This window comes from Schistocerca americana, chromosome 4 (genome assembly GCF_021461395.2).
Source record: "Schistocerca americana isolate TAMUIC-IGC-003095 chromosome 4, iqSchAmer2.1, whole genome shotgun sequence".
NCBI lineage: Eukaryota > Metazoa > Arthropoda > Insecta > Orthoptera > Acrididae > Schistocerca > Schistocerca americana.
Window position 1 is genome coordinate 13,596,929 of NC_060122.1, and position 72,089 is coordinate 13,669,017.

Genomic DNA, 72,089 nt, shown 5'->3' on the forward strand with positions numbered 1-72,089 from the left:
GTCTATGTTTTGAACCATTCCTGTGACACTAGTTATAGATGCCGATGCTTCTCTTCAGGTTTAGTGTATCCCTCTGACTCTCTTATGGACGATGAAACACAGAAATTGCATCGGAATTAAATAGAAAATGCACAATGCCGACTTAAGTTCTACAAGACTAACTCTTCCTACTGTGTCCGTTTTGAACCATTCCTGTGACACTAGTTATAGATTCCGCTGCTTCACTTCAGGTTTACTGTATCCCTTAGACCTTCTTATTGACGATTAAACACAGAAATTGCATCGGAATTAAATACAAAATGCACAATGCAGACTTCACTACAAGAAGACTGACTCTTCTTATTGACTATGCTTTGAACCATTCCTGTGACACTAGTTATAGATTCCGATGCTTCACTTCAGGCTTACTGTATCCCTCTGACCTTCTTATTGACAATGAAACACAGAAATTGCATCGGAATTAAATACAAAAGGCACAATGCCGACTTAAGTACAAGAATACTGACTCATCTTACTGTCTATGTTTGAACCGTCCCTGTGACACTAGTTATTGACTCCGATGCTTCGCTGGAGGTTTACTGTATCCCTTGGACCTTCTTATTGACGATGAAACACAGAAATTGCATCGGAATTAAATACAATAGGCACAATGCCGACTTAAGTACAAGAAGACTGACTCTTGCTACTGTCTATGTTTTGAACCATTCCTGTGACCCCAGTTATAGATTCCGATGCTTCACTTCAGGTTTACTGTATCTCGTGGACCTTCTTATTGACGATGAAACACAGAAATTGCATCGGAATTAAATACAAAAGGCACAATACCGACATAAGTACAAAAAGACTGACTCCTCTTACTGACTATGTTTGAACCATTCCTGTGACACTAGTCATAGATTCCGATACTTAACTTCAGGATTACTGTATCCCTTGGACCTTCTTATTGACGATTAAACACAGAAATTGCATCGGAATTAAATACAAAAGGCACAATGCCGACTTAGGTACAAGAAGACTGACTCTTCTTACTGACTATGTTTTGAACCATTCCTGTGACACTAGTTATAGATTCCGATTCTTCACTTCAGGTTTACTGTATCCCTCTGACCTTCTTATTGACAATGAAACACAGAAATTGCATCGGAATTAAACACAAAAGGCACAATGCCGACTTAAGTACATGTAGACTGACTTTTCCTACTGTCTATGTTTTGAACCATTCCTATTACACTAGTTATAGATTCCGTTGGTTCATTTCAGGTTTACTGTATCCCTTGGACAATCTTATTGACGATGAATCACAGATATTGCATGGGAATTAAGTACAAATGGCACAATGCCGACTTATGTACAAGAAGACTGACTCTTCCAACTGTCTATGTTTTGAACCATTCCTGTGAGACTAGTTATAGATGCCGATGCTTCTTATCAGGTTTACTGTATCCCTCTGACAGTCTGATTGACGATGAAACACAGAAATGGCATCGGAATTAAATAGAAAATGCACAATGCCGACTTAAGTACTTGAAGACTGACTCTTCGTACTGTCTATGATTTGAACCATTCCTGTGACACTAGTTATAGATTCCGATGCTTCACTTCAGGCTTACTGTATCCCACTGAAATTCTTATTGATGATGAAACACAGAAATTCCATCGGAATTAAATACAAAAGGCGCAATGCCGACTTAGGTACAAGAAGACTGACTCTTCTTACTGTCTATGTTTTGAACCATTCTTGTGACACTAGTTATAGATTCCGATTCTTCACTTCAGGTTTACTGTATCCCTTCTACCTTCCTATTGACGATGAAACACAGATATTGCATCGGAATTAAATACAAAAGGCGCAATGCCGACTTAAGTACAAGAAGACTGACACATCTGGCTGACTATGTTTTGAACCATTCTTGTGACTCTAGTTATAGATTCCGATGCTTCACTTCAGGTTTACTGTATCCCTCTGACCTTCTTATTGACGATGAAACACAGAAGTTGCATCGGAATTAAATACAAAAGGCACAATGCCGACTTAAGTACAAGAAGACTGACCCTTCTTACTGTCTATGTTTTGAACCATTCCTGTGACACTAGTTATAGATTCCGATGCTTCAATTCAGGTCTACTGTATCCCTTGGACGTTCTTCATGACGATGAAACACAAAAATTGCATCGGAAGTAAATAAAAAAGGCACAATGTTGACTTAAGTACAAGAAGACTGACTCTTCTTACTGTCTATGTTTAAAACCATTCCTGTGACACTAGTTATAGATTCCGATGCTTCACTCCAGGTTTACTGCATCACTTGGACCTTCTTATTGACGATGAAACACAGAAATTGCATCGGAATTAAATACAAGAGGCACAATGCCGACTTAAGTACAAGAAGACTGACACTTCTTACTGACTATGCTTTGAACCATTCCTGTGACACTAGTTATAGATTCCGATGCTTCACTTCAGATTTACTGTATCCCTTGGACCTTCTTACTGACGATGAAACACAGAAATTGCGTCGGAATTAAATATAAAAGGCACAATGCCAACTTAAGAACAAGAAGACTGACTCTTCTTACTGTCTATGATTTGACCCATTCCTGGGACACTAGTTATGGATTCCGATGCTTCACTTCAGGTTTTTTGTATCCCTTGGACCTTCCTATAGACGATGAAACACAGAAATTGCATCGGAATGAAATGCAAAATCACAATACCCACTTAAGTACAAGAAGAATGACTCTTCTTACCATCTATGTTTTGAACCATTCCTGTGACACTAGTTATAGATTCCGATGCTTCACTTCAGATTTACTGAATCCCTTGGACCTTCTTATTGACGATCAAACACAGAAATTACATCGGAATAAAATACAAAAGGCACAATGCCGACTTAAGTACAAGAAGACCGACTCTTCCTACTGTTAATGTTTTGAACCATTCCTGTGACACTAGTAACAGATTTCGATGCTTCACGTCAGGTTTACTGCATCCCTCTGACCTTCTTATTGACGATGAAACACAGAAATTGCATCGGAATTAAATACTAAAGGCACAATGCCGACTTAAGTACAAGAAGACTGACTCTTCTTACTGTCTATGCTTTGAACCATTCCTGTGACACTAGTTATAAATTCCGATGCTTCAGTTCAGGTGTACTTTATCCCTTGCACCTTCTTATTGACGATGAAACACAGAAATTGCATCGGAATTAAATACAAAAGGCACAATGCCGACTTAAGTACATGTAGACTGACTTTTCCTACTGTCTATCTTTTGAAACATTCCTATGACACGAGTTATAGATTACGATGGTTCATTTCAGGTTTACTGTATCCATTGGGCAATCTTATTGACGATGAAACACAGAAATTGCATGGGAATTAAATACAAATCGCTCAATGCCGACATAAGTACAAGAAGACTGACTCTTCCAACAGTCTATGTTTTGAACCATTCCTGTGACACTAGTTATAGATGCCGATGCTTCTCTTCAGGTTTAGTGTATCCCTCTGACTCTCTTATTGACGATGAAACACAGAAATTGCATCGGAATTAAATAGAATATGCACAATGCCGACTTACGTTCTACATAACTAACTCTTCCTATTGTGTCCGTTTTGAACCATTCCTGTGACACTAGTTATAGATTCCGATGCTTCACTTCAGGTTTACTGTATCCCTTGGCCTTCTTATTGACGATGAAACACAGATATTGCATCGGAATTAAATTCAAAATGCACAATGCAGACTTCACTACAAGAAGACTGACTCTTCTTACTGACTATGCTTTGAACCATTCCTGTGACACTAGTTATAGATTACGATGCTTAACTACAGGATTACTGTTTCCCTCTGACCTTCTTAGTGACGATGAAACACAGAAATTGCATCGGAATTAAATACAAAAAGCACATTGCCGACTTAAGTACAAGAATACTGACTCATCTTACTGTCTATGTTTGAACCGTCCCTGTGACACTAGTTATTGATTCCGATGCTTCGCTGGAGGTTTACTGTATCCCTTGGACCTTCTTATTGACGATGAAACACATAAATTGCATCGGAATTAAATACAATAGGCACAATGCCGACTTAAGTACAAGAAGACTGACTCTTGCTACTGTCTATGTTTTGAACCATTCCTGTGACCCTAGTTATAGATTACGATGCTGCACTTCAGGTTTATTGTATCCCTTGGACCTTCATATTGACGATGAAACACAGAAATTGCATCGGAATTAAATACAAAAGGCACAATGCCGACTTAAGTACATGTAGACTGACTTTTCCTACTGTCTATGTTTTGAACCATTCCTTTTACACTAGTTATAGATTCCGATGGTTCATTTCAGGTTTACTGTATCCCTTGGACAATCTTATTGACGATGAATCACAGATATTGCATGGGAATTAAGTACAAATGGCACAATGCCGACTTAAGTACAAGAAGACTGACTCTTCCAACTGTCTATGTTTAGAACCATTCCTGTGACACTAGTTATAGATGCCGATGCTTCTTATTAGGTTTACTGTATCCCTCTGACAGTCTTATTGACGATGAAACACAGAAATTGCATCGGAATTAAATAGAAAATGCACAATGCCGACTTAAGTACTAGAAGACTGAATCTTCCTACTGTGTATGTTTTGAACAATTCCGGTGACACTAGTTATAGATTCCGATGCTTCACTCCAGGTTTACTGTATCCCTTGGACCTTCTTATTGACGATGAAACACAGAAATTGCATGGGAATTAAATACAAAAGGCACAATGCAGACTTAACTACAAGAAGACTGACTCTTCTTACTGACTATGCTTTGAACCATTCCTGTGACACTAGTTATAGATTCCGATGCTTAACTTCAGGATTACTGTATCCCTCTGACCTTCTTAGTGACGATGAAACACAGAAATTGCATCGGAATTAAATACAAAAAGCACATTGCCGAGTTAAGTACAAGAATACTGACTCATCTTACTGTCTATGATTTGAACCGTCCCTGTGACACTAGTTATAGATTACGATGCTTCACTCCAGGTTTACTGTGACCCTTGGACCTTCTCATTGACGATGAAACACAGAAATTGTATCGGATTTAAATACAATAGGCACGATGCCGACTTAAGTACAAGAAGACTGACTCTTGCTACTGTCTATGTTTTGAACCATTCCTGTGACCCTAGTTATAGATTCCGATGCTGCACTTCAGGTTTATTGTATCCCTTGGACCTTCATATTGACGATGAAACACAGAAATTGCATGGGAATTAAATACAAATCGCTCAATGCCGACATAAGTACAAGAAGACTGACTCTTCTTACTGACTATGCTTTGAACCATTCCTGTGACACTAGTTATAGATTCCGATGCTTAACTTCAGGATTACTGTATCCCTCTGACCTTCTTATTGACGATGAAACACAGAAATTGCATCGGAATTAAATACAAAAGGCACAATGCCGACTTAAGTACAAGAAGACTGGCTCTTCCTACTGTCTACGTTTTGACCATTCCTGTGACACTAGTTATAGATTCCGATGCATCACTTCAGGTTTAGTGTATCCCTCTGACCTTCTTATTGACGATGAAACACAGAAATTGCATCGGAATTAAATACAAAAGGCACAATGCCGACTTAACTACAAGAAGGCTGACTCTTCTTACTGACTATGTTTTGAACCATTCTTGTGACACTAGTTATAGATTCCGGTGCTTCACTCCAGGTTTACTGTATCCCTTGGACCTTCTTATTGACGATGAAACACAGAAATTGCATCGGAATTAAATACAAAAACCACAATACCGACTTAAGTACAAGAAGACTGACTCTTCTTACTGTCTATGTTTTGAACCATTGATGTGACACTAGTTATAGATTCCGATGCTTCACTTCAGGTTTACTGTATCCCTTGGACATTCTTATTGACGATGAAACACAGAAATTGCATCGGAATTAAATACAAAAGGCACAATGCCAACTTACGGACAAGAAGCCTGACTCTTCCTACTGTCTATGTTTTGAACCATACCTGTGACACTAGTTATAGATTCCGATGCTTCACTTCAGGTTTACTGTATCTCTTGGATCTTCTTATTGACGATGAAACACTGAAATTGCATCGGAATTAAATAGAAAAGGCAAAAAGCCGACTTAAGTACAAGAAGACTGACTCTTCTTACTATGTTTTGAACCATTCTTATGACACTAGTTACAGATTCCGATGCTTCACCTCAGGTTTACTGTATCCCTTGGACCTTCTTATTGACGATGAAACACAGAAATTGGATCGGAATTAAATAGAAAAGGCACAATGCCAACTTACGGACAAGAAGCCTGACTCTTCCTACTGTTTATGTTTTGAACCATACCTGTGACACTAGTTATAGATTCCGATGCTTCACTTCAGGTTTACTGTACCATTTGGACCTTCTTATTGAAGATGAAACACAGAAATTGCATCGGAATTAAATACAAAGGGCACAATGCCGACTAAAGTACAAGAAGACTGACTCTTCCTACTGTCTATGTTTTGAACCATACCTGTGACCCTAGTTATAGATTCCGATGCTTCACTTCAGGTTTACTGTCTCTCTTGGATCTTCTTATTGACGATGAAACACTGAAATTGCATCGGAATTAAATAGGAAAGGCACAATGCCGACTTAACTACAAGATGACTGACTCTTCTTACTGACTTTGTTTTGAACCATTCCTGTGACACTAGCTATAGATTCCGATACTTCACTCCATTTTTACTGTATCCCTTGGACCTTCTTATTGACGATGAAACACAGAAATTGCATCGGAATTAAATAGAAAAGGCACAAAGCCGACTTAAGAACAAGAAGACTGACTCTTCTTACTGACTGTGATTGAACCATTCCTGTGACACTAGTTATAGATTCCGAAGCGTCACTTCAGGTTTACTGTATTCCTTGGACCTTCTTATTGACGATGAAACACAGAAATTGCATTGGAATTAAATACAAAAGGCACAATGACGACTTAAGTACAAGAAAACTTACTCTTGTTACTGACTATGTTTTGAACCATTCCTGTGACACTAGTTATAGATTCCGATGCTTCACTTCAGGTTTACTGTATCCCTTGGACCTTCTTATTGACGATGAAACACAGAAATTGCATTGGAATTAAATAGAAAAGGCACAATGCCGACTTCAGTACAAAAAGGCTGACTCTTCTTACTGACTATGATTTGAACCATTCCTGTGACACTAGTTATAGATACCGATGCTTCACTTCAGGTTTACTGTATACCTTGGACCTTCTTATTGACGTTGAAACACAGAAATTGCGTCGGAATTAAATACAAGAGGCACAATGCGACTTAAGTACAAGAAGATTCACTCTTCCTACTGTCTATGTTTTCAACCATTCCTGTGACAGTAGTTTTGGATTCTGATGCTTCACTCAGGCTTACAGTATCCCTCTGACCTTCTTATTGACGATGAAACACAGAAATTGCATCGGAATTAAATACAAAAGGCACAATGCCGACTTAAGTACAAGAAGACTGACTCTTCCTACTGTCTACGTTTTGACCATTCCTGTGACACTAGTTATAGATTCCGATGCATCACTTCAGGTTTAGTGTATCCCTCTGACCTTCTTATTGACGATGAAACACAGAAATTGCATCGGAATTAAATACAAAAGGCACAATGCCGACTTAACTACAAGAAGGCTGACTCTTCTTACTGACTATGTTTTGAACCATTCTTGTGACACTAGTTATAGATTCCGGTGCTTCACTCCAGGTTTACTGTATCCCTTGGACCTTCTTATTGACGATGAAACACAGAAATTGCATCGGAATTAAATACAAAAACCACAATACCGACTTAAGTACAAGAAGACTGACTCTTCTTACTGTCTATGTTTTGAACCATTGATGTGACACTAGTTATAGATTCCGATGCTTCACTTCAGGTTTACTGTATCCCTTGGACATTCTTATTGACGATGAAACACAGAAATTGCATCGGAATTAAATACAAAAGGCACAATGCCAACTTACGGACAAGAAGCATGACTCCTCCTACTGTCTATGTTTTGAACCATACCTGTGACACTAGTTATAGATTCCGATGCTTCACTTCAGGTTTACTGTATCTCTTGGATCTTCTTATTGACGATGAAACACTGAAATTGCATCGGAATTAAATAGAAAAGGCACAAAGCCGACTTAAGTACAAGAAGACTGACTCTTCTTACTATGTTTTGAACCATTCTTATGACACTAGTTACAGATTCCGATGCTTCACCTCATGTTTACTGTATCCCTTGGAACTTCTTATTGACGATGAAACACAGAAATTGGACCGGAATTAAATAGAAAAGGCACAATGCCAACTTACGGACAAGAAGCCTGACTCTTCCTACTGTTTATGTTTTGAACCATACCTGTGACACTAGTTATAGATTCCGATGCTTCACTTCAGGTTTACTGTACCATTTGGACCTTCTTATTGACGATGAAACACAGAAATTGCATCGGAATTAAATACAAAGGGCACAATGCCGACTTAAGTACAAGAAGACTGACTCTTCCTACTGTCTATGTTTTGAACCATACCTGTGACCCTAGTTATAGATTCCGATGCTTCACTTCAGGTTTTCTGTATCCCTTGGATCTTCTTATTGACGATGAAACACTGAAATTGCATCGGAATTAAATAGAAAAGGCACAAAGCCGACTTAAGTACAAGAAGACTGACTCTTCTTACTATGTTTTGAACCATTCTTATGACACTAGTTACAGATTCCGATGCTTCACCTCAGGTTTACTGTATCCCTTGGACCTTCTTATTGACGATGAAACACAGAAATTGGATCGGAATTAAATACAAAAGGCACAATGCCAACTTACGGACAAGAAGCCTGACTCTTCCTACTGTCTATGTTTTGAACCATACCCGTGACACTAGTTATAGATTCCGATGCTTCACTTCAGGTTTACTGTATCTCTTGGATCTTCTTATTGACGATGAAACTCTGAAATTGCATCGGAATTAAATAGAAAAGGCACAAAGCCGACTTAAGTACAAGAAGACTGACTCGTCTTAGTATGTTTCGAACCATTCTTATGACACAGAAATTGCATCGGAATTAAATACAAAAGGCACAATGCCGACTTAAGTAAAAGAAGACTGACTCTTCCTACTGACTATGTTTTGACCATTTCTGTGACACTAGTTATAGATTCCGATGCTTCACTCCAGGTTTACTGTATCCCTTGGACCTTCTTATTGACGGTGAAACACAGAAATTGCATCGGAATTAAATAGGAAAGGCACAATGCCGACTTAAGTACAAGATGACTGACTCTTCTTACTGACTTTGTTTTGAACCATTCCTGTGACACTAGCTATAGATTCCGATACTTCACTCCATTTTTACTGTATCCCTTGGACCTTCTTACTGACGATGAAACACAGAAATTGCATCGGAATTAAATAGAAAAGGCACAAAGCCGACTTAAGAACAAGAAGACTGACTCTTCTTACTGACTGTGATTGAACCATTCCTGTGACACTAGTTATAGATTCCGAAGCGTCACTTCAGGTTTACTGTATTCCTTGGACCTTCTTATTGACGATGAAACACAGAAATTGCATCGGAATTAAATACAAAAGGCACAATGACGACTTAAGTACAAGAAAACTTACTCTTGTTACTGACTATGTTTTGAACCATTCCTGTGACACTAGTTATAGATTCCGATGCTTCACTTCAGGGTTACTGTATCCCTTGGAACTTCTTATTGACGATGAAACACAGAAATTGCATCGGAATTAAATAGAAAAGGCACAATGCCGACTTAAATACAAGAAGACTGACTCTTCTTACTGTCTATGTTTTGAACAGATCCTGTGACACTAGTTATAGATTCCGATGCTTCACTTCAGGTTTACTGTATCCCTTGAACCTTCTTATTGACGATGAAACACAGAAATTGCATCGGAATTAAATACAAAAACCACAATACCGACTTAAGTACAAGAAGACTGACTCTTCTTACTGTCCATGTTTTGAACCATTCCTGTGACACTAGTTATAGATTCCGATGCTTCACTTCAGGTTTACTGTATCCCTTGGACATTCTTATTGACGATGAAACACAGATATTGCATCGGAATTAAATACAAAAAGCACAATGCTGACTTCAGTACAAGGAGACTGACTCTTCTTAATGACTATGTTTTGAACCATTCCTGTGACACTAGTTATAGATTCCGATGCTTCACTTCAGGTTTACTGTATCCCTCGGACCTTCTTATTGATGATGAAACACAGAAATTGCATAGGAATTAAATAGAAAAGGCACAATGCCGACTTAAATACAAGAAGACTGACTCTTCTTACTGTCTATGATTTGAACAAATCCTGTGACACTAGTTATAGATTCCGATGCTTCACGTCAGGTTTACTGTATCCCTTTGACCTTCTTATTGACGATGAAACACAGAAATTGCATCGGAATTAAATACAAAAGCCACAATACCGACTTAAGTACAAGAAGACTGACTCTTCTTAGTGTCTATGTTTTGAACCATTCCTGTGACACTAGTTATAGATTACGATGCTTCACTTCAGGTTTACTGTATCTCTCTGATCTTCTTATTGACGATGAAATACACAAATTGCATCGGAATTAAATGCCAAAGGCATAATGCCGACTTAAGTACAAGAAGACTGACTCCTCTTACTGACTTTGTTTTGAACCATTCCTGTGACACTAGTTATAGATTCCGATGCTTCACTTCAGGTTTACTGTATCCATTGGACCTTCTTATTGACGATGAAACACAGAAATTGCGTCGGAATTAAACACAAAAAGCACAATGCCGACTTAAGTACAAAAAGACTGACTCTTCTTACTGACTATGTTTTGAATAATTCCTGTGACACTAGTTATAGATTCCGATGCTCACTTCAGGTTTACTGTATCCCTCTGACCATCTTATTGACGATAAAACACAGAAATTGCATCGGAATTAAATACAAAAGCCACAATACCGACTTAAGTACAAGAAGACTGACTCTTCTTACTGTCTATGTTTTGAACCATTCCTGTGACACTAGTTATAGATTACGATGCTTCACTTCAGGTTTACTGTATCCCTCTGATCTTCTTATTGACGACGAAATACACAAATTGCATCGGAATTAAATACCAAAGGCATAATGCCGACTTAAGTACAAGGAGACTGACTCTTCTTACTGACTTTGTTTTGAACCATTCCTGTGACACTAGTTATAGATTCCGATGCTTCACTTCAGGTTTACTGTATCCCTTGGATCTTCTTATTGACGATGAAACACAGAAATTGCATCGGAATTAAATAGAAAAGGCACAATGCCGACTTAAGTACAAGATGACTGACTCTTCCTACTGTCAATGTTTTGAACAACTCCTGTGGCACTTGTTACAGATTCCGATGCTTCACTTCAGGTTTACTGTATCCCTCTGACCTTATTGCCGATGAAACACAGAAATTGCATCGGAATTAAATACAAAAGGCACAATGCCGACATAAGTTCAAGAAGACTGACTCTTCTTACTGACTTTGTTTTGAACCATTCCTGTGACACTAGTTATAGATTCCGATGCTTCACTCCAGGTTTACTGTATCCCTTGGACCTTCTTATTGACGGTGAAACACAGAAATTGCATCGGAATTAAATAGGAAAGGCACAATGCCGACTTAAGTACAAGATGACTGACTCTTCTTACTGACTTTGTTTTGAACCATTACTGTGACACTAGCTATAGATTCCGATACTTCACTCCATTTTTACTGTATCCCTTGGACCTTCTTATTGACGATGAAACACAGAAATTGCATCGGAATTAAATAGAAAAGGCACAAAGCCGACTTAAGAACAAGAAGACTGACTCTTCTTACTGACTGTGATTGAACCATTCCTGTGACACTAGTTATAGATTCCGAAGCGTCACTTCAGGTTTACTGTATCCCTTGAACCTTCTTATTGACGATGAAACACAGAAATTGCATCGGAATTAAATACAAAAACCACAATACCGACTTAAGTACAAGAAGACTGACTCTTCTTACTGTCTATGTTTTGAACCATTCCTGTGACACTAGTTATAGATTCCGATGCTTCACTTCAGGTTTACTGTATCCCTTGGACATTCTTATTGACGATGAAACACAGATATTGCATCGGAATTAAATACAAAAAGCACAATGCTGACTTCAGTACAAGGAGACTGACTCTTCTTAATGACTATGTTTTGAACCATTCCTGTGACACTAGTTATAGATTCCGATGCTTCACTTCAGGTTTACTGTATCCCTCGGACCTTCTTATTGATGATGAAACACAGAAATTGCATAGGAATTAAATAGAAAAGGCACAATGCCGACTTAAATACAAGAAGACTGACTCTTCTTACTGTCTATGATTTGAACAAATCCTGTGACACTAGTTATAGATTCCGATGCTTCACGTCAGGTTTACTGTATCCCTTTGACCTTCTTATTGACGATGAAACACAGAAATTGCATCGGAATTAAATACAAAAGCCACAATACCGACTTAAGTACAAGAAGACTGACTCTTCTTACTGTCTATGTTTTGAACCATTCCTGTGACACTAGTTATAGATTACGATGCTTCACTTCAGGTTTACTGTATCTCTCTGATCTTCTTATTGACGATGAAATACACAAATTGCATCGGAATTAAATGCCAAAGGCATAATGCCGACTTAAGTACAAGAAGACTGACTCCTCTTACTGACTTTGTTTTGAACCATTCCTGTGACACTAGTTATAGATTCCGATGCTTCACTTCAGGTTTACTGTATCCCTTGGACCTTCTTATTGACGATGAAACACAGAAATTGCGTCGGAATTAAACACAAAAAGCACAATGCCGACTTAAGTACAAAAAGACTGACTCTTCTTACTGACTATGTTTTGAATAATTCCTGTGACACTAGTTATAGATTCCGATGCTCACTTCAGGTTTACTGTATCCCTCTGACCATCTTATTGACGATAAAACACAGAAATTGCATCGGAATTAAATACAAAAGCCACAATACCGACTTAAGTACAAGAAGACTGACTCTTCTTACTGTCTATGTTTTGAACCATTCCTGTGACACTAGTTATAGATTACGATGCTTCACTTCAGGTTTACTGTATCCCTCTGATCTTCTTATTGACGACGAAATACACAAATTGCATCGGAATTAAATACCAAAGGCATAATGCCGACTTAAGTACAAGGAGACTGACTCTTCTTACTGACTTTGCTTTGAACCATTCCTGTGACACTTGTTATAGATTCCGATGCTTCACTTCAGGTTTACTTTATCCCTTGGACCTTCCTATTGACGATGAAACACAGAAATTGCATCGGAATTAAATAGAAAAGGCACAATGCCGACTTAAGTACAAGATGACTGACTCTTCCTACTGTCAATGTTTTGAACAACTCCTGTGGCACTAGTTATAGATTCCGATGCTTCACTTCAGGTTTACTGTATCCCTCTGACCTTATTGCCGATGAAACACAGAAATTGCATCGGAATTAAATACAAAAGGCACAATGCCGACATAAGTTCAAGAAGACTGACTCTTCTTACTGACTTTGTTTTGAACCATTCCTGTGACACTAGTTATAGATTCCTATGCTTCACTTCAGGTTTACTGTACCCCTTGGACCTTCTTATTGACGATGAAACACAGAAATTGCATCGGAATTACATACAAAGGGCACAATGCCGACTTAAGTACAAGAAGACTGACTCTTCCTACTGTCTATGTTTTGAACCATACCTGTGACACTAGTTATAGATTCCGATGCTTCACTTCAGGTTTTTTGTATCCCTTGGATCTTCTTATTGACGATGAAACACTGAAATTGCATCGGAATTAAATAGAAAAGGCACAAAGCCGACTTAAGTACAAGAAGACTGACTCTTCTTACTATGTTTTGAACCATTCTTATGACACTAGTTACAGATTCCGATGCTTCACCTCAGGTTTACTGTAGCCCTTGGACCTTCTTATTGACGATGAAACACAGAAATTGGATCGGAATTAAATACAAAAGGCACAATGCCAACTTACGGACAAGAAGACTGACTCTTCCTACTGTCTATGTTTTGAACCATACCTGTGACACTAGTTATAGATTCCGATGCTTCACTTCAGGTTTACTGTATCCCTTGGATCTTCTTATTGACGATGAAACACTGAAATTGCATCGGAATTAAATAGAAAAGGCACAAAGCCGACTTAAGTACAAGAAGACTGACTCTTCTTAGTATGTTTTGAACCACTCTTATGACACTAGTTATAGATTCCGATGCTTCACCTCAGGTTTACTGTATCCCTTGGACCTTCTTATTGACGATGAAACACAGAAATTGGATCGGAATTAAATACAAAAGGCACAATGCGACTTAAGTACAAGAAGACACACTTTTCCTACTCTCTATGTTTTCAACCATTCCTGTGACAGTAGTTTTGGATTCCGATGCTTCACTCAGCTTTACAGTATCCCTCTGACCTTCTTATTGACGATGAAACACAGAAATTGCTTCGGAATTAAATGCAAAAGGCACAATGCCGACTAAAGTACAAGAAGACTGACTCTTCCTACTGTCTATGCCTTGAACCATTCCTGTGACACTAGTTATAGATTCCGATGCTTCACTTCAGGATTACTGTATCCCGATGACCTTATTGCCGATGAAACACAGAAATTGCATCGGAATTAAATATAAGAGGCACAATGCCGACTTAAGTACATGAAGACTGACTCTTCTTACTGTCTATGTTTAAAACCATTCTTGTGACACTAGTTATAGATTCTGATGCATCACTCCAGGTTTACTGTATCCCTCGGTCATTCTTATTGACGATGAAACACAGAAATTGCATCGGAATTAAATACAAAAAGCACAATGCTGACTTCAGTACAACGAGACTGACTCTTCTTAATGACTATGTTTTGAACCATTCCTGTGACACTAGTTATAGATTCCGATGCTTCACTTCAGGTTTACTGTATCCCTCGGACCTTCTTATTGACGATGAAACACAGAAATTGCATAGGAATTAAATAGAAAAGGCACAATGCCGACTTAAATACAAGAAGACTGACTCTTCTTACTGTCTATGTTTTGAACAGATTCTGTGACACTAGTTATAGATTCCGATGCTTCACTTCAGGTTTACTGTATCCCTTGAACCTTCTTATTGACGATGAAACACAGAAATTGCATCGGAATTAAATACAAAAACCACAATACCGACTTAAGTACAAGAAGACTGACTCTTCTTACTGTCCATGTTTTGAACCATTCCTGTGACACTAGTTATAGATTCCGATGCTTCACTTCAGGTTTACTGTATCCCTTGGACATTCTTATTGACGATGAAACACAGATATTGCATCGGAATTAAATACAAAAAGCACAATGCTGACTTCAGTACAAGGAGACTGACTCTTCTTAATGACTATGTTTTGAACCATTCCTGTGACACTAGTTATAGATTCCGATGCTTCACTTCAGGTTTACTGTATCCCTCGGACCTTCTTATTGATGATGAAACACAGAAATTGCATAGGAATTAAATAGAAAAGGCACAATGCCGACTTAAATACAAGAAGACTGACTCTTCTTACTGTCTATGATTTGAACAAATCCTGTGACACTAGTTATAGATTCCGATGCTTCACGTCAGGTTTACTGTATCCCTTTGACCTTCTTATTGACGATGAAACACAGAAATTGCATCGGAATTAAATACAAAAGCCACAATACCGACTTAAGTACAAGAAGACTGACTCTTCTTACTGTCTATGTTTTGAACCATTCCTGTGACACTAGTTATAGATTACGATGCTTCACTTCAGGTTTACTGTATCTCTCTGATCTTCTTATTGACGATGAAATACACAAATTGCATCGGAATTAAATGCCAAAGGCATAATGCCGACTTAAGTACAAGAAGACTGACTCCTCTTACTGACTTTGTTTTGAACCATTCCTGTGACACTAGTTATAGATTCCGATGCTTCACTTCAGGTTTACTGTATCCATTGGACCTTCTTATTGACGATGAAACACAGAAATTGCGTCGGAATTAAACACAAAAAGCACAATGTCGACTTAAGTACAAAAAGACTGACTCTTCTTACTGACTATGTTTTGAATAATTCCTGTGATACTAGTTATAGATTCCGATGCTCACTTCAGGTTTACTGTATCCCTCTGACCATCTTATTGACGATGAAACACAGAAATTGCATCGGAATTAAATAGAAAAGGCACAATGCCGACTTAAGTACAAGATGACTGACTCTTCCTACTGTCAATGTTTTGAACAACTCCTGTGGCACTAGTTATAGATTCCGATGCTTCACTTCAGGTTTACTGTATCCCTCTGACCTTATTGCCGATGAAACACAGAAATTGCATCGGAATTAAATACAAAAGGCACAATGCCGACATAAGTTCAAGAAGACTGACTCTTCTTACTGACTTTGTTTTGAACCATTCCTGTGACACTAGTTATAGATTCCGATGCTTCACTTCAGGTTTACTGTACCCCTTGGACCTTCTTATTGACGATGAAACACAGAAATTGCATCGGAATTAAATACAAAGGGCACAATGCCGACTTAAGTACAAGAAGACTGACTCTTCCTACTGTCTATGTTTTGAACCATACCTGTGACACTAGTTATAGATTCCGATGCTTCACTTCAGGTTTTTTGTATCCCTTGGATCTTCTTATTGACGATGAAACACTGAAATTGCATCGGAATTAAATAGAAAAGGCACAAAGCCGACTTAAGTACAAGAAGACTGACTCTTCTTACTATGTTTTGAACCATTCTTATGACACTAGTTACAGATTCCGATGCTTCACCTCAGGTTTACTGTAGCCCTTGGACCTTCTTATTGACGATGAAACACAGAAATTGGATCGGAATTAAATACAAAAGGCACAATGCCAACTTACGGACAAGAAGACTGACTCTTCCTACTGTCTATGTTTTGAACCATACCTGTGACACTAGTTATAGATTCCGATGCTTCACTTCAGGTTTACTGTATCCCTTGGATCTTCTTATTGACGATGAAACACAGAAATTGCATCGGAATTAAATAGAAAAGGCACAATGCCGACTTAAGTACAAGATGACTGACTCTTCCTACTGTCAATGTTTTGAACAACTCCTGTGGCACTAGTTATAGATTCCGATGCTTCACTTCAGGTTTACTGTATCCCTCTGACCTTATTGCCGATGAAACACAGAAATTGCATCGGAATTAAATACAAAAGGCACAATGCCGACATAAGTTCAAGAAGACTGACTCTTCTTACTGACTTTGTTTTGAACCATTCCTGTGACACTAGTTATAGATTCCGATGCTTCACTCCAGGTTTACTGTATCCCTTGGACATTCTTATTGACGGTGAAACACAGAAATTGCATCGGAATTAAATAGGAAAGGCACAATGCCGACTTAAGTACAAGATGACTGACTCTTCTTACTGACTTTGTTTTGAACCATTAATGTGACACTAGCTATAGATTCCGATACTTCACTCCATTTTTACTGTATCCCTTGAACCTTCTTATTGACGATGAAACACAGAAATTGCATCGGAATTAAATACAAAAACCACAATACCGACTTAAGTACAAGAAGACTGACTCTTCTTACTGTCTATGTTTTGAACCATTCCTGTGACACTAGTTATAGATTCCGATGCTTCACTTCAGGTTAACTGTATCCCTTGGACATTCTTATTAACGATGAAACACAGATATTGCATCGGAATTAAATACAAAAAGCACAATGCTGACTTCAGTACAAGGAGACTGACTCTTCTTAATGACTATGTTTTGAACCATTCCTGTGACACTAGTTATAGATTCCGATGCTTCACTTCAGGTTTACTGTATCCCTCGGACCTTCTTATTGATGATGAAACACAGAAATTGCATAGGAATTAAATAGAAAAGGCACAATGCCGACTTAAATACAAGAAGACTGACTCTTCTTACTGTCTATGATTTGAACAAATCCTGTGACACTAGTTATAGATTCCGATGCTTCACGTCAGGTTTACTGTATCCCTTTGACCTTCTTATTGACGATGAAACACAGAAATTGCATCGGAATTAAATACAAAAGCCACAATACCGACTTAAGTACAAGAAGACTGACTCTTCTTACTGTCTATGTTTTGAACCATTCCTGTGACACTAGTTATAGATTACGATGCTTCACTTCAGGTTTACTGTATCTCTCTGTTCTTCTTATTGACGATGAAATACACAAATTGCATCGGAATTAAATGCCAAAGGCATAATGCCGACTTAAGTACAAGAAGACTGACTCCTCTTACTGACTTTGTTTTGAACCATTCCTGTGACACTAGTTATAGATTCCGATGCTTCACTTCAGGTTTACTGTATCCCTTGGACCTTCTTATTGACGATGAAACACAGAAATTGCGTCGGAATTAAACACAAAAAGCACAATGCCGACTTAAGTACAAAAAGACTGACTCTTCTTACTGACTATGTTTTGAATAATTCCTGTGACACTAGTTATAGATTCCGATGCTTACTTCAGGTTTACTGTATCCCTCTGACCATCTTATTGACGATAAAACACAGAAATTGCATCGGAATTAAATACAAAAGCCACAATACCGACTTAAGTACAAGAAGACTGACTCTTCTTACTGTCTATGTTTTGAACCATTCCTGTGACACTAGTTATAGATTACGATGCTTCACTTCAGGTTTACTGTATCCCTCTGATCTTCTTATTGACGACGAAATACACAAATTGCATCGGAATTAAATACCAAAGGCATAATGCCGACTTAAGTACAAGGAGACTGACTCTTCTTACTGACTTTGCTTTGAACCATTCCTGTGACACTTGTTATAGATTCCGATGCTTCACTTCAGGTTTACTGTATCCCTTGGACCTTCCTATTGACGATGAAACACAGAAATTGCATCGGAATTAAATAGAAAAGGCACAATGCCGACTTAAGTACAAGATGACTGACTCTTCCTACTGTCAATGTTTTGAACAACTCCTGTGGCACTAGTTATAGATTCCGATGCTTCACTTCAGGTTTACTGTATCCCTCTGACCTTATTGCCGATGAAACACAGAAATTGCATCGGAATTAAATACAAAAGGCACAATGCCGACATAAGTTCAAGAAGACTGACTCTTCTTACTGACTTTGTTTTGAACCATTCCTGTGACACTAGTTATAGATTCCTATGCTTCACTTCAGGTTTACTGTACCCCTTGGACCTTCTTATTGACGATGAAACACAGAAATTGCATCGGAATTAAATACAAAGGGCACAATGCCGACTTAAGTACAAGAAGACTGACTCTTCCTACTGTCTATGTTTTGAACCATACCTGTGACACTAGTTATAGATTCCGATGCTTCACTTCAGGTTTTTTGTATCCCTTGGATCTTCTTATTGACGATGAAACACTGAAATTGCATCGGAATTAAATAGAAAAGGCACAAAGCCGACTTAAGTACAAGAAGACTGACTCTTCTTACTATGTTTTGAACCATTCTTATGACACTAGTTACAGATTCCGATGCTTCACCTCAGGTTTACTGTAGCCCTTGGACCTTCTTATTGACGATGAAACACAGAAATTGGATCGGAATTAAATACAAAAGGCACAATGCCAACTTACGGACAAGAAGACTGACTCTTCCTACTGTCTATGTTTTGAACCATACCTGTGACACTAGTTATAGATTCCGATGCTTCACTTCAGGTTTACTGTATCCCTTGGATCTTCTTATTGACGATGAAACACTGAAATTGCATCGGAATTAAATAGAAAAGGCACAAAGCCGACTTAAGTACAAGAAGACTGACTCTTCTTAGTATGTTTTGAACCACTCTTATGACACTAGTTATAGATTCCGATGCTTCACCTCAGGTTTACTGTATCCCTTGGACCTTCTTATTGACGATGAAACACAGAAATTGGATCGGAATTAAATACAAAAGGCACAATGCGACTTAAGTACAAGAAGACTCACTTTTCCTACTGTCTATGTTTTCAACCATTCCTGTGACAGTAGTTTTGGATTCCGATGCTTCACTCAGGTTTACAGTATCCCTCTGACCTTCTTATTGACGATGAAACACAGAAATTGCTTCGGAATTAAATGCAAAAGGCACAATGCCGACTAAAGTACAAGAAGACTGACTCTTCCTACTGTCTATGCCTTGAACCATTCCTGTGACACTAGTTATAGATTCCGATGCTTCACTTCAGGATTACTGTATCCCGATGACCTTATTGCCGATGAAACACAGAAATTGCATCGGAATTAAATATAAGAGGCACAATGCCGACTTAAGTACATGAAGACTGACTCTTCTTACTGTCTATGTTTAAAACCATTCTTGTGACACTAGTTATAGATTCTGGTGCATCACTCCAGGTTTACTGTATCCCTCGGTCATTCTTATTGACGATGAAACACAGAAATTGCATCGGAATTAAACACAAAAGGCACAATGACGACTTAAGTACAAGAAGACTGACTAATCTTACTGACTTCGCTTTGAACCATTCCTGTGACACTAGTTATAGATTCCGATGCTTCACTTCAGGTTTATTGTATCCCCCTGACCTTCGTATTGACGATGAAACACAGAAATTGCATTGGAATTAATTAGGAAAGGCACAATGCCGTCTTAAGTACAAGATGACTGACTCTTCTTACTGACTATTTTTTGAACCATTCCTATGACACTAGTTATAGATTCCGATGCTTCACCACAGGTTTACTGTATCCCTTGGACCTTCTTATTGACGATGAAACACAGAAATTGGATCGGAATTAAATACAAAAGGCACAATGCCAACTTACGGACTAGAAGCCTGACTCTTCTTACTGACTTTGTTTGATCCATTCCTGTGACACTAGCTATAGATTCCGATACTTCACTCCATTTTTACTGTATCCCTTGGACCTTCTTATTGACGATCAAACACAGAAATTGCATCGGAATTTAATACAAAAGGCACAATGACGACTTAAGTACAAGAAGACTGACTCTTCTTACTGACTATGTTTTGAACCATTCCTGTGACACTAGTTATAGATTCCGATGCTTCACTTCAGGTTTACTGTATCCCTTGGACCTTCTTATTGACGATGAAACACAGAAATTGCATCGGAATTAAATAGAAAAGGCACAATGCCGATTTAAATACAAGAAGACTGACTCTTCTTACTGTCTATGATTTGAACAGATCCTGTGACACTAGTTATAGATTCCGATGCTTCACTTCAGGTTTACTGTATCCCTTGAACCTTCTTATTGACGATGAAACACAGAAATTGCATCGGAATTAAATACACAAACCACAATACCGACTTAAGTACAAGAAGACTGACTCTTCTTACGGTCTATGTTTTGAACCATTCCTGTGACACTAGTTATAGATTCCGATGCTTCACTTCAGGTTTACTGTATCCTTTGGACCTTCTTATTGACGATGAAACACACATATTGCATCGGAATTAAATACAAAAGGCACAATGCTGACTTCAGTACAAGGAGACTGACTCTTCCTACTGTCTATGTTTTGACCATTCCTGTGCCACTAGTTATAGATTCCGACGCTTCACGTCAGGTTTAGTGTATCCCTCTGACCTTCGTATTGACGATGAAACACAGATATTGCATCGGAATTAAATATAAGAGGCACAATTCCGACCTAATTACATGAAGAATGACTCTTCTTACTGTCTATGATTAAAGCCATTCTTGTGACACTAGTAATAGATTCCGATGCATCTCTCCAGGTTTACTGTATCCCTCGGACCTTCTTATTGACGATGAAACACAGAAATTGCATCGGAATTAAATACAAAAGGCACAATGACGACTTAAGTACAAGAAGACTGACTCTTCTTAATGACTATGTTTTGAACCATTCCTGTGACACTAGTTATAGATTCTGATGCTTCACTTCAGGTTTACTGTATCCCTTGGACTTCTTATTGATGATGAAACACAGAAATTGCATCGGAAGTAAATAGAAAAGGCACAATGCCGACTTAAATACAAGAAGACTGACTCTTCTTACTGTCTATGTTTTGAACAAATCCTGTGACACTAGTTATAGATTCCGATGCTTCACGTCAGGTTTACTGTATCCCTTTGACCTTCTTATTGACGATGAAACACAGAAATTGCATCGGAATTAAATACAAAAGCCACAATACCAACTTAAGTACAAGAAGACTGACTCTTCTTACTTCCTATGTTTTGAACCATTCCTGTGACACTAGTTATAGATTACGATGCTTCACTTCAGGTTTACTGTATCCCTCTGATCTTCTTATTGACGATGAAATACACAAATTGCATCGGAATTAAATACCAAAGGCATAATGCCGACTTAAGTACAAGAAGACTGACTCTTCTTACTGACTTTGTTTTGAACCATTCCTGTGACACTAGTTGTAGATTCCGATGCTTCACTTCAGGTTTACTGTATCCCTTGGACCCTCTTATTGACGATGAAACACAGAAATTGCGTCGGAATTAAACACAAAAAGCACAATGCCGACTTAAGTACAAAAAGACTGACTCTTCTTACTGACTATGTTTTGAATAATTCCTGTGACACTAGTTATAGATTCTGATGCTCACTTCAGGTTTACTGTATCCCTCTGACCATCTTATTGACGATGAAACACAGAAATTGCATCGGAATTAAATACAACAGGCACAATGCCGACTTAAGTACAAGAAGACTGACTCTTCCTACTGTCTATGTTTTGACCATTCCTGTGAAACTAGTTATAGATTCCGATGCTTCACTTCAGGTTTACTGTATCCCTCTGATCTTCTTATTGACGATGAAACACAGAAATTGCATCGGAATTAAATATAAGAGGCACAATGCCGACTTAAGTACGTGAAGACTGATTCTTCTTACTGTCTATGTTTAAAACCATTCTTGTGACACTAGTTATAGATTTCGTTGCATCACTCCAGGTTTACAGTATCCCTCGGACCTTCTTATTGACGATGAAACACAGAAATTGCATCGGAATTAAATGCAAAACGCACAATGACGACTTAAGTACAAGAAGACTGACTCCTCTTACTGACTTTGTTTTGAACCATTCCTGTGACACTAGTTATAGATTCCGATGCTTCACTTCAGGTTTATTGTATCCCTCTGACCTTCGTATTGACGATGAAACACAGAAATTGCATCGGAATTAAATAGAAACGGCACAATGCCGACTTAAGTACAAGATGACTGACTCTTCTTACTGACTATGTTTTGAACCATTCCTATCACACTAGTTATAGATTCCGATGCTTCACCTCAGGTTTACTGTATCGCTTGGACCATCTTATTGACGATGAAACACATAAATTGCATCGGAATTAAATACAAAAGGCAAAATGCCGACTTAAGTACAAGATGACTGACTCTTCTTACTGTCTATGTTTTGAACAATTCCTGTGACACTAGTAATAGATTCCGATGCTACACTCCAGGTTTACTGTATCCCTTGGACCTACTTATTGACGATGAAACACGGAAATTGCATCGGAATTAAATAGAAAAGGCACAATGCCGACTTAAGTACAAAAAGACTGACTCTTCTTACTGACTATGATTTGAACCATTCCTGTGACACTAGTTATAGATACCGATGCATCACTTCTGGTTTACTGTATACCTTGGACCTTCTTATTGACGTTGAAACACAGAAATTGCATCGGAATTAAATACAAGAGGCACAATGCGACTTAAGTACAAGAAGACTCACTCTTCCTACTGTCTATGTTTTCAACCATTCCTGTGACAGTTGTTTTGGATTCTGATGCTTCACTCAGGCTTACAGTATCCCTCTGACCTTCTTATTGACGATGAAACACAGAAATTGCATCGGAATTAAATACAAAAGGCACAATGCCGACTTAAGTACAAGAAGACTGACTCTTCCTACTGTCTATGTTTTTGAACCATTCCTGTGACACTAGTTATAGATTCCGATGCTTCACTTCAGGTTTACTGTATCCCTCTGACCTTATTGCCGATGAAACACAGAAATTGCATCGGAATTAAATACAAAAGGAACAATGCCGACTTAACTACAAGAAGACTGACTCTTCTTACTGACTATGTTTTGAACCATTCTTGTGACACTAGTTATAGATTCCGATGCTTCACTCCAGGTTTACTGTATCCCTTGGACCTTCTTATTGACGATGAAACACAGAAATTGCATCGGAATTAAATACAAAAGGCACAATGCCGACTTTAGTTCAAGAAGACTGACTCTTCTTACTGTCTATGCTTTGAACCATTCCTGTGACTCTAGTTATAGATTCCGATGCTTCACTTCAGGTTTACTGTATCCCTTGGACCTTCTTAGTGACGATGAAACACAGAAATTGCATCGGAATTAAATATAAGTGGCACAATTCCGACTTAAGTACATGAAGACTGACTCTTCTTACTGTCTATGTTTAAAACCATTCTTGTGACACTAGTTATAGATTCCGATGCATCTCTCCAGGTCTGCTGTATCCCTCGGACCCTTTTATTGACGATGAAACACAGAAATTGCATCGGAATTAAATACAAAAGGCACAATGACGACTTAAGTACAAGAAGACTGACTCTTATAACTGACTATGTTTTGAACCATTCCTGTGACACTAGTTATAGATTCCGATGCTTCACTTCAGGTTTACTGTATCCCTTGTACCTTCTTATTGACGATGAAACACAGAAATAGCATCGGAATTAAATAGAAAAGGCACAATGCCGACTTAAATACAAGAAGACTGACTCTTCTTACTGTCTATGTTTTGAACAAATCCTGTGTCACTAGTTATAGATTCCGATGCTTCACTTCAGGTTTACTGTATCCCTTGGACCTTCTTATTGACGATGAAACACAGAAATTGCATCGGAATTAAATAGAAAAGGCACAATGCCGACATAAGTACAAGAAGACTGACTCTTCCTACTGTCTATGTTTTGACCATTCCTGTGACACTAGTTATAGATTCCGATGCTTCACTTCAGGTTTACTGTATCCCTCTGACCTTCTTATTGACGATGAAACACTGAAATGGCATCGGAATTAAATATAAGAGGCACAATGCCGACTTAAGTACGTGAAGACTGACTCTTCTTACTGTCTATGTTTAAAACCATTCTTGTGACACTAGTTATAGATTCCGTTGCATCACTCCAGGTTTACTGTATCCCTCGGGCCTTCTTATTGACGATGAAACACAGAAATTGCATCGGAATTAAATGCAAAAGGCACAATGACAACTTCAGTACAAGGAGACTGACTCCTCTTACTGTCTTTGTTTTGAACCATTCCTGTGACACTAGTTAAGGATTCCGATGCTTCACTTCAGGTTTATTGTATCCCTCTGACCTTCGTATTGACGATGAAACACAGAAATGGCATCCGAATTAAATAGAAACGGCTCTATGCTGACTTAAGTACAAGAAGACACACTCTTCCTACTGTCTATGTTTTCAACCATTCCTGTGACAGTAGTTTTGGATTCCGATGCTTCACTCCAGAATTACTGTATCCCTTGGACCCTCTTATAGACGATGAAACACAGAAATTGCGTTGGAATAAAATACACAAGGCACAATGCCGACTTTAGTTCAAGAAGACTGACTCTTCTTACTGTCTATGCCTTGAACCATTCCTGTGACTCTAGGTATACATTCCGATGCTTCCCTTCCGGTTTACTGTATCCCTTGGACCTTCTTATTGACGATGAAACACAGAAATTGCATCGGAATTAAATATAAGAGGCTTAATGCCGACTTAAGTACAAGAAGACTGACTCTTCTTACTGTCTATGTTTGGAACAAATCCTGTGACACTGGTTATAGATTCCGATGCTTCACTTCAGGTTTACTGTATCCCTTGGACCTTCGTATGGACGATGAAACACAGAAATTGAATCGGAATTAAATAGAAAAGGCACAATGCCGACTTAAGTACAAGAAGACTGACTCTTCTTACAGACTATGTTTTGAACCATTCCTGTGACACTAGTTATAGATTCCGATGCTTCACTTCAGTCTTACTGTATCCCTTGGACCTTCTTATTGACGATGAAGCACAGAAAGTGCATCGGAATTAAATAGAACAGGCACAATGCCGACTTAAGTACAAGAAGACTGACTCTTCTTACTGTCTATGTTTTGAACAAATCCTGTGACACTAGTTATAGATTCCGATGCTTCACTTCAGGTTTACTTTATCCCATGGACATTCTTATTGACGATGAAACACAGAAATTGCATCGGAATTAAATATAAGAGGCACAATTCCGACTTAAGTACATGAGGACTGACACTTCTTACTGTCTATGTTTAAAACCATTCTTGTGACACTAGTTATAGATTCCGATGCAACTCTCCAGGTTTACTGTATCCCTCGGACCATCTTATTGACGATGAAACACAGAAATTGCATCGGAATTAAATACAAAAGGCACTATGACGACTTAAGTACAAGAAGACTGACTCTTCTTACTGACTATGTTTTGAACCATTCCTGTGACACTAGTTATAGATTCCGATGCTTCACTTCAGGTTTACTGTATCCCTTGGACCTTCTTATTGACGATGAAACACAGAAATTGCATCGGAATTAAATAGAAAAGGCACAATGCCGACTTAAGTACAAGAAGACTGACTCTTCCTACTGTCTATGTTTTGACCATTCCTGTGACACTAGTTATAGATTCCGATGCTTCACTTCAGGTTTACTGTATCCCTCTGACCTTCTTATTGACGATGAAACAAAGAAATTGCATCGGAATTAAATATAAGAGGCACAATGCCGACTTAAGTACGTGAAGACTGACTCTTCTTACTGTCTATGTTTAAAACCATTCTTGTGACACTAGTTATAGATTCCGTTGCATCACTCCAGGTTTACTGTATCCCTCGGGCCTTCTTATTGACGATGAAACACAGAAATTGCATCGGAATTAAATGTAAAAGGCACAATGACAACTTCAGTACAAGAACACTGACTCCTCTTACTGTCTTTGTTTTGAACCATTCCTGTGACACTAGTTATAGATTCCGACGCTTCACTTCAGGTGTATTGTATCCCTCTGACCTTCCTATTGACGATGAAACACAGAAATTGCATCGGAATTAAATATAAGAGTCTTGATGCCGACTTAAGTACAAAAAGACTGACTCTTCATACTGTCTATGTTTGGAACAAATCCTGTGACACTAGTTATAGAATCCGATGCTTCACTTCAGGTTTACTGTATCCCTTGGACCTTCTTATTGACGATGAAACACAGAAATTGAATCGGAATTAAATAGAAAAGGCACAATGCCGACTTAAGTACAAGAAGACTGACGCTTCTTACAGACTATGTTTTGAACCATTGCTGTGACACTAGTTATAGATTCCGATGCTTCACTTCAGACTTACTGTATCCCTTGGACCTTCATATTGACGATGAAGCACAGAAATTGCATCGCAATTAAATAGAACAGGCACAATGAAGACTTAAGTACAAGAAGACAGACTCTTCTTACTGTCTTTGTTTTGAACAAATCCTGTGACACTAGTTATAGATTCTGATGCTTCACATCAGGTTTACTGTATCCCTTGGACCTTCTTATCGACGATGAAACACAGAAATAGCATCGGAATTAAATAGAAAAGGCACAATGCCGACTTAAGTACAAGAAGACTGACTCTTCTTACTGTCTATGTTTTGAACAAATCCTGTGACACTAGTTATAGATTCCGATGCTTCACTTCTGGTATACTGTATCCCATGGACCTTCTTATTGACGATGAAACACAGAAATTGCATCGGAATTAAATATAAGAGGCACAATTCCGACTTAAGTACATGAGGACTGACACTTCTTACTGGCTATGTTTAAAACCATTCTTGTGACACTAGTTATAGATTCCGATGCATCTCTCCAGGTTTACTGTATCCCTCGGACCATCTGATTGACGATGAAACACAGAAATTGCATCGGAATTAAATACAAAAGGCACTATGACGACTTAAGTACAAGAAGACTGACTCTTCTTACTGACTATGTTTTGAACTATTCCTGTGACACTAGTTATAGATTCCAATGCTTCACTTCAGGTTTACTGTATCCCTTGGACCTTCTTACTGACGATGAACGGAATTAAATACAAAAGGCACAATGCCAACTAAAGGACAAGAAGCCTGACTCTTCTTACTGACTTTGTTTTGAACCATTCCTGTGACACTAGTTATAGATTCCGATGCTTCACTCCGGGTTTACTGTATCCCTTGGACCTTCTTATTGACGATGAAACACAGAAATTGCATCGGAATTAAATAGAAAAGGCACAATGGCGACTTAAGTACAAGAACACTGACTCTTCTTACTGACTATGATTTGAACCATTCCTGTGACACTAGTTATAGATACCGATGCTTCACTTCAGGTTTACTGTATAAGTTGGACCTTCTTATTGACGTTGAAACACAGAAAATGCATCGGAATTAAATACAAAAGGCACAATGCGACTTAAGTACAAGAAGACTCACTTTTCCTACTGTCTATGTTTTCAACCATTCCTGTGACAGTAGTTTTGGATTCCGATGCTTCACTCAGGTTTACAGTATCCCCCTCACCTTCTTATTGACGATGAAACACAGAAATTGCATCGGAATTAAATACAAAAGGCACAATGCCGACTAAAGTAACAGAAGACTGACTCTTCCTACTGTCTATGTTTTGAACCATTCCTGTGACACTAGTTACAGATTCCGATGCTTCACTTCAGGATTACTGTATCCCTCTGACCTTATTGAGATGAAGCACAGAAATTGCATCGGAATTAAATACAAAAGGCACAATGCCGACTTAAGTACAAGAAGACTGACTCTTCCTACTCTCTATGTTTTGATCATTCCTGTGACACTAGTTTAGATTCCGATGCTTCACTTCAGGTTTACTGTATCCGTCTGACCTTCTTATTGACGATGAAACGCAGAAATTGCATCGGAATTAAATACAAAAGGCACAATGCCGACTTAACTACAAGAAGATTGACTCTTCTTACTGACTATTATTTGAACCATTCTTGTGACACTAGTTATAGATTCCGATGCTTCACTCCAGGTTTACTGTATCCCTTGGACCTTCTTATTGACGATGAAACACAGAAATTGTATCGGAATTAAATATAAGAGGCACAATGCCGACTTAAGTACATGAAGACTGACTCTTCTTACCGTCTATGTTTAAAACCATTTTTGTGACACTACTTATAGATTCCGATGCATCACTCCAGGTTTACTGTATCCCTCGGACCTTCTTATTGACGATGAAACACAGAAATTGCATCGAAATTAAATAGAAAGGCACAATGCCGACTTAAGTACAAGATGACTGACTCTTCTTAATGACTATGTTTTGAACCATTCCTATGACACTAGTTATAGGTTCCGATGCTTCACTTCAGGTTTACTGTATCCCTTGGACTTTCCTATTGACGATGAAACACAGAAATTGCATCGGAATTAAATAGAAAAGGCACAATGCCGACTTAAATACAAGTAGACTGACTCTTCTTACTGTCTATGTTTTGAACAAATCCTGTGACACTAGTTATAGATTCCGATGCTTCACTTCAGGTTTACCGTATCCCTTGGACCTTCTTATTGACGATGAAACACAGAAATTGCATCGGAATTAAATACAAAAGCCACAATACCGACTTAAGTACAAGAAGACTGACTCTTCTTACTATCTATGCTTTGAACCATTCCTGTGACACTAGTTATAGTTTCCGATGCTTCACTTCAGGTTTACTGTATCCCTTGGACCTTCTCATTGACGATGAAACACAGAAATAGCATCGGAAATTAATACAAAATTCACAATGCCGACTTACGTACAAGAAGTCTGACTCTTCCTACTGTCTATGTTTTGACCATTCCTGTGACACTAGTTATAGATTCCGATGCTTCACTTCAGGTTTAGTGTATCCCTCTGACCTCCTTATTGACGATGAAACACAGAAATTGCATCGGAATTAAATACAAAAGGCACAATGCCGACTTAACTACAAGAAGACTGACTCTTCTTACTGACTATGTTTTGAACCATTCTTGTGACACTAGTTATAGATTCCGCTGCTTCACTTCAGGTTTACTGTCTCCCTTGGACCTTCTTATTGACGATGAAACACAGAAATTGCATCGGAATTAAATGCAAAAGGCACTATGCCGACTTTAGTTCATGAAGACTGATTCTTCTTACTGTCTATGCTTTGAACCATTCCTGTGACTCTAGTAATAGATTCCGATGCTTCACTTCAGGTTTACTGTATCCCTTGGACCTTCTTATTGACGATGGAACACAGAAGATGTATCGGAATTAAATATAAGGGGCACAATTTCGACTTAAATACATGAAGACTGACTCTTCTTACTGTCTATGTTTAAAACCATTCTTGTGACACTAGTTATAGATTCCGATGCATCTCTCCAGATTTACTGTATCCCTCGGACCTTCTTATTGACGATGAAACACGGATATTGCATCGGAATTAAATACAAAAGGCACAATGGCGACTTAAGTACAAGAAGACTGACTCTTCTTACTGACTATGTTTTGAACCATTCCTGTGACACTAGTTATAAATTCCGATGCTTCACTTCAGGTTTACTGTATCCCTTGGACCTTCTTATTGACGATGAAACACAGAAATTGCATCGGAATTAAATAGAAAAGGCACATTGCCGACTTAAATACGAGAAGACTGACTCTTCTTACTGTCTATGTTTTGAACAAATCCTGTGACACTAGTTATGGATTCCGATGCTTCACTTCTGGTTTACTGTATCCCTTGGACCTTCTTAATGACGATGAAACACAGAAATTGCATCGGTATTAAATACAAAAGCCACAATGCCAACTTAAGTACAAGGAGACTGTATCTTCTTACTGTCTATGTTTTGAACCATTCCTGTGACACTTGTTATAGATTCCGATGCTTCACTTCAGGTTTACTGTATCCCTTGGACCTTCTTATTGACGATGAAACACAGAAATTGCATCGGAATTAAAGACAAAAGACACAATGCCGACTTCACTACAAGAAGACTGACTCTTCCTACTGTCAATGTTTTTAAGCATTTCTGTGACACTAGTTATAGATTCTGATGCTTCACTTCAGGTTTACTGTATCCCTCTGATCTTCTGATTGACGATGAAACACACAAATTGCATCGGAATTAAATACCAAAAGCATAATGCCGACTTAAGTACAAGAAGACTGACTCTTCTTACTGTCTATGTTTTGAACCATTCCTGTGACACCAGTTATAGATTCCGATGCTTCACTTCAGGTTTACTGTATCTCTTGGACCTTCTTATTGACGATGAAACACAGAAATTGCATCGGAATTAAATACAAAAAGCACAATGCCGACTTAAGTACAAAAAGACTGACTCTTCTTACTGACTATGTTTTGAATAATTCCTGTGACACTAGTTATAGATTCCGACGCTCACTTCAGGTTTACTGTATGCCTCTGACCATCTTATTGACGATGAAACACAGAAATTGCATCGGAATTAAATACAAAAGCCACAATGCCGACTTAAGTACAAGAAGACTGACTCATCCTACTGTCTATGTTTTGACCATTCCTGTGACACTAGTTATCGATTCCGATGCTTCACTCCAGGTTTACTGTATCCCTCGGACCTTCTTATTGACGATGAAACACAGATATTGCATCGCAATTAAATGCAAAAGACACAATGACGACTTAAGTACAAGAAGACTGACTCCACTTACTGACTTTGTTTTGAACCATTCCTGTGACACTAGTTATAGATTCCGATGCTTCACTTCAGGTTTATTGTATCCCTCGGACCTTCTTATTGACGATGAAACACAGAAATTGCATCGGAATTAAATAGAAAAGACACAATGCCGACTTAAGTACAAGAAGACTGACTCTTCTTACTGTCTATGCTTTGAACCATTCCTGTGACACTAGTTATAGTTTCCGATGCTTCACTTCAGGTTTACTGTATCCCTTGGACCTTCTCATTGACGATGAAACACAGAAATAGCATCGGAAATTAATACAAAATTCACAATGCCGACTTACGTACAAGAAGTCTGACTCTTCCTACTGTCTATGTTTTGACCATTCCTGTGACACTAGTTATAGATTCCGATGCTTCACTTCAGGTTTAGTGTATCCCTCTGACCTCCTTATTGACGATGAAACACAGAAATTGCATCGGAATTAAATACAAAAGGCACAATGCCGACTTAACTACAAGAAGACTGACTCTTCTTACTGACTATGTTTTGAACCATTCTTGTGACACTAGTTATAGATTCCGCTGCTTCACTTCAGGTTTACTGTCTCCCTTGGACCTTCTTATTGACGATGAAACACAGAAATTGCATCGGAATTAAATGCAAAAGGCACAATGCCGACTTTAGTTCATGAAGACTGATTCTTCTTACTGTCTATGCTTTGAACCATTCCTGTGACTCTAGTAATAGATTCCGATGCTTCACTTCAGGTTTACTGTCTCCCTTGGACCTTCTTATTGACGATGAAACACAGAAATTGCATCGGAATTAAATGCAAAAGGCACAATGCCGACTTTAGTTCATGAAGACTGACTCTTCTTACTGACTAAGTTTTGAACCATTCCTGTGACACTAGTTATAGATTCCGATGCTTCACTTCAGGTTTACTGTATCCCTTGGACCTTCTTATCGACGATGAAACACAGAAATTGCATCGGAATTAAATAGAAAAGGCACATTGCCGACTTAAATACGAGAAGACTGCCTCTTCTTACTGTCTATGTTTTGAACAAATCCTGTGACACTACTTATGGATTCCGATGCTTCACTTCAGGTTTACTGTATCCCTTGGACCTTCTTAATGACGATGAAACACAGAAATTGCATCGGTATTAAATACAAAAGCCACAATGCCAACTTAAGTACAAGGAGACTGTATCTTCTTACTGTCTATGTTTGAACCATTCCTGTGACACTTGTTATAGATTCCGATGCTTCACTTCAGGTTTACTGTATCCCTTGGACCTTCTTATTGACGATGAAACACAGAAATTGCATCGGAATTAAATACAAAAGACACAACCCGGCTTCACTACAAGAAGACTGACTCTTCCTACTGTCAATGTTTTTAAGCATTCTTGTGACACTAGTTATAGATTCCGATGCTTCACTTCAGGTTTACTGTATCCCTCTGATCTTCTTATTGACGATGAAACACACAAATTGCATCCGAATTAAATACCAAAAGCATAATGCCGACATAAGTACAAGAAGACTGACTCTTCTTACTGTCTATGTTTTGAACCATTCCTGTGACACCAGTTATAGATTCCGATGCTTCACTTCAGGTTTACTGTATCTCTTGGACCTTCTTATTGACGATGAAACACAGAAATTGCATCGGAATTAAATACAAAAAGCACAATGCCGACTTAAGTACAAAAAGACTGACTCTTCTTACTGACTATGTTTTGAATAATTCCTGTGACACTAGTTATAGATTCCGATGCTCACTTCAGGTTTACTGTATGCCTCTGTCCATCTTATTGACGATGAAACACAGAAATTGCATCGGAATTAAATACAAAAGCCACAATGCCGACTTAAGTACAAGAAGACTGACTCATCCTACTGTCTATGTTTTGACCATTCCTGTGACACTAGTTATAGATTCCGATGCTTCACTCCAGGTTTACTGTATCCCTCGGACCTTCTTATTGACGATGAAACACAGAAATTGCATCGCAATTAAATGCAAAAGACACAATGACGACTTAAGTACAAGAAGACTGACTCCACTTACTGACTTTGTTTTGTACCATTCCTGTGACACTAGTTATAGATTCCGATGCTTCACTTCAGGTTTATTGTATCCCTCGGACCTTCGTATTGACGATGAAACACAGAAATTGCATCGGAATTAAATAGAAATGGCACAATGCCGACTTAAGTACATGAAGACTGACTCTTCTTACTGACTATGATTTGAACCATTCCTGTGACACTAGTTAAAGATACCGATGCTTCACTTCAGGTTTACGGTATACCTTGGACCTTCTAATTGACGTTGAAACACAGAAATTGAATCGGAATTAAATACAAGAGGCACAATGCGACTTAACTACAAGAAGACTCACTCTTCCTACTGTCTATGTCTTCAATCATTCCTGTGACAGTAGTTTTGGATTCCGATGCTTCACTCAGGTTTACAGTATCCCTCTGACCTTCTTATTGACGATGAAACACAGAAATTGCATCGGAATCAAATACAAAAGGCACAATGCCGACTTAACTACAAGAAGACTGACTCTTCTTACTGACTATGATTTGAACCATTCTTGTGACACTAGTTATAGATTCCGATGCTTCACTCCAGGTTTACTGTATCCCTTGGACCATCTTATTGCCGATGAAACACAGAAATTGAATTGGAATTTAATAGAAAAGGCACAATGTCGACTTAAGTACAAGGAGACTAGTTCTTCTTACTGACTATGTTTTGAACCATTCCTGTGACACTAGTTATAGATTCCGATGCTTCCCTTCAGGTTAACTGTATCCCTTGGACCTTCTTATTGACGATGAAACACAGAAATTTCATCGGAATTAAATAGAAAAAGCACAATGCCGACTTAAGTACAAGAAGACAGACTCTTCTTACTGCCTATGATTTGAACAAATCCTGTGACACTAGTTATAGATTCCGATGCTTCACTTCAGGTTTACTGTATCCCTTGGACCTTCTTATTGACGATGAAACACAGAAATTGCATCGGAATTAAATAGAAAAGGCACAATGCCGACTTAAGTACAAGAAGACAGACTCTTCTTACTGTCTATGTTTTGAACAAATCCTGTGACACTAGTTATAGATACCGATGCTTCACTTTAGGTTTACTGTATCCGTTGGACCTTCTTATTGACGATGAAACACAGAAATTGAACCGGAATTAAATACAAAAGCCACAATACCGACTTAAGTAGAAGAAGTCTGACTCTTCTTACTGTCTATGTTTTGAACCATTCCTGTGACACTAGTTATAGATACCAATGCTTCACTTCAGGTTTACCGTATACCTTGGACCTTGTTATTGACGTTGAACTACAGATATTGCATCGGAATTAAATACAAGATTCACAATGCGACTTAAGTACAAGTAGACTCACTCTTCCTACTGTCTATGTTTTCAACCATTCCTGTGACAGTAGTTTTGGATTCCGATGCATCACTCACGTTTACAGTATCCCTCTGACCTTCTTATTGACGATGAAATACAGAAATTGCATCGGAATTAAATACAAAAGGCACAATGCCGACTTAAGTACAAGAAGACTGTCTCTTCCTACTGTCTATGTTTTGACCATTCCTGTGACACTTGCTATAGATTCCGATGCTTCACTTCAGGTTTACTGTATCCCTCTGACCTTCGTATTGACGATGAAACACAGAAATTGCATTGGAATTAAATACAAAAGGCACAATGCCGACTTAACTACAAGAAGACTGACTCTTCTTACTGACTATGTTTTGAACCATTCTTGTGACACTAGTTATAGATTCCGATGCTGCACTCCAGGTTTACTGTATCCCTTGGACCTTGTTATTGACGATGAAACACAGAAATTGCATCGGAATAAAATACAAAAGGCACAATACCGACTTTTTTTCAAGAAGACTGACTCTTCCTACTGTCTATGCCTTGAACCATTCCTGTGACACTAGTTATAGATTCCGATGCTTCACTTCAGGTTTACTGTATCCCTTGGACCTTCTTATTGACGATGAAACACAGAAAGTGCATCGGAATTAAATATAAGAGTCACAATGCCGACTTAAGTACAAGAAGACTGACTCTTCTTACTGTCTATGTTTGGAACAAATCCTGTGACACTTGTTATAGATTCCGATGCTTTACTTCAGGTTTACTGTATCCCTTGGACCTTCTTATTGACGATGAAATACAGAAATTGAATCTGAATTGAATAGAAATGGCACGATGCCAACTTAAGTACAAGAAGACTGACTCTTCTTACTGACTATGTTTTGATCCAATCCTGTGACACTAGTTATAGATTCCGATGCTTCACTTCAGGTTACTGTATCCCTTGGACCTTCTTATTGACGATGAAACACAGAAATTGCATCGGAATTAAATAGAAAAGGCACAATGCCGACTTAAGTACAAGAAGACAGACTCTTTTTACTGTCTATGTTTTGAACAAATCCTGTGACACTAGTGATAGATTCCGATGCTTCACTTCAGGTTTACTGTATCCCTTGGACCTTCTTATTGACGATGAAACACTGAAATAGCATCGGAATTAAATTGAAAAGGCACAATGCCGACTTAAGTACAAGAAGACTAACACTCCTTACTGTCTATGTTTTGAACAAATCCTGTGACACTAGTTATAGATTCCGATGCTTCACTTCAGGTTTACTGGTTCCCTTGGACCTTCTTATTGACGATGAAACACAGAAATTGAATCGGAATTCAATACAAAAGCCACAATACCGACTTAAGTACAAGAAGACTGACTCTTCTTACTGTCTATCATTTGAACCACTCCTGTGACACTAGTTATAGATTACGATGCTTTACTTCAGGTTCACTGTATCCCTTGGACCTTCTTATTGACGATGAAACACAGAAATTGCATCGGAATTAAATAGAAAAGGCACAATACCGACTTAAGTACAAGAAGACTGACTCTTCTTACTGACTATGTTTTGAACCATTCCTGTACACTAGTTATAGATTCCGATGCTTCACTTCAATTTTTCTGTATCCCTTGGTCCTTCTTATTGACGATGAAACACAGAAATTGCATCGGAATTAAATATAAGAGGCACAATGCCGACTTAAGTACAAGAAGACTGACGTTTTTACTGTCTATGCTTTGAACAAATCCTGTGACACTAGTTATAGATTCCGATGCTTCACTTCAGGTTTACTGTATCCCTTGGACCTTCTTATTGGCGATGAAACACAGAGATTGAATCGGAATTAAATAGAAGAGGCACAATGCTAACTTAAGTACAAGAAGACCGACTCTTCTTACTGACTATGCTTTTAACCATTCCTGTGACACTAGTTATAGATTCCGATGCTTCACTTCAGGTTTACTGTATCCCTTGGACCTTCTTATTGACGATGAAAAACAGAAATTGCATCGGAATTAAATAGAAAAGGCAGTGTGCCGACTTAAGTACAAGAAGACTGACTCTTCTTACTGTCTATGTTCTGAACAAGTCCTGTGACACTAGTTATAGATTCCGATGCTTCACTTCAGGTTTACTGTATGCCTCGGACCTTCTTATTGACGATGAAACACAGAAATTGCATCGGAATTAAATACAAAAGGCACAATGACGACTTAAGTACAATAAGACTGACTCTTCTTACTGACTATGTTTTGAACAATTCCTGTGACACTAGTTATTGTTTCCGATGCTTCACTTTAGGTTTACTGTATCCCATGGACCTTCTTAATGACGATGAAACACAGAAATTGCATCGGAATTAAATAGAAAAGGCACAATGCCGACTTAAGTACAAGAAGACTGACTCTTCTTACTGTCTATGTTTTGAACAAATCCTGTGACACTAGTTATAGATTCCGATGCTACACTCCAGGTTTACTGTATCCTTTGGACCTTCTTATTGACGATGAAACACAGAAATTGCATCGGAATTAAATAGAAAAGGCACAATGCCGACTTAAGTACAAGAAGACTGACTCTTCTTGCTGTCTATGTTTTGAACAAATCCTGTGACACTAGTTATAGATTCCGATGCTACACTCCAGGTTTACTGTATCCCTTGGACCTTCTTATTGACGATGAAACACAGAAATTGAATCGGAATTAAATACAAAAGCCACAATACCGACTTAAGTACAAGAAGACTGACTCTTCTGACTGTCTATGTTTTGACCATTTCTGTGACACTAGTTATAGATCCCGATACTTCACTTCAGGTTTACTGTATCCCTTGGACCTTCTTATTGACGATGAAACACAGAAATTGCATCGGAATTAAATACAAAAGGCACAATGCCGACTTAAGTACAAGAAGACTGACTCTTCCCACTGTCAACGTTTTAAGCATTCCTGTGACACTAGTTATAGATTCCGATGCTTCACTTCAGGTTTACTGTATCCCTCTGATCTTTTTATTGACGATGAACCACAGAAATTGCATCGGAATTAAATACAAAAGGCACAATGCCGACTTAAGTACAAGAAGACTGACTCTTCCTACTGTCAATGTTTTAAGCATTCCTGTGATACTAGTTATAGATTCCGATGCTTCACTTTAGGTTTACTGTATCCCTCTGATCTTCTTATTGACGATGAACCACAGAAATTGCATCGGAATTAAATAGAAAAAGCACAATGCCGACCTAAGTACAAGGCGACTGACTTTTGTTACTGTCTATGTTTTGTACCATTCCTGTGACTCTAGTTATAGATCCCGATGCTTGACTTCAGGTTTACTGTATCCCTTGGACCTTCTTATTGACGATGAAACACAGAAATTGCATCGGAATTAAATACAAAAGGCACAATGCCGACTTAAGTACAAGAAGACTGACTCTTCTTACTGTCTATGTTTTGAAAAAATCCTGTGACACTAGTTATAGATTCCGATGCTACACTCCAGGTTTACTGTATACCTTGGACCTTCTTATTGACGATGAAACATAGAAATTGCATCGGAATTAAATACAAAAGGCAGAATGCCGGCCTAAGTGCAAGAAGAGTGACTCTTCTTACTGTCTATGATTTGAACCATTCCATTGACACTAGTTATAGATTCCGATGCTCTACTCCAGGTTTACTGTATCCCTTGGACCGTGTTATTGACGATGAAACAGAGAAATTGCATCGGCATTAAATAGAAAAGGCACTATGCCGACATAAGTACAAGAAGACTGACTCTTCTTACTGACTTTGTTTTGAACCATTCCTGTGACACTAGTTATAGATTCCGATGATTCACTTCAGGTTTATTGTATCCCATGGTAATTCTTATTGACAATGAAACATAGAAATTGCATAGGAATTAAATTCAAAATTCAAAAAGATTGCTTAAATACACCAAGACTGACTCTTCTTACTGTCTATGTTTTGAACAATTTCAGTGACACTAGTTATAGATTCCGATGCAACACTCCAGTTTTACAGTATCCCTTTGACTTTCTTATTGACGATGAAACACAGAAATTGCATCGGAATTAAATACAAAAGCCACAATGCCGACTTAAGTACAAGAAGACTGACTCTTCTTACTGACTACGTTTTGAACCATTCCTGTGAAACTAGTTATAGATTCCGATGCTTCACTTCAGGTTTACTGTTTCCCTTGGACCTTCTTATTGACAGTGAAACACAGAAATTGCATCGTAATTAAATACAAAAGGCACAATGCCGACTTAAGTACAAGAAGACTGACTCTTCCTACTGTCTATGTTAGAACCATTTCTGTGACACTAGTTATAGAGTCCGATGCTCCACTTCAGGTTTGCTGTATCCCTTGGACTTTCTTATTGACCATGAATCACAGAAATTGCATCGGAATTCAATACAAAAGGCACAATGCCGACTTAAGTACAAGAAGACTGAATCTCCTTACTGTCTATATTTTGAACCATTCCAGTGACACTATATATAGATTCCGATGCTTCACTTCAGGTTTACTCTATCCCTTGGACCTTCTTATTGACGAAGAAACACAGAAATAGCATCGGAATTAAATACAAAACGCACAATGCCGACTTAAGTACAAGAAGACTGTCTCTTCTTACTGTCTATGTTACGAACCATTACTGTGACACTAGTTATAGATTCCGATGACTCACTCCAGGTTTACTGTATCACTTGGACCTTGTTATTGACGATGAGACACAGATATTCTATCGGAATTAAATACAAAAGGCACAATGCCGACTAAAGGACCAGAAGACTGACTCTTCTTACTGACTATGTTTGAAACATTCCTGTGACACTAGTTATAGATTCCGATGCTTCACTTCAGGTTTACTGTATCCCTTGGACCTTCCTACTGACGATGAACCACAGAAATTGCATCGGAAATAAATACAAAAGACACAGTACCGACTTAAGTACAAGAAGACTGACTCTTCTTACTGTCTATGTTTTGAACCATTCCTGTGTCACTAGTTATAGATTCCGATGCTCACTTCTGGTTTACTATATCCCACAGACCTTCTTATTGGCGATGAAACACAGAAATTGCATCGGAATTGAGCACAAAAGGCACAATGCCGATTAAGTACAAGAAGGCTGACTGTTTTTACTGACTATGTTTTGAACAATTCCTGTGACACTAGTTGTAGATTCGGATGCTTTACTTCAGGTTTACTGTATCCCTCTGACCTCCTTATTGACGATGAAACACAGAAATTGCATTGGAATTAAATATAAAAGGCACAATGGAGACTTATGTACAAGACGACTGACTTATCTTACTGTCTATGATTTGAACCATTCCTGTGACACTAGATATAGTTTCCGATGCTTCACTCCAGGTTTACTGTATCCCTTGGACCTTCTCATTGACGATGAAACACAGAAATTGCATCGGAATTAAATACAGAAGGCACAATGCCGACTTAAGTACATGAAGACCGACTCTTCCTACTAACTATGTTTTGAACCTTTCCTGTGACACTAGTTATAGATTCCGATGCTTCACTTGACGTTTACTGTATCCCTTGGACCTTCTTATTGACGATGAAACACAGAAATTGCATCGGAATTAAATACAAATGGCACAATGCCAACTTAAGTACAAGAAGACTGACTCTTCTAACTGTCTATGTTTTGAACCATTCCTGTGACACTAGATACAGATTCCGATGCTTCACTCCAGGTTTACTGTATCCCTTGGACCTTCTTATTGACGATGAAACACAGAAATTGCATCGGAATTAAATACCAGGGGCACAATGCCGACTTATGGACAAGAAGACTGACTCTTCTTACTGACTATGTTTGAACCATACCTGTGTCACTAGCTATAGATTCCGATGCTTCACTTCAGGTTTACTGTATCCCTCTGACCTTCTTATTGACGATGAAACACAGAAATTGCATCGGAATTAAATACAAAAGGCACAATGCCATCATAAGTACAAGAAAACTGACTCTTCTTACTGTCTAAGTTTTGAACCTTTTCATTGACATTAGTTATAGATTCCGATGCTTCACTCGAGGTTTACTGTATCCCTTGGACCTTGATATTGACAATAAAACACAGAAATTGCATCGGAATTAAATAGAAAAGGCACAATGCCGACTTAAGTACAAGAAGACTGACTCTTATTACTGACTATGTTTTGAACCATTCCTGTGACACTAGTTAGAGATTCCGATGCTTCACTACAGGTTATCTGTATGTCTTGGACCTTCTTATTGACGATGAAATACAGAAATTGCATCGGAGTTTATTACAAAAGGCAAAATGCCGACTTAAGTACACGAAGACTGACTCCACTTACTGTCAATATTTTGATCCATTCCTGTGACACTAGTTATAGATTCCGATGCTACACTCCAGGTTTACTGTGTCCCTTGGACCATCTTATTGACGATGAAACACAGAAATTGCATCGGAATTAAATGGAAAAGGCACAATGCCGACTTTAGTACAAGAAGACTGAATCTTCTTACTGACTATGTTTTGAACCATTCCTGTGACACTAGTTATAGATTCCGATGCTTCACATGAGGTTTACTGTATCCCTTGGACCTTCTTATTGACGATGAAACACAGAAATTGCATCGGTATTAAATACAAAAGGCACAATGCCGACTTAAGTACAAAAAGACTGACGCTTCCTACCGTCTATGTTTTGAACCATTCCTGTGACACTAGTTTTGGATTCCGATGCTTCACTTCAGATTTTCTGTATCCCTCTGACCTTCGTATTGACGATGAAACACAGAAATTGCATCGGAATTAAATACAAAACGCACAATGCCGACCTAAGTACAAGAAGACTGACTCTTCCTACTGTCTATGTTATGAACCATTCCTGTGACACTAGTTATAGATTCCGATGCTTGACTCCAGGTTTACTGTATCCCTTGGGCCTTCTTATTGACAATGAAACACAGAAATTGGATCGGAATTATATACAAAAAGCACAATGCCGACATAGTACAAGAAGACTGACTCTTCTTACTGACTATGTTTGAACCATTCCTGTGACACTAGTTATAGATTCCGATGCTTCACTTCAGGTTTACTGTATCCCTTGGACCATCCTATTGACGATGAAACACAGAAATTGCAACGGAATTAAATAGAAAAGGCACAATGCCGACTTAAGTACAAGAAGACTGACTCTTCTTACTGACTATGTTTTGAACCATTCCTGTGACACTAGTTATAGATTCCGGTGCTTCACTTCAGGTTTACTGTATCCCTTGGACCTTCTTATTGACGATGAAACACAGAAATTGCATCGGAATTAAATATAAGAGGCACAATGCCGACTTAAGTACAAGAAGACTGACTCTTCTTACTGTCTATGTTTGGAACAAATTCTGTGACACTAGTTATAGATTCCGATGCTTCACTTCAGGTTTACTGTATCCCGTGGACCTTCTTATTGACGATGAAACACAGAAATTGAATCGGAATTAAATAGAAAAGGCACGATGCCGACTTAAGTACAAGAAGACTGACTCTTCTTACTGACTATGTTTTGAACCAATCCTGTGACACTAGTTATCGATTCCGATGCTTCACTTCCGGTTTACTATATCCCCTGGACATTCTTATTGACGATGAAACACAGGAATTGCATCGGAATCAAATAGAAAAGGCACAATGCCGACTTAAGTACAAGAAGACAGACTCTTCTTACTGTCTATGTTTTGAACAAATACTGTGACACTAGTTATAGATTCCTATGCTTCACTTCAGGTTTACTGTATCCCTTGGACCTTCTTATTGACGATGAAACACAGAAATAGCATCGGAATTAAATAGAAAAGGCACAATGCCGACTTGAGTACAAGAAGACTGACTCCTCTTACTGTCTATTTTTTGAACAAATCCTGTGACACTAGTTATAGATTCCGATGCTTCACTTCAGGTTTACTGTATCCCTTGGACCTTCTTATTGACGATGAAACACAGAAATTGAATCGGAATTAAATACAAAAGCAACAATACCGACTTAAGAACAAGAAATCTGACTCTTCTTACTGTCTATGTTTTGAACCATTCCTGTGACACTAGTTATAGATTCCGATGCTTCACTTCAGGTTTACTGTATCCCTTGGACCTTCTTATTGACGATGAAACACAGAAATTGCATCGGAATTAATTAGAAAAGGCACAATGCCGACTTAAGTAAAAGAAGACTAACTCTTCATTCTTTCTATGTTTTGAACAAATCCTATGACACTAGTTATAGATTCCGATGCTTCACTTCAGGTTTACTGTATCCCTTGGACCTTCCTATTGACGATGAAACACAGAAATTGCATCGGAATTAAATACAAAAGGAACAATGCCGACTTAATTACAAGAAGACTGACTCTTCCTACTGTCAATGTTTTAAGCATTCCTGAGACACTAGTTATAGATTCCGATGCTTCACTTCAGGTTTACTGTATCCCACTGATCTTCTTATTGACGATGAACCACAGAAATTGCATCCGAATTATATACAAAACGCACAATGCCGACTTAAGTACAAGAAGACTAACTCTTCTTACTGTCTATGTTTTGAACAAATCCTATGACACTAGTTATAGATTCCGATGCTTATCTTCAGGTTTACTGGTTCCCTTGGACCTTCTTATTGACGATGAAACACAGAAATTGAATCGGAATTAAATACAAAAGCCACAATACCGACTTTAGTACAAGAAGACCCACTCTTCTTACTGTCTATGTTTTGAACCATTCCTGTGACACTAGTTAAAGATTCCGATGCTTCACTTCTGGTTTACTTTATCCCTTGGACCTTCTTATTGACGATGAAACACAGAAATTGCATCGGAATTAAATACAAAAGGCACAATACCGACTTAAGTACAAGAAGACTGACTCTTCTTACTGACTATGTTTTGAACCATTCCTGTACACTAGTTATAGATTCCGATGCATCACTTCAGGTTTACTGTATCCCTTGGTCCTTCTTATTGACGATGTAACACAGAAATTGCATCGGAATTAAATATGAGAGGCACAATGCCGACTTAAGTACAAGAAGACTGAATCTTCTTACTGTCTATGTTTTGAACAAATCCTGTGACACTAGTTATAGATTCCGATGCTTCACTTCAGGTTTACTGTATCCCTTGGACCTTCTTATTGACGATGAAACACAGAAATTGAATCGGAATTAAATAGAAAAGGCACAATGCTAACTTAAGTACAAGAAGACCGACTCTTCTTACTGACTGTTTTTAACCATTCCTGTGACACAAGTTATAGATTCCGATGCTTCTCTTAAGGTTTACTGAATCCCTTGGACCTTCTTATTGACGATGAAACACAGAAATTGCATCGGAATGAAATACAAAAGGCACAATGCCGACTTAAGTACAAGAAGACTGAATCTTCTCACTGTCTATGTTTGAACAAATCCTGTGACACTAGTTATAGATTCCGATGCTTCACTTCAGGTTTACTGTATCCCTTGGACCTTCTTATTGACGATGAAACACAGAAATTGCATCGGAATTAGATAGAAAAGGCACAATGCCGACTTAAGTACAAGTAGACTGACTCTTCTTGCAGTCTATGTTTTGAACAAATCCTGTGACACTAGTTATAGATTCCGATGCTTCACTTCAGGTTTACTGTCTCCCTTGGACCTTCTTATTGACGATGAAACACAGAAATTGCATCGGAATTAAATACAAAAGGCACAATGCCGACTTAAGTGTAAGAAGACTGACTCTTCCTACTGTCAATGTTTCAAGCATTCCTGTGACACTAGTTATAGATGCCGATGCTTCACTTCAGGTTTACTGTATCCCTCTGATCTTCTTATTGACGATGAACCACAGAAATTGCATCAGAATTAAATACAAAAGGCACAATGCCGACCTAAGTACAAGACAACTGACTTTTCTTGCTGTCTATGTTTTGAACCATTCCTGTGACACTAGTTATAGATTCCGATGCTTCACTTTAGGTTTACTGTTTCCCTTAGACCTTCTTATTGACGATGAAACACAGAAATTGCATCGGAATTAGATACGAAAGGCACAATGCCGACATAAGTACAAGAAGACTGACGCTTCCTACTGTCTATGTTTTGAACCATTCCTGTGACACTAGTGTTAGATTCCGGTGCTTCACTTGAGGTTTACTGTATCCCTTGAACCTTCTTATTGACGATGAAACACAGAAATTGCATCGGAATTAAATACAAAAGGCACAATGCCGGCCTAAGTACAAGAAGACTGACTCTTCTTACTGTCTATGATTTGAACCATTCCATTGACACTAGTTATAGATTCTGATGCTGTACTCCAGGTTTACTGTATCCCTTGGACCGTGTTATTGACGATGAAACACAAAAATTGCATCGGCATTAAATAGAAAAGGCACAATGCCGACATAAGTACAAGAAGACTGACTCTTCTTACTGACTATGTTTTAACCAATCCTGTGACACTAGTTATAGATTCCGATGATTCACTTCATGTTTACTGTATCCCTTTGTCCTTTTTATTGACGATGAAACATAGAAATTGCATAGGAATTAAATACAAACGGCAAAATGCCTGCTTAAATACACGAAGACTGACTCTTCTTACTGTCTATGTTTTGAACAATTCCTGTGCAACTAGTTATAGATTCCGATGCTACACTCCAGTTTTACAGTATCCCTTTGACCTTCCTATTGACGATGAAACACAGAAATTGCATCGGAATTACATACAAAAGCCACAATGCCGACTTAAGTACTAGAAGACTGACTCTTCTAACTGACTATGTTTTGAACCATTCCTGTGACACTAGTTATAGATTCCGATGCTTCACTTCAGGTTTACTGTTTCCCTTGGACCTTCTTATTGACAATGAAACACAGAAATTGCTTCGTAATTATATACAAAAGGCACAATGCCGACCTAAGTACAAGAAGACTGACTCTTCCTACTGTCTATGTTTGAACCATTTCTGTGAAACTAGTTATAGAGTCCGATGCTCCACTTCAGGTTTGCTGTATCCCTTGGACCTTCTTATTGACGATGAATCACGGAAATTGCATCGGAATTAAATAGAAAAGGCACAATGCCGACTTAAGTACAAGAAGACTGACTCCTCTTCCTGTCTATTTTTTGAACAAATCCTGTGACACTAGTTATAGATTCCGATGCTTCAATTCAGGTTTACTGTATCCCTTGGACCTTCTTATTGACGATGAAACACAGAAATTGAATCGGAATTAAATACAAAAGCCACAATACCGACTTAAGAACAAGTCTGACTCTTCTTACTGTCTATGTTTGGAACAAATCCTGTGATACTAGTTATGGATTCCGATGCTTCACTTCAGGTTTACTGTATCCCTTGGACCTTCTTATTGACGATGAAACACAGAAATTGCATCGGAATTAAATAGAAAAGGCACAATGCCGACTTAAGTACAAGAAGACTAACTCTTCTTACTGTCTATGTTATGAACAAATCCTATGACACTAGTTATAGATTCCGATGCTTCACTTCAGGTTTACTGGTTTCCTTGGACCTTCTTATTGACGATGAAACACAGAAATTGAATCGGAATTAAATACAAAAGCCACAATACCGACTTAAGTACAAGAATGCCCACTCTTCTTACTGTCTATGTTTTGAACCATTCCTGTGACACTAGTTATGTATTCCGATGCTTCACTTCAGGTTTACTTTATCCCTTGGACGTTCTTATTGACGATGAAACACAGAAATTGCATCGGAATTAAATACAAAAGGCACAATACCGACTTAAGTACAAGAAGACTGACTCTTCTTACTAACTATGTTTTGAACCATTCCTGTACACTAGTTATAGATTCCGATGCTTCACGTCAGGTTTACTGTATCCCTTGGTCCTTCTTATTGACGATGTAACACAGAAATTGCATCGGAATTAAATATGAGAGGCACAATGCCGACTTAAGTACAAGAAGACTGACTCTTCTTACTGTCTATGTTTTGAACAAATCCTGTGACACCAGTTATAGATTCCGATGCTTCACTTCAGGTTTACTTTATCCCTTGGACCTTCTTATTGACGATGAAACACAGAAATTGCATCGGAATTAAATACAAAAGGCACAATACCGACTTAAGTACAAGAAGACTGACTCTTCTTACTGACTATCTTTTTAACCATTCCTGTGACACAAGTTATAGATTCCGATGCTTCACTTAAGGCTTACTGTATCCCTTGGACCTTCTTATTGACGATGAAACACAGAAATTGCATCGGAATTAAATAGGAAAGGCACAATGCCGACTTAAGTACAAGAAGACTGACTCTTCTTGCAGTCTATGTTTTGAACAAATCCTGTGACACTAGTTATCGATTCCGATGCTACACTGCAGGTTTACTGTATCCCTTGGACCTTCTTATTGAGGATGAAACACAGAAATTGAATCGGAATTAAACACAAGAGCCACAATACTGACTTAAGTACAAGAAGACTGACTCTTCTTACTGTCTATGATTTGAACCATTCCTGTGACACTAGTTATAGATTCCGATGCTTCACTTCAGGTTTACTGTCTCCCTTGGACCTTCTTATTGACGATGAAACACATAAATTGCATCGGAATTAAATACAAAAGGCACAATGCCGACTTAAGTACAAGAAGACTGATTGTTCCTACTGTCAATGTTTCAAGCATTCCTGTGACACTAGTGTTCGATTCCGGTGCTTCACTTGAGGTTTACTGTATCCCTTGACCCTTCTTATTGACGATGAAACATACAAATTCCATCGGAATTAAATACAAAAGGCACAATGCCGACTTAAGTACAAGAAGACCGACTATTCATACTGACTATGTTTTGAACCATTCCTGTGACACTAGTTATAGATTCCGATGCTTCACATGAGGTTTACTGTATTCCCTGGGACCTTCTTATTGACGATGAAACACAGAAATTGCATCGGAATTAAATACAAAAGGCACAATGCCGGCCTAAGTACAAGAAGACTGACTCTTCTTACTGTCTATGATTTGAACCATTCCATTGACACTAGTTATAGATTCCGATGCTGTACTCCAGGTTTACTGTATCCCATGGACCGTGTTATTGACGATGAAACACAAAAATTGCATCGGCATTAAATAGAAAAGGCACAATGCCGACTTAAGTACAAGAAGACAGACTCCTCTTCCTGTCTATTTTTTGAACAAATCCTGTGACACTAGTTATAGATTCCGATGCTTCACTTCAGGTTTACTGTATCCCTTGGACCTTCTTATTGACGATGAAACACAGACATTGAATCTGAATTAAATACAAAAGCCACAATACCGACTTAAGAACACGAAGTCTGACTCTTCTTACTGTCTATGTTTGGAACAAATCGTGTGACACTAGTTATAGATTCCGATGCATCACCTCCGGTTTACTGTATCCCTTGGTCCTTCTTATTGACGATGTAACACAGAAATTGCATCGGAATTAAATATGAGAGGCACAATGCCGACTTAAGTACAAGAAGACTGACTCTTCTTACTGTCTATGTTTTGAACCATTCCTGTGACACTAGTTATATATTCCGATGATTCACTTCATGTTTACTGTATCCCTTTGTCCTTTTTATTGACGATGAAACATAGAAATTGCATAGGAATTAAATACAAACGGCAAAATGCCTGCTTAAATACACGAAGACTGACTCTTCTTACTGTCTATGTTTTGAACAATTCCTGTGCAACTAGTTATAGATTCCGATGCTACACTCCAGTTTTACAGTATCCCTTTGACCTTCCTATTGACGATGAAACACAGAAATTGCATCGGAATTACATACAAAAGCCACAATGCCGACTTAAGTACTAGAAGACTGACTCTTCTAACTGACTATGTTTTGAACCATTCCTGTGACACTAGTTATAGATTCCGATGCTTCACTTCAGGTTTACTGTTTCCCTTGGACCTTCTTATTGACAATGAAACACAGAAATTGCTTCGTAATTATATACAAAAGGCACAATGCCGACCTAAGTACAAGAAGACTGACTCTTCCTACTGTCTATGTTTGAACCATTTCTGTGAAACTAGTTATAGAGTCCGATGCTCCACTTCAGGTTTGCTGTATCCCTTGGACCTTCTTATTGACGATGAATCACAGAAATTGCATCGGAATTAAATAGAAAAGGCACAATGCCGACTTAAGTACAAGAAGTCTGACTCCTCTTCCTGTCTATTTTTTGAACAAATCCTGTGACACTAGTTATAGATTCCGATGCTTCAATTCAGGTTTACTGTATCCCTTGGACCTTCTTATTGACGATGAAACAGAGAAATTGAATTGGAATTAAATACAAAAGCCACAATACCGACTTAAGAACAAGAAGTCTGACTCTTTTTACTGTCTATGTTTGGAACAAATCCTGTGACACTAGTTATGGATTCCGATGCTTCACTTCAGGTTTACTGTATCCCTTGGACCTTCTTATTGACGATGAAACACAGAAATTGCATCGGAATTAAATAGAAAAGGCACAATTCCGGCTTAAGTACAAGAAGACTAACTCTTCTTACTGTCTATGTTATGAACAAATCCTATGACACTAGTTATAGATTCCGATGCTTCACTTCAGGTTTACTGGTTCCCTTGGACCTTCTTATTGACGATGAAACACAGAAATTGAATCGGAATTAAATACAAAAGCCACAATACCGACTTAAGTACAAGAATGCCCACTCTTCTTACTGTCTATGTTTTGAACCATTCCTGTGACACTAGTTATATATTCCGATGCTTCACTTCAGGTTTACTTTATCCCTTGGACGTTCTTATTGACGATGAAACACAGAAATTGCATCGGAATTAAATACAAAAGGCACAATACCGACTTAAGTACAAGAAGACTGACTCTTCTTACTAACTATGTTTTGAACCATTCCTGTACACTAGTTATAGATTCCGATGCTTCACGTCAGGTTTACTGTATCCCTTGGTCCTTCTTATTGACGATGTAACACAGAAATTGCATCGGAATTAAATATGAGAGGCACAATGCCGACTTAAGTACAAGAAGACTGACTCTTCTTACTGTCTATGTTTTGAACAAATCCTGTGACACCAGTTATAGATTCCGATGCTTCACTTCAGGTTTACTTTATCCCTTGGACCTTCTTATTGACGATGAAACACAGAAATTGCATCGGAATTAAATACAAAAGGCACAATACCGACTTAAGTACAAGAAGACTGACTCTTCTTGCAGTCTATGTTTTGAACAAATCCTGTGACACTAGTTATCGATTCCGATGCTACACTCCAGGTTTACTGTATCCGTTGGACCTTCTTATTGCCGATGAAACACAGAAATTGAATCGGAATTAAACACAAAAGCCACAATACCGACTTAAGTACAAGAAGACTGACTCTTCTTACTGTCTATGATTTGAACCATTCCTGTGACACTGGTTATAGATTCCGATGCTTCACTTCAGGTTTACTGTCTCCCTTGGACCTTCTTATTGACGATGAAACACAGAAATTGCATCGGAATTAAATACAAAAGGCACAATGCCGACTTAAGTACAAGAAGACTGACTCTTCATACTGTCAATGTTTCAAGCATTCCTGTGACACTAGTGTTCGATTCCGGTGCTTCACTTGAGTTTTACTGTATCCCTTGACCCTTCTTATTGACGATGAAACATACAAATTCCATCGGAATTAAATACAAAAGGCACAATGCCGACTTAAGTACAAGAAGACCGACTATTCCTACTGACTATGTTTTGAACCATTCCTGTGACACTAGTTATAGATTCCGATGCTTCACATGAGGTTTACTGTATCCCTTGGACCTTCTTATTGACGATGAAACACAGAAATTGCATCGGAATTAAATACAAAAGGCACAATGCCGGCCTAAGTACAAGAAGACTGACTCTTCTTACTGTCTATGATTTGAACCATTCCATTGACACTAGTTATAGATTCCATGCTGTACTCCAGGTTTACTGTATCCCTTGGACCGTGTTATTGACGATGAAACACAAAAATTGCATCGGCATTAAATAGAAAAGGCATAATGCCGACATAAGTCCAAGAAGACTGACTCTTCTTACTGACTATGTTTTGAACCATTCCTGTGACACTAGTTATAGATTCCGATGATTCACTTCATGTTTACCGTATCCCTTGGTCCTTTTTATTGACGATGAAACATAGAAATTGCATAGGAATTAAATACAAACGGCAAAATGCCTGCTTAAATACACGAAGACTGACTCTTCTTACTGTCTATGTTTTGAACAATTCCTGTGCAACTAGTTATAGATTCCGATGCTACACTCCAGTTTTACAATATCCCTTTGACCTTCTTGTTGTCGATGAAACACAGAAATTGCATCGGAATTACATACAAAGGCCACAATGGCGACTTAAGTACTAGAAGACTGACTCTTCTAACTGACTATGTTTTAAACCACTCCTGTGACACTAGTTATAGATTCCGATGCTTCACTTCAGGTTTACTGTTTCCCTTGGACCTTCTTATTGACAATCAACACAGAAATTGCTTCGTAATTATATACAAAAGGCACAATGCCGACCTAAGTACAAGAAGACTGACTCTTCCTACTGTCTATGTTTGAACCATTTCTGTGAAACTAGTTATAGAGTCCGATGCTCCACTTCAGGTTTGCTGTATCCCTTGGACCTTCTTATTGACGATGAATCACAGAAATTGCATCGGAATTAAATAGAAAAGGCACAATGCCGACTTAAGTACAAGAAGACTGACTCCTCTTCCTGTCTATTTTTTGAACAAATCCTGTGACACTAGTTATAGATTCCGATGCTTCACTTCAGGTTTACTGTATCCCTTGGACCTTCTTATTGACGATGAAACACAGACATTGAATCGGAATTAAATACAAAAGCCACAATACCGACTTAAGAACAAGAAGTCTGACTCTTCTTACTGTCTATGTTTGGAACAAATCGTGTGACACTAGTTATAGATTCCGATGCATCACCTCCGGTTTACTGTATCCCTTGGTCCTTCTTATTGACGATGTAACACAGAAATTGCATCGGAATTAAATATGAGAGGCACAATGCCGACTTAAGTACAAGAAGACTGACTCTTCTTACTGTCTATGTTTTGAACAAATCCTGTGACACTAGTTATAGATTCCGATGCTTCACTTCAGGTTTACTGTATCCCTTGGACCTTCTTATTGACGATGAAACACAGAAATTGAATCGGAATTAAATAGAAAAGGCACAATGCTAACTTAAGTACAAGAAGACCGACTCTTCTTACTGACTATGTTTTTAACCATTCCTGTGACACAAGTTATAGATTCCGATGCTTCACTTAAGGTTTACTGAATCCCTTGGACCTTCTTATTGACGATGCAACACAGAAATTGCATCGGATTTAAATAGGAAAGGCACAATGCTGACTTAAGTACAAGAAGACTGACTCTTCTTGCAGTCTATGTTTTGAACAAATCCTGTGACACTAGTTATCGATTCCGATGCTACACTCCAGGTTTACTGTATCCCTTGGACCTTCTTATTGCCGATGAAACACAGAAATTGAATCGGAATTAAATACAAAAGCCACAATACCGACTTAAGTACAAAAAGACTGACTCTTCTTACTGCCTATGATTTGAACCATTCCTGTGACACTAGTTATAGATTCCGATGATTCACTTCATGTTTACTGTATCCCTTGGTCCTTTTTATTGACGATGAAACATAGAAATTGCATAGGAATTAAATACAAACGGCAAAATGCCTGCTTAAATACACGAAGACTGACTCTTCTTACTGTCTATGTTTTGATCAATTCCTGTGCAACTAGTTATAGATTCCGATGCTACACTCCAGTTTTACAGTATTCCTTTGACCTTCTTATTGACGATGAAACACAGAAATTGCATCGGAATTACATACAAAAGCCACAATGCCGACTTAAGTACTAGAAGACTGACTCTTCTAACTGACTATGTTTTAAACCATTCCTGTGACACTAGTTATAGATTCCGATGCTTCACTTCAGGTTTACTGTTTCCCTTGGACCTTCTTATTGACAATCAACACAGAAATTGCTAGGTAATTAAATACAAAACTCACATTGCCGACCTAAGTACAAGAAGACTGACTCTTCCTACTGTCTATGTTTGAACCATTTCTGTGAAACTAGTTATAGAGTCCGATGCTCCACTTCTGGTTTGCTGTATCCCTTGGACCTTCTTATTGACGATGAATCACAGAAATTGCATCGGAATTAAATAGAAAAGGCACAATGCCGACTTAAGTACAAGAAGACTGACTCCTCTTCTTGTCTATTTTTTGAACAAATCCTGTGGCACTAGTTATAGATTCCAATGCTTCACTTCAAGTTTACTGTATCCCTTGGACCTTCTTATTGACGATGAAACGCAGACATTGAATCGGAATTAAATACAAAAGCCACAATACCGACTTAAGAACAAGAAGTCTGACTCTTCTTACTGTCTATGTTTGGAACAAATCCTGTGACACTAGTTACAGATTCCGATGCTTCACTTCAGGTTTACTGTATCCCTTGGTCCTTCTTATTGACGATGTAACACAGAAATTGCATCGGAATTAAATATGAGAGGCACAATGCCGACTTAAGTACAAGAAGACTGACTCTTCTTACTGTCTATGTTTTAAACAAATCCTGTGACACTAGTTATAGATTCCGATGCTTCACTTCAGGTTTACTGTATCCCTTGGACCTTCTTATTGACGATGAAACACAGAAATTGAATCGCAATTAAATAGAAAAGGCACAATGCTAACTTAAGTACAAGAAGACCGACTCTTTATACTGACTATGTTTTTAACCATTCCTGTGACACTAGTTATAGATTCCGATGCTTCACTTCAGGTTTACTGTATCCCTTGGACCTTCTTATTGACGATGAAACACAGAAATTGCATCGGAATTAAATAGAAAAGGCTCAATGCCGACTTAAGTACAAGAAGACTGACTCTTCTTACTGTCTACGCTTTGAACAAATCCTGTGACACTAGTTATAGATTACGATGCTACACTCCAGGTTTACTGTATCCCTTGGACCTTCTTATTGACGATGAAACACAGAAATTGCATCGGAATTAAATAGAAAAGGCACAAGGCCGACTTAAGTACAAGAAGACTGACTCTTCTTGCAGTCTGTGTTTTAACAAATCCTGTGACACTAGTTATCGATTCCGATGCTACACTCCAGGTTTACTGTATCACTTGGACCTTCTTATTGGCGTTGAAACACAGAAATTGAATCGGAATTAAATACAAAAGCCACAATACCGACTTAAGTACTAAAAGACTGACTCTTCTTACTGTCTATGTTTTGAACCATTCCTGTGACACTAGTTATAGATTCCGATGCTTCACTTTAGGTTTACTGTATCCCTTGGACCTTCTTATTGACGATGAAACACAGAAATTGCATCGGAATTAAATACAAAAGGCACAATGCCGACTTAAGTACAAGAAGACTGACTCTTCCTACTGTCAATGTTTTAAGCATTCCTGTGACACTAGTTATAGATTCCGATGCTTCACTTCAGGTTTACTGTATCCCTCTGATCTTCTTATTGACGATGAACCACAGAAATTGCATCCGAATTAAATACAAAAGGCACAATGCCGACTTAAGTACAAGAAGACTAACTCTTCTTACTGTCTATGTTTGAACAAATCCTATGACACTAGTTATAGATTCCGATGCTTCACTTCAGGTTTACTGGTTCCCTTGGACCTTCTTATTGACGATGAAACACAGAAATTGAATCGGAATTAAATACAAAGCCACAATACCGACTTAAGTACTAAAAGACTGACTCTTCTTACTGTCTATGTTTTGAACCATTCCTGTGACACTAGTTATAGATTCCGATGCTTCACTTTAGGTTTACTGTATCCCTTGGACCTTCTTATTGACGATGAACCACAGAAATTGCATCCGAATTAAATACAAAAGGCACAATGCCGACTTAAGTACAAGACGCCTGACTTTTCTTACTGTCTATGTTTAGAAACCATTCCTGTGACACTAGTTATAGATTCCGACGCTTCACTTCAGGTTTACTGTATCCCTTAGACCTTCTTATTGACGATGAAACACAGAAATTGCATCGGAATTATATACGAAAGGCACAATGCCGACTTAAGTACAAGAAGACTGACTCTTCCTACTGTCTATGTTTTGAACCATTCCTGTGACACTAGTGTTAGATTCCGGTGCTTCACTTGATTCTTACTGTATCCCTTGAACCTTCCTTTTGACGATGAAACATAGAAATTGCATCGAAATTAAATACAAAAGGCACAATGCCGACTTAAGTGCAAGAAGACCGACTCTTCCTACTGAATATGTTTTGAACCATTCCTGTGACACTAGTTATAGATTCCGATGCTTCACATGAGGTTTACTGTATCCCTTGGACCTTCTTATTGACGATGAAACACAGAAATTGCATCGGAATTACATACAAAAGGCACAATGCCGGCCTAAGTACAAGAAGATTGACTCTTCTTACTGTCTATGATTTGAACCATTCCATTGACACTAGTTATAGATTCCGATGCTGTACTCCAGGTTTACTGTATCCCTTGGACCGTGTTATTGACGATGAAACACAGAAATTGCATCGGCATTAAATAGAAAAGGCACAATGCCGACATAAGTACAAGAAGACTGACACTTCTTACTGAATATGTTTTGAAAAATTCCTGTGACACTCGTTATAGATTCCGATGATTCACTTCATGTTTACTGTATCCCTTGGTCCTTTTTATTGACGATGAAACATAGAAATTGCATAGGAATTAAATACAAAGGCAAAATGCCTGCTTAAATTCACGAAGACTGACTCTTCTTACTGTCTATGTTTTGAACAATTCCTGTGCAACTAGTTATAGATTCCGATGCTACACTCCAGTTTTACAGTATCCCTTTGACCTTCTTATTGACGATGAAACACAGAAATTGCATCGGAATTAAATACAAAAGCCACAATGCCGACTTAAGTACTAGAATACTGACTCTTCTAACTGACTATGTTTTGAACCATTCCTGTGACACTAGTTATAGATTCCGATGCTTCACTTCAGGTTCACTGTTTCCCTTGGACCTTCTTATTGACATTGAAACACAGAAATTGCTTCGTAATTACATACAAAAGGCACAATGCCGACCTAAGTACAAGAAGACTGACTCTTCCTACTGTCTATGTTTGAACCATTTCTGTGAAACTAGTTATAGAGTCCGATGCTCCACTTCAGGTTTGCTGTATCCGTTGGACCTTCTTATTGTCGATGAATCACAGAAATTGCATCGGAATTAAATACAAAAGGCACACTGCCGACTTAAGTACAAGAAGACTGACTCTTCTTACTGTCTATATTTTGAACCATTCCAGTGACACTATAAATAGATTCAGATGCTTCACGTCAGGTTTCCTCTATCCCTTGGACCTTCTCATTGACGTTGAAACACAGAAATAGCATCGGAATTAAATACAAAAGGCACAATGCCGACCTAAGTACAAGACGACTGACTTTTCTTACTGTCTATGTTTTGAACCATTCCTGTGACACTAGTTATAGATTCCGATGCTTCACTTCAGGTTTACTGTATCCCTTGGACCTTCTTATTGACGATGAATCACAGAGATTGCATAGGAATTAGATACGAAAGGCACAATGCCGACTTAAGTACTTGAAGACCGACTCTTCCTACTGACTATGCTTTGAACCAATCCTGTGACACTAGTTATAGATTCCGATGCTTCACATGAGGTTTACTGTATCCCTTGGACCTTCTTATTGACGATGAAACACAGAAATTGCATCGGACTTAAATACAAAAGGCACAATGCCGGCCTAAGTACAAGAAGACTGACTCTTCTTACTTTCTATGATTTGAACCATTCCATTGGCACTAGTTATAGTTTCCGATGCTGTACTCCAGGTTTACTGTATCCCTTGGACCGTGTTATTGACGATGAAACACAGAAATTGCATCGGCTTTAAATAGAAAAGGCACAATGCCGACATAAGTACAAGAAGACTGACTCTTCTTACTGACTATGTTTTGAACCATTCCTGTGACACTAGTTATAGATTCCGATGATTCACTTCAGGTTTACTGTATCCCTTGGTCCTTTTTATTGACGATGAAACATAGAAATTGCATAGGAATTAAATACAAAAGGCAAAATGCCGACTTAAGTACACGAAGACTGACTTTTCTTACTGTCAATATTTTGATCCATTCCTGTGACACTAGTTATAGATTCCGATGCTACACTCCAGGTTTACTGCATCCCTTGGACCGTGTTATTGACGATGAAACACAGAAATTGCATCGGCATTAAATACAAAATTCACAATGCCGACATAAGAACAATAAGACTGACTTTTCTTACTGTCTATATTCTGAACCATTCCAGTGACACTATATATAGATTCCGATGCTTCACTTCAGGTTTACTCTATCCCTTGGACTTTCCTATTGACGATGAAACACTGAAATTGCATCGGAATTAAATACAAAATGCACAATGCCGACTTAAGTACAAGAAGACTGCCTCTTCCTACTGTCTATGTTTTGAACCATTTATGTGACACTAGTTTTGTATTCCGATGCTTCACTTGAGGTTTACTGTATCCCTCTGAACTTCGTATTGACGATGAAACACAGAAATTGCATCCGAATTAAATAAAAAAGGCACAATGCCGACTTAAGTACAAGAAGACTAACTCTTCTTACTGTCTATGTTTTGAACAAATCCTATGACACTAGTTATAGATTCCGATGCTTCACTTCAGGTTTACTGGTTCCCTTGGACCTTCTTACTGACGATGAAACACAGAAATTGAATCGGAATTAAATACAAAGCAACAATACCGACTTAAGTACTAAAAGACTGACTCTTCTTACTGTCTATGTTTTGAACCATTCCTGTGACACTAGTTATAGATTCCGATGCTTCACTTTAGGTTTACTGTATCCCTTGGACCTTCTTATTGACGATGAACCACAGAAATTGCATCCGAATTAAATACAAAAGGCACAATGCCGACTTAAGTACAAGACGCCTGACTTTTCTTACTGTCTATGTTTTGAACCATTCCTGTGACACTAGTTATAGATTCCGATGCTTCACTTCAGGTTAACTGTATCCCTTAGACCTTCTTATTGACGATGAAACACAGAAATTGCATCGGAATTATATACGAAAGGCACAATGCCGACTTAAGTACAAGACGACTGACTCTTCCTACTGTCTATGTTTTGAACCATTCCTGTGACACTAGTGTTAGATTCCGGTGCTTCACTTGAGGCTTACTGTATCCCTTGAACCTTCTTATTGACGATGAAACATAGAAATTGCATCGGAATTAAATACAAAAGGCACAATGCCGACTTAAGTGCAAGAAGACCGACTCTTCCTACTGAATATGTTTTGAACCATTCCTGTGACTCTAGTTATAGATTCCGATGCTTCACATGAGGTTTACTGTATCCCTTGGACCTTCTTATTGACGATGAAACACAGAAATTGCATCGGAATTACATACAAAAGGCACAATGCCGGCCTAAGTACAAGAAGACTGACTCTTCTTACTGTCTATGATTTGAACCATTCCATTGACACTAGTTATAGATTCCGATGCTGTACTCCAGGTTTACTGTATCCCTTGGACCGTGTTATTGACGATGAAACACAGAAATTGCATCGGCATTAAATAGAAAAGGCACAATGCCGACATAAGTACAAGAAGACTGACTCTTCTTACTGACTATGTTTTGAACCATTCCTGTGACACTAGTTATAGATTCCGATGATTCACTTCATGTTTACTGTATCCCTTGGTCCTTTTTATTGACGATGAAACATAGAAATTGCATAGGACTTAAATACAAAGGCAAAATGCCTGCTTAAATTCACGAAGACTGACTCTTCTTACTGTCTATGTTTTGAACAATTCCTGTGCAACTAGTTATAGATTCCGATGCTACACTCCAGTTTTACAGTCTCCCTTTGACCTTCTTTTTGACGATGAAACACAGAAATTGCATCGGAATTAAATACAAAAGGCACAATGCCGACTTAAGTACTAGAAGACCGACTCTTCCTACTGACTATGTTTTGATCCATTCCTGTGACACTAGTTATAGATTCCGATGCTTCACATGAGGTTTACTGTATCCCTTGGACCTTCTTATTGACGATGAAACACAGAAATTGCATCGGACTTAAATACAAAAGGCACAATGCCGGCCTAAGTACAAGAAGACTGACTCTTCTTACTTTCTATGATTTGAACCATTCTATTGGCACTAGTTATAGTTTCCGATGCTGTACTCCAGGTTTACTGTATCCCTTGGACCGTGTTATTGACAATGAAACACAGAAATTGCATCGGCATTAAATAGAAAAGGCACAATGCCGACATAAGTACAAGAAGACTGACTCTTCTTACTGACTATGTTTTGAACCATTCCAGTGACACCAGTTATAGATTCCGATGATTCACTTCAGGTTTACTGTATCCCTTGGTCCTTTTTATTGACGATGAAACATAGAAATTGCATAGGAATTAAATACAAAAGGCTAATTGCCGACTTAAGTACACGAAGACTGACTTTTCTTACTGTCTATATTTTGAATAATTCCTGTGACACTAGTTATAGATTCCGATGCTACACTCCGGGTTTACTGCATCCCTTTGACCTTCTTTTTGACGATGAAACACAGAAATTGCATCGGACTTAAATACAAAAGGCACAATGCCGGCCTAAGTACAAGAAGACTGACTCTTCTTACTTTCTATGATTTGAACCATTCTATTGGCACTAGTTATAGTTTCCGATGCTGTACTCCAGGTTTACTGTATCCCTTGGACCGTGTTATTGACGATGAAACACAGAAATTGCATCGGCATTAAATAGAAAAGGCACAATGCCGACATAAGTACAAGAAGACTGACTCTTCTTACTGACCTTGTTTTGAACCATTCCTGTGACACCAGTTATAGATTCCGATGATTCACTTCAGGTTTACTGTATCCCTTGGTCCTTTTTATTGACGATGAAACATAGAAATTGCATAGGAATTAAATACAAAAGGCTAAATGCCGACTTAAGTACACGAAGACTGACTTTTCTTACTGTCTATATTTTGATCCATTCCTGTGACACTAGTTATAGATTCCGATGCTACACTCCAGGTTTACTGCATCCCTTGGACGTGTTATTGACGATGAAACACAGAAATTGCATCGGCATTAAATACAAAAGGCACAATGCCGACATAAGTACATGAAGACTGACTCTTCTTACTGTCTATATTTTGAACCATTCCAGTGACACTATATATAGATTCCGATGTTTCACTTCAGGTTTACTCTATCCCTTGGACTTTCCTATTGACGATGAAACACAGAAATTGCATCGGAATTAAATACAAATTGCACAATGCCGACTTAAGTACAAGAAGACTGAGTCTTCCTACTGTCTATGTTTTGAACCATTCCTGTGACACTAGTTTTGTATTCCGATGCTTCACTTGAGGTTTACTGTATCCCTCTGAACTTCGTATTGACGATGAAACACAGAAATTGCATCGGAATTAAATACAAAATGCACAATGCCGACTTAAGTACAACAAGACTGACTCTTCCTACTGTCTATGTTATGAACTATTCCTGTGACACTAGTTATAGATTCCGATGCTTCACTCCAGGTTTACTGTATCCCTTGGGCCTTCTTATTGACGATGAAACACTGAAAGTGCATCGGATTTAAAAACAAAAGGCACAATGCCGACTTAGTACAAGAAGACTGACTCTTCTTACTGACTGTGTTTTGAACCATTCCTGTGACACTAGTTATAGCTTCCGGTGCTTCACTTCAGGTTTACTGTATCCCTTGGACCATCTTATTGACGATGAAACACAGAAATTGCATCGGAATTAAATGGAAAAGGAACAATGCTGACTTAAGTACAAGAAGACTGACTCTTCTTACTGTCTATGATTTGAACCATTCCTGTGACACTAGTTATAGATTCCGATACTTCACTTCATGTTTACTGTATCCCTTGGACCTTCTTACTGACGATGAACCACAGAAATTGCATCGGAATTAAATACAAAAGGCACAATACCGACTTAAGTACAAGAAGACTGACTCTTCTTACTGTGTATGTTTTGAACCATTCCTGTGTCACTAGTTATAGATTCCGATGCTTCACTTCTGGTTTACTATATCCCTCAGACCTTCTTATTGGCGATGAAACACTGAAATTGCATCGGAATGGAGCACAAAAGGCACAATGCCGACTTAAGTACAAGAAGGCTGACTGTTTTTACTGACTGTGTTTTGAACCATTCCTGTGACACTAGTTATAGATTCGGATGCTTTACTTCAGGTTTTACTGTATCCCTCTGACCTTCTTATTGACGATGAAACACAGAAATTGCATTGGAATTAAATATAAAAGGCACAATGGAGATTTATGTACAAGACGACTGACTTTTCTTACTGTCTATGATTTGAACCATTCCTGTGATACTAGATATAGATTCCGATGCTTCACACCAGGTTTACTGTATCCCTTGGACCATCTTATTGACGATGAAACACAGAAATTGCATCGGAATTAAATACAAAAGGCACAATGCCGACATAAGTACAAGAAGACTGACTCTTCCTACTGTCTATGTTTTGAACCATTCCTGTGACACTAGTTATAGATTCCGAAGCTTCACTTGAGATTTACTGTATCCCTTGGACCTTCTCATTGACGATGAAACACAGAAATTGCATCGGAATTAAATACAAAAGGCACAATGCCGACATAAGTACATGAAGACCGACTCTTCCTACTGACTATGTTTTGAACCATTCCTGTGACACTAGTTATAGATTCCGATGCTTCACTTGACGTTCACTGTATCCCTTGGACCTTCTTATTGACGATGAAACACAGAAATTGCATCGGAATTAAATACAAGGGGCACAATGCCGACTTAAGGACAAGAAGACTGACTCTTCTTACTGACTATGTTTTGAACCATACCTGTGACACTAGCTATAGATTCCGATGCTTCACTTCAGGTTTGCTGTATCCCTCTGACCTTCTTATTGACGATGAAACACAGAAATTGCATCGGAATTAAATACAAAAGGCACAATGCCGACATAAGTACAAGAAGACTGACTCTTCTTACTGTCTAAGTTTTGAACCTTTTCATTGACATTAGTTATAGATTCCGATGCTGTACTCGAGGTTTACTGTATCCCTTGGACCTTGATATTGACGATGAAACACAGAAATTGCATCGGAATTAAATAGAAAAGGCACAATGCCGACTTAAGTACAAGAAGACTGACTCTTATTACTGACTATGATTTGAACCATTCCTGTGACATTAGTTAGAGATTCCGATGCTTCACTTCAGGTTTACTGTATCCCTTGGACCTTCTTATTGACTATGAAATACAGAAATTGCATCGGAGTTTACTACAAAAGGCAAAATGCCGACTTAAGTACACGAAGACTGACTTTTCTTACTGTCTATATTTTGATCCGTTCCTGTGACACTAGTTATAGATTCCGATGCTACACTCCGGGTTGACTGTATCCCTTGGACCGTGTTATTGACGATGAAACACAGAAATTGCATCGGCATTAAATAGCAAAGGCACAATGCCGACATAAGTACAAGAAGACTGACTCTTCTTACTGTCTATATTTTGAACCATTCCAGTGACACTATATATAGATTCCGATGCTTCACTTCAGGTTTACTCTGTCCCTTGGACATTCCTATTGACGATGAATTTCAGAAATTGCATCGGAATTAAATACAAAATGCACAATGCCGACTTAAGTACAAGAAGACTGTCTCTTCCTACCGTCTATGTTTTGAACCTTTCCTGTGACACTAGTTTTGTATTCCGATGCTTCACTTGAGGTTTACTGTATCCCTCTGAACTTCGTATTGACGATGAATCACAGAGATTGCATCGGAATTGAATACAAAATGCGCAATGCCGACTTAAGTACAACAGGACTGACTCTTCCTACTGCCTATGTTATGAACCATTCCTGTGACACTAGTTATAGATTCCGATGCTTCACTTCTGGTTTACTATATCCCTCAGACCTTCTTATTGGCGATGAAACACAGAAATTGCATCGGAATGGAGCACAAAAGGCACAATGCCGACTTAAGTACATGAAGGCTGACTGTTTTTACTGACTTTGTTTTGAACCATTCCTGTGACACTAGTTATAGATTCGGATGCTTTACTTCAGGTGTACTGTAACCCTCTGACCTTATTATTGACGATGAAACACAGAAATTGCATTGGAATTAAATATAAAAGGCACAATGGAGACTTATGTACAAGACGACTGACTTTTCTTACTGTCTATGATTTGAACCATTCCTCTGACACTAGATATAGAATCCGATGCTTCACTCCAGGTTTACTGTATCCCTTGGACCATCTTATTGACGATGAAACACAGAAATTGCATCGGAATTAAATACAAAAGCCACAATGCCGACATAAGTACAAGAAGACTGACTCTTCCTACTGTCTATGTTTTGAACCATTCCTGTGACACTAGTTATAGATTCCGAAGCTTCACTTGAGATTTACTGTATCCCTTGGACCTTCTCATTGACGATGAAACACAGAAATTGCATCGGAATTAAATACAAAAGGCACAATGCCGACATAAGTACATGAAGACCGACTCTTCCTACTGACTATGTTTTGAACCATTCCTGTGACACTAGTTATAGATTCCGATGCTTCACTTGACGTTCACTGTATCCCTTGGACCTTCTTATTGACGATGAAACACAGAAATTGCATCGGAATTAAATACAAGGGGCACAATGCCGACTTAAGGACAAGAAGACTGACTCTTCTTACTGACTATGTTTTGAACCATACCTGTGACACTAGCTATAGATTCCGATGCTTCACTTCAGGTTTGCTGTATCCCTCTGACCTTCTTATTGACGATGAAACACAGAAATTGCATCGGAATTAAATACAAAAGGCACAATGCCGACATAAGTACAAGAAGACTGACTCTTCTTACTGTCTAAGTTTTGAACCTTTTCATTGACATTAGTTATAGATTCCGATGCTGTACTCGAGGTTTACTGTATCCCTTGGACCTTGATATTGACGATGAAACACAGAAATTGCATCGGAATTAAATAGAAAAGGCACAATGCCGACTTAAGTACAAGAAGACTGACTCTTATTACTGACTATGTTTTGAACCATTCCTGTGACATTAGTTAGAGATTCCGATGCTTCACTTCAGGTTTACTGTATCCCTTGGACCTTCTTATTGACTATGAAATACAGAAATTGCATCGGAGTTTACTACAAAAGGCAAAATGCCGACTTAAGTACACGAAGACTGACTTTTCTTACTGTCTATATTTTGATCCGTTCCTGTGACACTAGTTATAGATTCCGATGCTACACTCCTGGTTTACTGTATCCCTTGGACCGTGTTATTGACGATGAAACACAGAAATTGCATCGGCATTAAATAGCAAAGGCACAATGCCGACATAAGTACAAGAAGACTGACTCTTCTTACTGTCTATATTTTGAACCATTCCAGTGACACTATATATGGATTCCGATGCTTCACTTCAGGTTTACTCTGTCCCTTGGACATTCCTATTGACGATGAAACTCAGAAATTGCATCGGAATTGAATACAAAATGCACAATGCCGACTTAAGTACAAGAAGACTGTCTCTTCCTACTGTCTATGTTTTGAACCTTTCCTGTGACACTAGTTTTGTATTCCGATGCTTCACTTGAGGTTTACTGTATCCCTCTGAACTTCGTATTGACGATGAATCACAGAGATTGCATCGGAATTGAATACAAAATGCGCAATGCCGACTTAAGTACAACAGGACTGACTCTTCCTACTGCCTATGTTATGAACCATTCCTGTGACACTAGTTATAGATTCCGATGCTTCACTTCTGGTTTACTATATCCCTCAGACCTTCTTATTGGCGATGAAACACAGAAATTGCATCGGAATGGAGCACAAAAGGCACAATGCCGACTTAAGTACATGAAGGCTGACTGTTTTTACTGACTTTGTTTTGAACCATTCCTGTGACACTAGTTATAGATTCGGATGCTTTACTTCAGGTGTACTGTAACCCTCTGACCTTATTATTGACGATGAAACACAGAAATTGCATTGGAATTAAATATAAAAGGCACAATGGAGACTTATGTACAAGACGACTGACTTTTCTTACTGTCTATGATTTGAACCATTCCTCTGACACTAGATATAGAATCCGATGCTTCACTCCAGGTTTACTGTATCCCTTGGACCGTGTTATTGACGATGAAACACAGAAATTGCATCGGCATTAATTAGAAAAGGCACAATGCCGACATAAGTACAAGAAGACTGACTCTTCTTACTGACTATGTTTTGAACCATTCCTGTGACACCAGTTATAGATTCCGATGATTCACTTCAGGTTTACTGTATCCCTTGGTCCTTTTTATTGACGATGAAACATAGAAATTGCATAGGAATTAAATACAAAAGGCACAATGCCGACATAAGTACTAGAAGACCGACTCATCCTACTGACTATGTTTTGAACCATTCCTGTGACACTAGTTATAGATTCCGATGCTTCACATGAGGTTTACTGTATCCCTTGGACCTTCTTATTGACGATGGAACACAGAAATTGCATCGCACTTAAATACAAAAGGCACAATACCGGCCTAAGTACAAGAAGACTGACTCTTCTTACTTTCTATGATTTGAACCATTCTATCGGCACTAGTTATAGTTTCCGACGCTGTACTCCAGGTTTACTGTATCCCTTGGACCGTGTTATTGGCGATGAAACACAGAAATTGCATCGGCATTAAATAGAAAAGGCACAATGCCGACATAAGTACAAGAAGACTGACTCTTCTTACTGACTATGTTTTGAACCATTCCTGTGACACCAGTTATAGATTCCGATGATTCACTTCAGGTTTACTGTATCCCTTGGACCATCTTATTGACGATGAAACACAGAAATTGCATCGGAATTAAATGGAAAAGGAACATTGCCGACTTAAGTACAAGAAGACTGACTCTTCTTACTGTCTATGATTTGAACTATTCCTGTGACACTAGTTATAGATTCCGATACTTCACTTCATGTTTACTGTATCCCTTGGACCTTCTTACTGACGATGAACCACAGAAATTGCATCGGAATTAAATACAAAAGGCACAATACCGACTTAAGTACAAGAAGACTGACTCTTCTTACTGTGTATGTTTTGAACCATTCCTGTGTCACTAGTTATAGATTCCGATGCTTCACTTCTGGTTTACTATATCCCTCAGACCTTCTTATTGGCGATGAAACACTGAAATTGCATCGGAATGGAGCACAAAAGGCACAATGCCGACTTAAGTACAAGAAGGCTGACTGTTTTTACTGACTATGTTTTGAACCATTCCTGTGACACTAGTTATAGATTCGGATGCTTTACTTCAGGTTTTACTGTATCCCTCTGACCTTCTTATTGACGATGAAACACAGAAATTGCATTGGAATTAAATATAAAAGGCACAATGGAGATTTATGTACAAGACGACTGACTTTTCTTACTGTCTATGATTTGAACCATTCCTGTGATACTAGATATAGATTCCGATGCTTCACTCCAGGTTTACTGTATCCCTTGGACCATCTTATTGACGATGAAACACAGAAATTGCATCGGAATTAAATACAAAAGGCACAATGCCGACATAAGTACAAGAAGACTGACTCTTCCTACTGTCTATGATTTTAACCATTCCTGTGACACTAGTTATAGATTCCGAAGCTTCACTTGAGATTTACTGTATCCCTTGGACCTTCTCATTGACGATGAAACACAGAAATTGCATCGGAATTTAATACAAAAGGCACAATGCCGACATAAGTACATGAAGACCGACTCTTCCTACTGACTATGTTTTGGACCATTCCTGTGACACTAGTTATAGATTCCGATGCTTCACTTGACGTTCACTGTATCCCTTGGACCTTCTTATTGACGATGAAACACAGAAATTGCATCGGAATTAAATACAAGGGGCACAATGCCGACTTAAGGACAAGAAGACTGACTCTTCTTACTGACTATGTTTTGAACCATACCTGTGACACTAGCTATAGATTCCGATGCTTCACTTCAGGTTTACTGTATCCCTTGGACCTTCTAATTGACTATGAAATACAGAAGTTGCATCGGAGTTTACTACAAAAGGCAAAATGCCGACTTAAGTACACGAAGACTGACTTTTCTTACTGTCTATATTTTGATCCGTTCCTGTGACACTAGTTATAGATTCCGATGCTACACTCCTGGTTTACTGTATCCCTTGGACCGTGTTATTGACGATGAAACACAGAAATTGCATCGGCATTAAATAGCAAAGGCACAATGCCGACATAAGTACAAGAAGACTGACTCTTCTTACTGTCTATATTTTGAACCATTCCAGTGACACTATATATAGATTCCGATGCTTCACTTCAGGTTTACTCTGTCCATTGGACATTCCTATTGACGATGAAACTCAGAAATTGCATCGGAATTAAATACAAAATGCACAATGCCGACTTAAGTACAAGAAGACTGTCTCTTCCTACTGTCTATGTTTTGAACCTTTCCTGTGACACTAGTTTTGTATTCCGATGCTTCACTTGAGGTTTACTGTATCCCTCTGAACTTCGTATTGACGATGAATCACAGAGATTGCATCGGAATTGAATACAAAATGCGCAATGCCGACTTAAGTACAACAAGACTGACTCTTCCTACTGCCTATGTTATGAACCATTCCTGTGACACTAGTTATAGGTTCCGATGCTTCACTTCTGGTTTACTATATCCCTCAGACCTTCTTATTGGCGATGAAACACAGAAATTGCATCGGAATGGAGCACAAAAGGCACAATGCCGACTTAAGTACATGAAGGCTGACTGTTTTCACTGACTTTGTTTTGAACCATTCCTGTGACACTAGTTATTGATTCGGATGCTTTACTTCAGGTGTACTGTATCCCTCTGACCTTATTATTGACGATGAAACACAGAAATTGCATTGGAATTAAATATAAAAGGCACAATGGAGACTTATGTACAAGACGACTGACTTTTCTTACTGTCTATGATTTGAACCATTCCTCTGACACTAGATATAGATTCCGATGCTTCACTCCAGGTTTACTGTATCCCTTGGACCTTCTTATTGACGATGAAACACAGAAATTGCATCGGAATTAAATACAAAAGGCACAATGCCGACATAGGTACAAGAAGACTGACTCCTCCTACTGTCTATGCTTTGAACCATTCCTGTGACACTAGTTATAGATTCCGAAGCTTTACTTGAGATTTACTGTATCCTTTGGACCTCCTCATTGACGATGAAACACAGAAATTGCATCGGAATTAAATACAAAAGGCACAATGCCGACTTAAGTACATGAAGATCGACTCTTCCTACTGACTATGTTTTGAACCATTCATGTGACACTAGTTATAGATTCCGATGCTTCACTTGACGTTCACTGTATCCCTTGGACCTTCTTATTTACGATGAAACACAGAAATTGCATCAGAATTAAATACAAGAGGCACAATGCCGACTTAAGTACAAGAAGACTGACTCTACTTACTGTCTATGTTTTGAACCATTCCTGTGACACTAGATATAGATTCCGATGCTTCACTCCAGGTTTACTGTATCCCATGGACCTTCTTATTGACGATCAAACACAGAAATTGCATCGGAATTAATTACAAGGGGCACAATGCCGACTTAAGGACAAGAAGACTGACTCTTCTTACTGACTATGTTTTGAACCATACCTGTGACACTAGCTATAGATTCCGATGCTTCACTTCAGGTTTACTGTATCCCTCTGACCTTCTTATTGACGATGAAACACAGAAATTGCATCGGAATTAAATACAAAAGGCACAATGCCGACATAAGTACAAGAAGACACACTCTTCTTACTGTCTAAGTTTTGAACCTTTTCATTGACATTAGTTATAGATTCCGATGCTTTACTCGAGGTTTACTGTATCCCTTGGACCTTCATATTGACGCTGAAACACAGAAATTGCATCGGAATTAAATAGGAAAGGCACAATGCCGACTTAAGTACATGAAGACTGACTCTTATTACTGACTATGTTTTGAATCATTCCTGTGACACTAGTTAGAGATTCCGATGCTTCACTTCAGGTTTACTGTATCCCTTGGACCTTCTTATTGACGATGAAATACAGAAATAGCATCGGAGTTTATTACAAAAGGCAAAATGCCGACTTAAGTACACGAAGACTGACTCCACTTACTGTCAATATTTTGATCCATTCCTGTGACACTAGTTATAGATTCCGATGCTACACTCCAGGTTTACTGTGTCCCTTGGACCATCTTATTGACGATGAAGCTCAGAAATTGCATCGGAATTAAATAGAAAAGGCACAATGCCGACTTAAGTACAAGAAGACTGAATCTTCTTACTGAATATGTTGTGAACCATTCCTGTGACACTAGTTATAGATTCCGATGCTTCACTTCAGGTTTACTGTATACCTTGGACCTTCGTATTGACGATGAAACACAGAAATTGCATCGGAATTAAATACAAAAGGCACAATGCCGACTTAAGTACAAGAAGACTGACGCTTCCTACTGTCTATGTTTGGAACCATTCCTGTGACAGTAGTTTTGGATTCCGATGCTTCACTTCAGGTTTACTGTATCCCTCTGACCTTCGCATTGACGATGAAACACAGAAATTGCATCGGAATTAAATACAAAATGCACAATGCCGACTTAAGTACAAGAAGACTGTCTCTTCATACTGTCTATGTTATGAACCGTTCCTGTGACACTAGTTATAGATTCCGATGCTTCACTCCAGGTTTACTGTATCCCTTGGGCTTTCTTATTGACGATTAAACACAGAAATTGCATCGGAATTTTGTACAAAAAGCACAATGCCGACTTAGTACAAGAAGACTGACTCTTCTTACTGACTATGTTTGAACCATTCCTGTGACACTAGTTATAGATTCCGATGCTTCACTTGACGTTTACTGTATCCCTTGGACCTTTTTATTGACGATGAAACACAGAAATTGCATCGGAATTATATACAAAAGGCACAATGCCGACATAAGTACAAGAAGACTGACTCTTCTTACTGTCTATGTTTTGAACCATACCTGTGACACTAGCTATAGATTCCGATGCTTCACTTCAGGTTTACTGTATCCCTCTGACCTTCTTATTGACGATGAAACACAGAAATTGCATCGGAAATAAATACAAAAGGCACAATGCCGACATAAATACAAGAAGACTGACTCTTCTTACTGTCTAAGTTTTGAACCTTTTCATTGACATTAGTTATAGATTCCGATGCTTCACTCGAGGTTTACTGTATCCCTTGGGCCTTGATATTGACGATGAAACACAGATATTGCATCGGAATTAAATAGAAAAAGCACAATGCCGACTTAAGTACAAGAAGACTGACTCTTATTACTGACTATGTTTTGAACCATTCCTGTGACACTAGTTATAGATTCCGATGCTACACGTCAGGTTTACTGTATCCCTTGGACCTTCTTACTGACGATGAAATACAGAAAATGCATCGGAGTTTATTACAAAAGGCAAAATGCCGACTTAAGTACACGAAAACTGACTCCACTTACTGTCAATATTTTGATCCATTCCTGTGACACTAGTTATAGATTCCGATGCTACACTCCAGGTTTACTGTGTCCCTTGGACCATCTCATTGACGATGAAACACAGAAATTGCATCGGAATTAAATAGAAAAGGCACAATGCCGACTTAAGTACAAGAAGACTGAATCTTCTTACTGACTATGTTTTGAGCCATTCCTGTGACACTAGTTATAGATTCCGATGCTTCACTCCAGGTTTACTGTATCCCTTGGGCCTTCTTATTGACGATGAAATACAGAAATTGCATCGGCATTTTATACAAAAAGCACAATATCGACTTAGTACAAGATGACTGACTCTTCTTACTGACTATGTTTGAACCATTCCTGTGACACTAGTTATAGATTCCGATGCTTCACTTCAGGTTTACTGTATCCCTTGGACCATCTTATTGACGATGAAACACAGAAATTGCATCGGAATTAAATAGAAAAGGCACAATGCCGACTTAAGTACAAGAAGACTGACTCTTCCTACTGTCTATGCTATGAACCATTCCTGTGACACTAGTTATAGATTCCGATGCTTCACTCCAGGTTTACTGTATCCCTTGGGCCTTCTTATTGACGATGAAATACAGAAATTGCATCGGCATTTTATACAAAAAGCACAATATCGACTTAGTACAAGATGACTGACTCTTCTTACTGACTATGTTTGAACCATTCCTGTGACACTAGTTATAGATTCCGATGCTTCACTTCAGGTTTACTGTATCCCTTGGACCATCTTATTGACGA